This window comes from Indicator indicator, chromosome 13, assembly GCF_027791375.1.
Source record: "Indicator indicator isolate 239-I01 chromosome 13, UM_Iind_1.1, whole genome shotgun sequence".
NCBI classification, from domain to species: Eukaryota; Metazoa; Chordata; class Aves; order Piciformes; family Indicatoridae; genus Indicator; species Indicator indicator.
This window is the reverse complement of record NC_072022.1, coordinates 6,344,607-6,416,397: the sequence shown is the minus strand read 5'-3', so window position 1 is coordinate 6,416,397 and position 71,791 is coordinate 6,344,607. Positions and strand designations below refer to the sequence as shown.

Here is a 71,791-nt window from a genome sequence, read left to right as displayed (position 1 = left end):
CAGAGTACCACAAATATATATCATATACCAGCATATCCAGGCCAGCTGCCAGGATCCTGTACAAGCACTGGCAGGTGGGGTAGGACTACCCTTCTGTGACCATTCAAGGGGAAAGGAGGAGAAAATAACCTCAAGAAATGCAGAAGAGCCAATTGCTGCTTCCATTTGTTCTTCATGATTTGTTCCTCTTTACAGAAGAAGCAAAACCTCTGCCTGTCTCAGATATGTTCCTCTAACCAACTATGACCAACTTGTGGGGCATCTCCCTGACAAAGCTTCTCTATGGGAGAAATCTCTTTGGAGTACAGAATTTGGAAAGAATTTCTCTTTGGAGGATACATTGTGAGGAAAGGTGATAAAAACAAGGCTATGTTAGGCTTGATGTTTCTTATATCTCTTTCCTCCACTTAAAACAAAAGTTTTCTGTCCAGCTCCCTTGTTTCTCTCTTGAAGGAAGTTTTCATCCTCATTAAAATTCATTGTTCCCTATTGTCTCTCTAGAACTTCAGTCTTCACTGTCTCCGTATCTACTATAAATATCCCAGCTCTACTTGTCCTCCCCTCTGTCCTCCACTTTCTTGGTCACAGCTACTTCCTATTACTTGTGTTTTCTACAAAATAATTTACCAAACAGCTCTAAAGAGCATGTGAGCATTTGTATTTCACCAGGGAAGATCAATAGGTCTCTGGCCATATCCTACTTCCATTGACATCTGTTCAATTTCTCAAATGTCCATTCACACACTTTCTCTCATAAGTCTCTTGTAGCCTGACCCTGATGCTTCATCATCTAAACTTCCTTTTTCCATTTTACAGGTAAGAAAGTTCAGAGAGATTAAAAACACACAAATAGTTGTAGCCAGGTTTTCCAGATCCTTGGTTGATTGACCATGAACTAAGTCAATCTTCTTTCTTTTGTGATTTCCTACACCACCTGGATATTCTTCCCCATGTTTGTACTGCTGCTTTATTTTCCTCTCCTGGAAATGGTTTTGTTTATAAATCTCACCTGAAAACTTCCCAGTTCTCTTTCCCTTTTCTTTTTCCTTTCCATTCTTTTCCTTTCCCTTTTCCCTTCTTCTCTGGCCCCTAAACTCAGTCTAGGTTCTTAAAATAACTCTGCCATTCTTTCATCTTTGTTTCTGATTTTCTTGTTTCATGGTACTTCATCCTCAAAGATTGTTTTTCATTTTTGTCTCCTTAAGAGTCACTGTGGCAGTCTGTGTAAAACGTTCCTTCTTTATCTCTCTCTGCAAAGCATTTTTCACTACTTTTTGTAGAGGATGCTTTTGTATAAATAAATTAGATTCTGATTGTATGGGAAAATAAAAACCAGAGTAAGCAAGCTCTGAGGACATTGGAAGCATTATAAGTGACAATATTCATTGTTTAGCCATCTTTATTTTTAAAAAAATAATAAAAATAAAAATAAAAAATATCTCCAACAAAACATTAATAACACACTTCAAAATTTTGGTGCACAAAATGCAGTTTGTGAGGTGTGTGTCCTTCTAGCAGCATAAATTCAGTTTTGTAGTAGGTTTTTGGGAAACCACTCAAAGTCCTTGAGTAAGAAAGTCCCAGGGTCAGAGAGAGAGAGAGACTTATCTGTAATGAAATCCATATCTAGCCTTTGAGACAATGTAGGGGTTTTCCTCAGACTTATATTCATTGTAACTTCAGTGTTGCACCTCATTATATCCTGCCTTTAATATAGGTATGTTCTAGGTAATTTTAGGTAGGGGTACTCTTTTGCTTCATTGTCACCAACAAGAAAAGAAAATAGTACCTAAATTTGTAACAGCTGCATACACTTCATCTTAAATAAACTGCTCTGTAGTTGTGCAAAAGCCTTCACTATTAAATATTTTCAGCTGCTTATGTGATGTACACATGTGGCAAGTTAGCAAAGTGCTAGCTTGCAATGCTTCCAGCCAGTCGTATATCTTTTCTCTCCATGTGTTGTTGTCTTCTCTCTTATGCACATAAATATCATCTTTACTACCTATCTCCACTTTTTATAATGCACCTAATATAAATCTACCTGAATGCTTTCATAATAGGCAAAAAGACAGAGACTTTGACAATTAAACAGAGAAATCCATTTCACCAAATTTCCTCAGTCTCCAGTGTAAAAAGATACCTTTTATATGGCTCTCTTTGGGTTTAGAAGAAATTGAAGATTTTAATTTTGCATCATGAATTCTGGTATTTCAGAAATGAGACAGTCCTGTCAGCTCTTGCATTCAAAAAAAAAAATAAATAAAAGATGCTTACATTACTATCCTCTGGACCCTAAAAGATATTCACTCTGTCTCTAACACCTCAGAGGAGTGAGGGTAGTTGGCTGCTACAGAGACAGAGCTTCTCCACCATTTGGACAGACCTTGCTTCGTGTTCTTCTTTGTGGCACACAAGTCAAGTCTGCTACTGAGCAGTGTCATTTGGAGCTACCACGTCCATGAAATGGCTGTGCATCGATATAAACCCCAGAGAAAACAGAGTTTGTTCTGGACAGAGACTGGTGTTCTTGACTGTAGAAACACAAATGTCCACACAAGCTGTTTGTGCTGCTCTCTTTGACATCCACTAGTCAACAACCTGCACTTTCTGCTCTACTACACCCATCACAGCACCATGGGTTTGTATGATAGCTAAAGGATATCAACAAGGAAGAATAAGGACAGAATTTTTCTTTTTATTAGTCCAACATAGCAGTTGATTAAGATAGACAAGACCCTAGCACACAAGGCTTCAACAGCTCCTACAGAAAAACTGAAACCCCGTGGTTTTCCTGATGCTCTCATTCAGTCTAGTAAAGCAATACTACTTCTTTCTACAAACCTAGGCTCAATAATTTATGACACTTTAACATAGCAAGCTCTTCATTTGCCAGCACCCCCACATGCAAAGATCCCTCGGAAATGATCACAGGACTTTCACTCGGGGCCGGTCTGCTCACACGGAGCTGATGACATGGAGGCGCTGGCCTGCCCTATTGCTTCATACCTATTAGCACTCACAGACCCCATTGTGCTTCCTGTCACAGTTCAGCTGTTACCAAGTTCTGCTCTTCACATGTGGACCACAGTGAATTTGAACCAATTCCAGCAAAACACAAAGAGACATACTTTAGATTCCCAGATGTGACGGGATATGATTTGACCTGTGTGGCCCCCAGCTCCTGTGCCTTAATCATGAAAGTCCCTTGTAAAATCAATGTGTAAAGCTACAGATAGACTTATTAAGATTTTGTCTTTGTTATTATACTACTGGACTAACCAGACATTATCTTCAACTAATTGAAGATTAAGGTGTCCTGTAGATATCGACTTGTGTTATTTCATATATGACTACAGCCAGAGAAAATACATCTCCCTGTGAGATGACCCTGGGCTGGGTAGAGCTTTAAGGTGATTTTTAGTAGACCTATTGCTTATGGCTACCTCTCCAAATAAAACAGGTTTTAAAATGCGAAATCCAGCTTTTACTGGAATGTAAATTACAATATTTAACTTTTCAAACAGAGAACATGCAAATAAAACAAACATTGCCATAGATGCCTACAGCATCAAGACTATTACATTCAAATTTAGGCTTCTGAGTAAAACTGATCAATTATCCACTGGCAGTGCCCAACTAAAAGCTCTGACTTCAGCAGAGCACAGCCACGCATGATTAGGAAACTCAGTATCAGTTTAGGACTGTTTTAATCCTAGACATTTGAAAATTTTAGTCAGCAGATGTGAATGTTCTAGCTGTACACGTAAAGTTTTGCTCCAGTGTGTCCAGATAGATATCTTCAGCAATTCTGTAAAAATATAAATTCAATTAGGTCTCCCTAGTGGCTTACTATGTTTCTTTTGTTAATAACTAACAGTTTTAAGAGTAACCCATATGGTTTTTGTCAGTCTTCAGCTTTCTAGGATTACCTGTGTACCACATCTTGAATGACAGAAATATCATGATCTCATAATTTATACATTGTTGAGTCACTATGTATTATGCCCATGTGAAGCCCCTTTAAAATCATATTTATGTATTAAATCAAAGCAGGTCTGTCTTGTGCCTTTCTCCAGATGTAGAGACCTGATGGGACATGGCAGTATCAGTACAGCTGTATGATAAAACAGCAATGTTACTGTGCAGTCATAGTTGTACCACTTAGGCAGAGCTCACACCCAGATTACTCTGCTTGCCTCCAAGTACATCACTGCTGTCACCATTCAGAATGGACTTTCCCTGGCCTTTTTCTTAGGAACTGTTGGATCTTATAACAGCTCTTAAATTCACAGGTTCTGTAAAACTATAAACACAGCACAGATTGTGTTGAGATAACATTCACTGTTTTCCTGTTCATTCAGCCTACTTTTTCTTCTTTGATTTCAAAGTGAAAAAGATGTAGTCATACACATTAATTTAATATGCATTGCAGAATTCTTGTAAGCACACTGCTCCATATTTTAAAGTCACAAGGATGTTCTCTCTTTTACTTATTATGGCTCTTAACTAAATATCTCCATTCATTGCCAGCACGACCTCAGTTCTGTGATTTACACTGATAGGCAATGTTCAGTATCAAAGAATAATGCCAGAGGATGTAAATATTGCTGTTGTTTACACAACACAGGGAATAAGTTCGTACAGTGATATCTAAATTCCTATAAATGATCCAGATGTATGCTATATTCTGTCAACATTCATGGTAAACTCAGGCCAATGATTTTTAAAGTCACTAGTGCTTTTGAATGTTTTTGTATCAACTGAGAGGGCTCAAAAAATGCCTGTTCCCAAATTCTTTAAATGGATCTCATCTTGGTCACCTCAGAACTTCAAAATCCTGAAGCTAAGCCCTCTTTGCAGTCTTGGGAAAAGTTACATGATTGCAAGCCAGTTCTGACCTTTTGAAATATATTTACTCTTAGCTTCATAAGCCCCAGTGCTAGAGGCTTTGCACGTAGGATATGGACTGCATACAGAGAGTTTGGATTGGTTATATTCATTGTCAGCTTGCTGTGAGAAGAGACCTAGTTCATACAACATTGTCTCTGCCCCACAACTGATTGACTAAAATCTTTTTGAAGAGAGATAGGTTGAGCTATACAAAGTGAGAAATTATATCAGAATTTTCACCTGTGTTTTTAACCATCACCAACAGCATTTTTGAAACATTTGAATTTCATGTAAGTCTTTCAGATATTTGCAGAAGCTGTAAAGATTAAAGCAGAATGGTTAAAATAACCCCCAATTTATATTAGGCAAATCCAGCATTATTTGTGATTTAATTCTCCTTTGCTTAGCAAATCTTTACACCTGGCCTGATATGATTAGAAGTAATTATTACTCTCTAAGTTGCAGGCAGAATCAAGGTTTCATTGTGCTAAATGCTGAATATTTGGAAGAGACAGGATCCAAGGAGGCTGCTGGTTTAAGAGACAAAAAAAAAAAAAAAAAAAAACAGAATCCAGATGGGGAAATGTGATATAACATACAAGCACAGTGGTTAAGGTGATGATAGCTTCACATCTTAGCCAAGAGCCTGCAAACTGCATGGAACTGGTTGATATCCATACCCATACAGTGATACAGTGACCCATTGATTCCAGTGGGGCTCTGACATTCAGCTAGATCTTCCTTGAAAGTGATAATGCCAAAACAGGGGTATATTAATTCCTCCTCTAGGGCCTTTTCTTGTTCTATTTTATTAGTTCTGTTTGGGGGTTTCTCACTTTTTATTACCTTCATTTTTTACTTTCTACCTATACCTTTGATTGTCCCAGGCTGCTTCTGTTTTCATATGTAATCGAAACTGTGATGTAACGTTTTCTTTTATTTAATTAAAAAAAAAAAGTTGTTTTCTATTTTAATTTTCAACCCTTTTTTTCAATTAATCCCTTCTCATGTAGCTATATCTTTTGCAGTTTTCTGCTTTTACTGTTTAATTACATCCCTTCCTCCTCCTCAAATCTCTGACTTACTTTAAGCTTTTAGGTCTTGCTCACTCCCCCTCACAAATTCTCAGAGAATCATATTACTTCTCCTACAGTCAGCACACTGTCTTGATTATCATTACATTGTCTAATTTAATCTTTACAAACCCATTCAGCAATATGAATTCCAAAATAAAGTACTATATGAAAAATAGTGTGAAAATAAACTATCTAGTAATGATTAGGACTCCTGCTGATTGCTTGGCTTTATGTGAAATGATGACAATCACATGTTCAAAGCATGCCAACTGAAGTGTGGCTACCATACTTAGCTGTTCCATTTCTTATGTGACAGTGGGATGAAATCCAGCAAAGAACCATTCTATGGCTGTACATTCTTATATGGTGCTTAATGAGAAAGCTGTGTCAGAACTTACAGCAAAGATGAATCTTTAATATAACAACAGGTGAACTGAGAAGTGTGAGAGGACAAGGTTTTGTGGTGGGAAAAAAAAAAAAAAAAGGCAAGCTGCTTGTTTCTATGAAAAAGTTTGTTGTTGAACAAGGACTTGTTAAACGAGGCTGTTCCAGAGTTGTTGCATATCAGTTGTAGCCTAAAAGGCTCAAACACTTTTTCATTGATGAGTTAACAAAATATAAGGTGAAGAAATTAAATGACTATGCATTTAAAATGTGAACACATCTGTATTAGTTTGACCACAGATACCACAAAGAGAAACGTGGTGGGGGGTTATCATAGGTCCTCTGCATAAATCTTGCTGCAACTCTTCTTACACCATGCAAGGATCTTTGAGTAGTACAGACTGAAGGATGATTCACAGCAGCTGTCTGCAGTGCTCCATGTCCCTCCTCCTCCACAGGGAAAGAGTCTGAAGTGCAGGATTTGGGGTTGAGGGCTTTTGCTTTCCTCTGTTTTTAAAATGGCAAATATGCAGTGTTAAGTGTTTATGGCTATGTAAGAGGTGCATCTTGTTCTTGGAAGGAAAGTTTTGAGATGCTTCTCTCTTCCAGTAGAAGCTCACGGGAAAGTTGGCTTTTTAGTTGCTGTATCTCTGTCACACAGGAGCTGTAATTTTGTTGGTCTTACAAAAACAAACATTCCTACTGTCAGAAAGTGTCCTTTTGTCAGCAGAGTTTTCCACTTGGGGAGCTAGCAGAAGCTATGCTGTCAGGAGACATTTTTGCTGATGCAGAGTGAAGCTACCTGAGGAAGGTCTGCTGATGAAGCTACTCCAGCAGACATTATAGAGGTAGGCAAAGCTTTGAGCTGACTCTCAAGAAATTTCTGAGTTCTGCAGAGGTGAGTTTTTTCTGCTAGTAGATATTTCTGTTGCTCTTCAGGACTCAATGTGGATATAACTTTTATGCCAGAGATTAAAATGAGCATAACTTGAACTCTGCATTTCAACTGATCACCAAAAATCTAACAAGTCAATGCATTTCAAAGTTTCTGTAATACAGTCAGGAATCAAGAAGCAGAAAAAAGATTCATGTGACATAGGTGGTTGCAAGGTGTTTCTATATTGATGTTATCACACTGTATGACACTATGAATGTCATCTATCTGGACTTCTGCAAAATCTTTGATACGATCTACCACAGTACCCTTCTCTCAAAACTGGAGAGATATGGATTTGATGGGTGGACTGCTTGGTAGATAATAAACTGGATGGTGACATTCAGTGGATAGTGGTCAGGAGCTCAGTGTCCCAATGGAAATCTATCCCTGTGAACAGTACTGTTTAATATCTTCCTTAATAACATAGACAGCAGGGTGGAGTGCTAACCATTAGTAAGCTTGCAGATGAGACCAAGCTGAGCTGACAGGCTGTCATCCAGAGGGAGCTGCATGAACTCAAAAAGTGAGCCTTTATGAACCTTAGGAGATTCAAAACGTCCAAGCCCAAGAGCATGCACCTGGATCAGGCAATCCTCAGGATCAATACAGGGTGCAGGATGATGTGATTGAGAACAGCCCTTCAGAGAAGGAGTTGGTGATAGAGATGGGTGAAAAGCTGAACATGAGCTGATGATACACAATCACAGTCCAGAGGCAACTTGCATCCTGGCCAGCAAGTCAAGGGAGATGATTCTGACAGTCTGTTCTGCTCTGGTGAGACCTCACTTGGTGTACTGCATCCAACTCTGGAGCCCTCAGCACAAGAACATAAACCCATTGCAGAGGAGGGCCATAAAGGTGCCTTTAAAAGTCCCTTCCAACCTAAAGCATTCTATGATTCTGAAGTATCATATATCTAGGTTGAGTGCTGCCTCATATAGAGTCCATTCCCACTAAGCCTCAGAGACTGCCATTTCTGCACATGGAGAGGCCCACTGAAATTCTCCAGGAGCCACTTTTCTAACAGTTGACCTCGCTGAACAGCAAGATCACAGCCCAGAAATATCAGGAGGAATCCATATTTGTATAATGCATTTTATAGCTGCTACAGTGACAACCTCTTTGTAAACCAAGTGTAAATATCAAGGTACAGACAGGAAAATAAGGGGCAAGTGGCATAGGAAACATCTTATATACACTGTATTGAAAGATTATTCAAACTTTCTAACAATTAAGTTTGTTTTATTGGTATAATTATACAACCTTGACCATTGGCTTACATCATACTTTAAAACTAATTTTATACCTTCTGTGTAAGAGGACTACATCTTCTTTGTGGTTTGGGAAAGACACAACATTTACCTCATCACCCCTATACTTACAACTTTCTGAGCCAATGCTCTCATTGCTAACATAGTTCCTGGTTCCGCACTAAGATCCCCAAGAGCAGACCAGGCTTTAGCCATGCAGCTCTCATTAAAAGCAGCTGGGAGAGTAAATCCTTGTGTGACTAAAATGTAGGGCTATGAGTTTGCTAGTAGTATGCTTCTCAGTCTATGTGACTAATCAGTCTCATGTGTGACAGCATGGTACAGGTGACTGTGAGGGACACACTTTCGTTTTACTATGGTTCATTAAGCTGTAAATCAACCACTTTTTTTTTGGAAAGTGACACAATCACATTGGCAAAAAATTATGCTACCTCAGATGCCCCCAAGGAGACACCCTGCAGCCCTATTTCACACAATGCACATCTCCTTCGATTCATAGAAGGCTTTAACCACCCCAAGGCTCTTCCTACCTTCAGAGAATGAACAACAGGAAAAATTGATAAGGTGATTATCAGAAATTACTCTTCAAGCCAGAATTTCCTAACACTGTCAAAGTTATACAAGTACATACAAGTTTGCATGACTAAGTGGGGGCTTACAGCAAAATCGTATGAGTCCTTCAACAAAGAGCATAAGTTACTTAGTAAGGGAGTTAAAAAATTTAAGTATGTCTGAAAATCCTCCCTGAATTCTAGCACACCACCACATGTGGGTTCATTCCTTCATTTGAAATATGTGCACAGTCAGTATTTCTATCAGGGCAGGATTTGGGGTTGTCTGCAACAGGGATTACATGTTTGAATGTTCTGAAAGTGGCATCTAAGTCCTCATGTCATAAATTTTGCCGAGATTATTGTGCCATTTTGTTTTTTTCAAATGTAATAATCCTGTCTTTGGACATTGGAATATCCTTTTTTTCTGTGGATATTCCTTTGCTGGGCACTTTTCCCAGCATGTACATTTATAACCTGCAGTTATAAATAATCAATACAATTTAATTTTCAGTGCTACAGGAAAGGATACGCTTGCTGTATCTTTAATAAAGTAGGTTGTAACAAAATGAACATGTGAGTTTTGACTGAGCAGAAGGCTGAGATGACCTGTGACACTTTCCAAATGTCCAAAAAAAGAAGATCCTGGATGATTAGTTAGTGTTGTATAATGTAGCTATTGATTTCAATGGGATTATACTACAATAGAATCCCCTCCATAAAATTTTAAACCTGTTTGCACAGCAGCAAAAGAATGAATCATATTTTGTCCCTAAAAAAAAAATCTAGTTCAAAATTAATTTCTGTGCTTAGTTTACTGTACTCATCCAAATCCTTAATTTAAATATAATATACAAATATTTAATTAATATATGAATGTTTAAGCTCACAATTCGTAATTTCCAATGTAGTATTATGAAATGACACAAAGTCAAATATCCAAAATCATAACATTTTGAGTCGTTCCATCAAGATCAACAGTTATACTGATGAACACCAGATGAGGATCTGGCCCCAGAAAATAAAATAATAATAGCTAAATACATAATGGGCAAAATAAGCCACTCTGCTGTTAATTAGGGGGAAAAAAGCTAATTCTTAATCCAAATGTTGGGGTTTGCAGAGGGTGTTCCAAGGCACGTAGGCAGTTGTGGGCAATTTAGGAGAGGATCAATGTGTCAAGTTGTGGAGTTCCCACATTTCTCTGTTCTCGGCTGTAAACCCTTTGCATATTTTAGGAGTAAAGGAGGAGTCTACACTTTCTGCAGATGCTGGAAATGTGCCAGATCCTCCTATTACAAATACTTCTACACGCTGCCAAATGCTCCCATTGGGAATACTTGTGTATCCCCCATAACTACTGGTTTTGCTCAGTCCATTACTCAATAAAACTAACCAGTAGTCCAGCTGGAATAGTCTGGTCAGGGAAACAGGGCACCAGAAATTTAGACACATATAACTGAAGAAACTGGGCTGTTATTAAATTCAGCCTGCTGAGATTTATTACATAATCTTTGCATTAAAAGAAAATATGAAGCAGTATCTCACAGGTGCAAATATGTTTTACTAAGGATCATATAATGACATGACTTGAAATGATAACAGTATTTAAAAGTATAATGTGAGAGAAATGGTCTAGTGATAATAGCTATAAATTTCTTTTAGACCTGTATTTTCCACTCATTCGTCTATCACTGACTTCAGTGGGGCCAGGAGTTCAACCCTGATGTCCTAATGATTTGGGAAAAATTGAAAGTATCTCAGCTTTAAAAATGTTTATTTTCCACCTAGAAGCAGTACTTGAGATCAAGTATGTTTTCCCTGGTGAATCTGAAAAGAAGGGAATTCTTGTATTTGCTACCTTCTACATTCTACATGCAATTTTTCTATTTTCTTATCATTCTGTAACAATGAAAGATGCCACATTAGTGCATAAAGCCTTAATCTTAACCTGTCAGATGCATTCATTCCTTTCACTATAAAAGATTGCATTTCACATTTTCTTTCCTTAGACCCCAAATTTGCAAACACTTAAGCATGTGCTTAATATTAAGTCTCATTTAATACAGAATGGGAAAGCAATGAACTGTACTTGAGACATCAGTGCTCTACAAAAATATTTTATAGCTGTTTTTCTAGACTACATTTAATTATTTTAATACCAAATTGAACTGTTTCATCCCATCTCAAATATACCAGAGAAATCCTGAAGCTGCTTTTTAGGCTTCTTTTGATCTGGTGAATATTTTCTGGGCTTGAGAATTTCTTCGAACAACGCAATGACTTAATTGCAGCTCTTTTTCCTCTACCCTAGCAACTAAGCCAGAGTCATTCCCACATTAAAGGCAACAAAAATAGACCAGACTGATTTACAATAAAAATATTTATATTTAATATTAGTGTTTCTATAGTAGGTCACTATAGGAATAATAAAAATGGTAGGCTGTTGTTACTGCCTTAAAAAGGGGGATTTTTATATAAGCAAATCATGTCAGTGTCTGAAGCCTACTGGATTATCTTCTAACATATGGTAAGTATTGGTTATGTGGTGTGCTGGCTTGCATTTCATTGTTGGAAAAGCATAGAAAACTGATTTTAGTATGCCTTTGCTCTTAGCAGCAGGGTATAATCATTTTTAAAAGAAATTATGGAATCAAGCATTAGCATACTGTGTAAATTTAGGATTTATGGAAGGATGTCATATATCACACACATATATTGCTTTGGGATGCTTAGAAAATCTTCAGTACCACATGTCACTGTTTTGTAGCTGTTTAAAATGGTAACTAAGCACATGCAAAAAGACAGCAATGCTAGGATAGTCTTCTAAAAAATTACATTGTTAAGTATTTAATAAAGATACTGAAATGTTAATATATTATCCATTTTATAGCCACTGAACTTGAAAGAATTCCCTTCTGGGAATGTGTCAGTTATTATCCCCAAGGGTATTAGTTAAGCCTCAGGTATTTAGCACCTTGCAGCCTTGCCCTTTTTATAGGATTTCGTTCAGGTGCCTGGAGGTGGGAGGATGTGTAGAGGTGGGAGGATGTGTAGAAGTGGGAGGATGTGTAGAGGTGGGAGGATGTGTAGAGGTGGGAGTAAAGGAAGTGAAAATCGACCCCTCATGTCCCCTCCTGTCTCCTCACGATGGGCAAGTTCTTTCCTCCACGTGAGTGGAACAAGCACTGTGTCAGCAGGTGACACAGGCTAGCCAGCCGGCCCCACGCACCTCGGATGGTGCAGGATGAAAATATGGGGCTTCTACCCAGCAAAGCACCAGGAGACATGCCCTGTTTTGACACCAGCAGGTGTCTGCCAGATCTTCTGAAACAACAACCTGCACATTGTCATTCTAAAGGGGAAGCCAAAATTCTTATTGGAAGGTGAGAGAAAAGTACACATCGGTTACTTGCCAGGCTTGACTTTACCCTTCACTTTAGTTTTCAGCAGCTTAATTAATCTACTAACATCAAAAGAAAAATAATCTGTTCCAAACATTCATTCCAAAGGCTTGGTGCTTGAAACCTCATTTCAAAATCAATCTCACCTCTATCAAAATGAATGTAAAACAAGAAGAATCTTGTCCTGTGACCCTCTGCCACTATCACTTCTGTTCCACCAGACCTCTGTAATGTGTGACCTCACCTTTGATCACTGCCATTTGTTCTGTACTTGTGTCTAAATAGAGCTGTAAGTATGTTATCTGTCCACACAGTGGACCACACCAAACCCCCCAAATTAAGGGGATTTAAGGGTACTGGCTGTTACAGGCCTGTTCTGTTTGATTATGGTTGTATGGGAGTTTGTAGTGAAGCCACTGTGGTGGTGGGTCCTGACAACAGACTAGGAAGAGAAGGCAAAAAGTCAAGGTAGCTTCCTCTTTCCATTGCGTCATGGCCATGCTGTAGCAGTGACACTGGACTGCCTTAGACATTGAGCAGTGACCAGCCAAAGTCCTCTGAGCTATGGGGATAAAACACCTCTTGATTACCAAGTGGCAGGTAGAAGATGGCACTGTATGAATAATGAATGCTACTAGCACCTAGAGGGAGATCAGACACCAAGGAGATGGGAGGGAGAGAAGGGAATTTGGACTGCTATTCCATTTAGAGAAAAAAGAGATCATAATGGGGGAGCTGCTATTGATGCAAATGATAGTTAAGAGCCATTTAGAGGAAGCCATGTAGTGCTCATGTAACAACTGTTCAAAGGAAAATACTTAAGAATAAGACATCTTGACATTTTACTGAAGGCCAGCCCTGGTCTCCTGCCCTCAGCTAGATGCTTGCTTGATGTGAGACAGAAAAGTAAAGCGAGAATCAAGATGCTGATACACTGGATCTCTTAAACTTCACGCAGCTAACTGCTTATGAAAGGAACAGGAATAACCTGAAGCAGTATCAGTTTGTTTAATTATAACATGCACTGCCAGAGCCAGCAATCACACCAGCAACTTGTTCTAGCTGCTTGAAAGTAGCAGAAGTACACACTGAAGCACAAGGGTCTCATCCCATATGACTAGTTCACTGCATTGACAGTGACTACAACTCATAGCCTGTGACCTGTTGTTTAAGAATGTTCCTGCAAAAACTGTTAACCTGTAATAAACCAGAGAAATTTTAGCTTTTGCTGTTGCTCCATGGCCCAGCATCCCCCGCTGGTGACCCACTGTGTCCCCTGGGGCAGCCAAGCTCTCCAGATGGATTGTGCTTGGATGGACTGCGAAGTCTTTTGGCTCTGTGCAGGAAAGGAGACCATGGACGAGGCTATGGAAAAGCCACCTTTGGAGTCAGATGTGAGCCTCCAGGGTCTCCTGTGCCCAAGAAGAGATTTTCTTTCATCTCACTTCCCTGATTTGGCCCATGGTTCCTCACTGGCATTTTGCAAAGCCTGAGAGTGAGCTGCCTGCTTCTGCCCAGGTGTCCAAGAGGGTAGTGCCAGAAAATGGTTCTCTGATCCATTAAATCATTTTGAAAATGCAATTATATCTAATTAGTGTTTAGCGTTGGCTGTCTCCAATGTTTACATTGGTTTGTTTCCATGAAGTGAGATTTCTGGGTTATTTATTACTGCTAATATATTACTCCCTGCTTTGACAGTCACCTTATGTTCTGCCAGTTTGGGTTTTTTTGTCAATTACCCTGATTTCATGTATGACTCCTGATCTTTATTTACATATTCTTTTCACTTCAGCCTCTCAAGACAGGAGTTTGTCCTTGTTGCCAAATGGGTTGTAAGGGCTGGACTGTAGGGGAAAAAATGCACAAGAAATAAAGGGCTTGCTTGCAAAGAGCTTGACAGAATAAGTTTACCAAACCACATAACATATCCCAATTCAGACTTCTTGCACTGAAGGAGAGTGAAGAAAAGAAGTGTCTCATGGTTGGATTTATATTTGCATTTTCTGTCAAGGGGTTATTTGATCCTCTCTGCCTGGAGCTTTTACTTTAAAAGTGGATCTCAGCCACAAAGCAGAAAATCACTAGCCAAAAAATTCTGGGGTTATTCAGGACTCCCAAGTTCTGAACCTCATCCATGCTAAACTCAGTCCATGGAACAAGAGCTACTTTCCTTCACATTTCAGCTGTCTCTTCAATATATACTCTTCTCTTTCACTGTTAATCATGCCTCAGCCTCTTGCTCACATGTGACAATGTCAGCTCAAGCATATGCAAGAAACTCGTAATTCAAAATTACTTGGCTCTGCAACACAAGATAATCTTAAGGAACAACTGCAAATTAAACTCTGTAACATAATATTCACGTATACGTTACCCGATAATGGACACTGTGATTTAAATCCTACTACTGTCAAATGCTTTCCATCATTAAACACATGATACTCAATGGACAGTTTATTCATTCTAGAAACGTTCTGATATTTTGGACCAAAACTGGTTTTGTTATGCTTAGCTAACTTGCTTAGCAATTCTTCCCTGGCCTGCTGCATAAACTTTATCAGTTATGGTGAATCATCATTTCTAGCTCAGGGTTACGCAAGTGTATAAAAATTTGCATATTAAACAGTGGAAGTTCTCTTTAAAAGATCATTTACAGACCTCTGAGAGATAAAGGTTCTTGTTTCTTCATGTTATGGAGGGCTGCAGAACCCAAAAAATGTACACCAGTATTCCACCAAAAAAAAAATTGTACATTGTTTTACATGAGAATTAAGCTAAAACAACAACAACCAAAAAATTGAATTTGACTTCCTGAAGCCACCAAGGTTGCTGACATTTCAGTGTTTATAGTGGGTTTTGCAGCTGGGTTAGATCAATTAGTCCCAAAACAGACATCAAATAAGCTTTTACTAACATTAGTTCATGAAGTTGTGTTCTGTTTCAAAAGCAATATTTTAAGGGTGAACAGCAACACATTTTCAATTTCCTTGTAGACATTGAATACAGAGTCAGAATCTGGAGTGTAGCACAGTTAGTAGTATAATCAGTTCATATTGCTTATTTTCCTGAAGCTCTAGTGACAGTTTATTTTTACTTTTTTATGACCTTACCTAGTAATTCTTGTTGAGGTGCTGTTATACCACCTACAGCCAACACTTCAAAGAGACGAGAAAAGAGTAAGGGTGTGTAAAAAAAAAAAAAAAAGGGCAATTTTATCATAGGCATGTAGGTAACAATTGTGTTATCAAATGTTTTATTTTATCCTTTTTTATTAAAGCATGCTGGTGGTTCAAATATGCACTCAACCATATGTGAAGAGTTTACATCAATCCCCCAACGAAACCATTTTTGTTTAAAACATAGACTCTTGGGACCAGCTGTGGACTAAGTCCCAAACTCCAGTGCTGTCCACTTTCAAATGGGGCCAAGCCTTGCTTTCTTTGGAGACCAATGAGAGTTACCACAGATCTATTAATAGCAGACCTGACATCTCTGGGGACCACCAGGAAGAATCTGGGGCTCCTCCATGGGAGGAAATAACATCTGCCACCAACAAGGTGGGACAGGACATGGGGCTTCTGAGAGAGATTCCCACCTTACGCTCCCAAGGTCCAAACAGGCTTCTGCCTCAGCCAGCCTGCTTTTGTACAGGGAGATATTTTTCTACATGTAGATTGTGAGACTAAATATTTTAACATTAAATGTTGTTTTGTAGAAAAGAAGTTGGCACTGATGATGTTTTCCAGGATCTCTTTTTTCTGTATATATTAACATCATGCCTCACATTTCAGTGACTTTTATTCAAACTTACTACAGCTGAGTTGCAAAATGTTGTCTTTGTCCTTAAGAGCATGACAGAGAACTTTATCTGCATTCAGATGCCTACCGGTTTGTGGTATTTCAATAATAAAACAGCAGGATTGAAGGCTCATGATGAGAAATCTGACTAATTACCTGTTAGATGATAGATGGTTGTAACTCGGCAGTGCCAGTCACTGAAAACAAAACACTTCTATATATCAATCAGCTTCCTGACAAATTCAATTTCCATCACATTCAGTGGACAATAAATGTGAATTTTACCTCAGCAGCTATATAGCTTTGACTTTAAACTTTCCAATATGCATAATGATATTTTAATAAAGTAGAGGCTTTCTTAAGTAAATTAGTATTTAAGTACATGACATATTCATATTTCAGGCTTAAAGCTGGTGGAAATAATTAATGTTGTAAATCTGTCTTGTGTTCCACTGCAGACAGCAAAGGTATATTTAATAGCAGTTTTTATATTTTTATTTAAGACCAATTATTTACAATAGTTCTTGTATTTGCCCTCTTTTTCTAGCATCTTATTCACCCATTTGTTGATGGGTTGGGTGCAGATTCTACATATGACTCAAACCCCAAAATGTTCAATTATCATCATGGCATACTATGTGAGCAAAGTTAAAAATAAAAAGAAGGACTGGAGCATGGAAATTTAATATGGGCTTGAAGAAACACCTCTCTTTCTTTCCACGTATGGACCAATTGCATTGTCGACATCTGGAAGTCGTGGATAAGCTTGTCCAATTCAGAATGAATCTGAGTCTACACACTCTGTTATAAATCAGGAGAGGTCAATTACAGTGTGTTTAATACCCATGTCAACTGTGTGAGATGAGAATTAGGTCCTAGAGGTCATCAACCCTTTTGTTTCATTGGACACAATAAACTGAAAACTAGGAGGAAACATTGATATTGCCCCTTCATTGTTATACGTGTCCTCATATCACTGCAACTAATCACCCTGGTGAGCAATCCTGTGCCCAGAGCATCACATATGCATGGAGCAAACAGAGCAGTCTCTGCCCCAAACATCATAATTTTTCACATGTGGGACATAAATTCACACCAAATCATTTCTCTCTGCTTTATGACAGGTGTCATCAACACAACAAAAAGGAAGGGCAGCAAAATTGTGTCTATACTTGGTTTAGAGCACTGTGGTCCTCCCATTTCATCTAATAAAAAAATGGGAAAAAAAATAAATTCAACCCTTAATACAATTATTCTTCTTGGAGGTGAGGATACGAGGCGCAGCCCTTCAACGTGCTCCAACAGCTGCCAATGGCAAAGCGCAGCTCCGAGGAGCCACCATAGGTGTCCGCCTGGCCCTCGGTGCCGGAGCTGCGGGGAGCTTTGTCCTTGGGAAATGGGATAATTATTAAGCAGGTAACATCTGGGACCTGCTTCTCTCAGACAACATCAGGGAAAGATAACTGTGTTAGTGTAAATGATGGTTGAGTGTTTCCAGGGCTGGCCACTGGTCTGCATGTTCAGTTTGATTGATTGGCAGGTGCTGGGAGAAACCTTGTCTGCTCATTTCTTCCAACCAGAAGCAGCCTCTGTCTTTATCTGGAGCTACCCTCACAAGCCGCCTCTCAGCAGTAGGTCTCCAAGTGGCTGCTAGGACAGAAATGGTCAGAAGACACCTGGGCAACCCTGGGGATCAGCCTGCGCCAGGGCTGAAGCAGGCACCCAGCATGGTGAGTGCCAGCTGCATGAGCTGCAAGGAGCTCCATGCCAGAGGTGAGAAAGAAGTACAAGGGGATGAAAGGGCTGAGAATTTTTCACTCAAGTTGAGAGTTTAATCAAAAAACACACGATGGTGCGGCCATATCTCCTGAATATGAATTTCTTTCTTTTCCAGGTCCTGCCTCGACATCTCACTATAAGCACCTCCAGAAGAGCTTCCTGAGCACTAGCCACAGTTTGCACATTTCCCTGGGCACTGCAGGTCACACACATGGGTCAGATGTAGCTGCCTGTCATTATGTTGGGTTTAAATGGTTTTACACTGGAAACTGCATCAAATTTGCCCTCCAAAACTGATCTCTCTCTGCAGCCTGGCGTTTTGTAATTAACCATTATTTTCATGTTGAGAAAGATCCTTACCAGTACTGTCAGTTTGTCTCTCATTTTGTACAGTTGAACTACCACTGCAAATGGTGTCAATATATCTAGGAAATAAGAGGTTTAGTGCAGCAGTGAAAAATTCTGTTCTTAAACACAGGCTAGTGAAGATTATGTCACCAATCTGAATGTGTGTGTATGTGTGTGTGTGTGTGTGTGTAAATATATGTAGAGGTAATCTAATAAGAATAGTTTATATTATTACACCCTTTGGAAACAATGACAGTTGCATCAAAAAATTCTTCTCTTTCTGATACCAATAATAAATTACCAGGCTCGCATTTATGTACTGCTTCATTATATATGTATTGAAGACATTGTCATGATTTTTTTGCTTAATCAAGCCATTGTACAGAGGAGGTCTACTTAGGCTTTTCTTAAAGCAGCCTGACATCAAGAGATTTCAAAAGGACAAATGCTGGTTTTAAAAGCTAAAATACTATTTATGATTTTAAAAGACAAAGGTAGGATTTAGCCTGCTTTATAACAGATGTGATAAACAATGTTTCACATAAGACTATTATTCTCTCGTTGTTTTCCAGGTAGAGTTTCCACTGGCTTCATTAAAAGGCCTGAATGTAAAACAGCTGCAAAACCATGAGCCAGATCCTGGCAAGTGAAATCATTCCTTTTTTTTTTTTTTAAATCACTTGACATGGCAACATAGTACATACTTAATTACACTCATACAAGAACAATAAATAAAAGTCATATGACCCTGTGTTTCAATAAAATAAAATCCACTTATTCCTTTTAACTAAAATGTCATTTCCCATTTATTTTCCTGCAACGTGGTTGCCAGTGTCCAATTTTTAGGCTCAGTGCACAACAGTGATAAGGTCAAAACCTGAGACATGGTGATGTGATTAGCCCTGTCCTAGGCTACCTCATAAAAATGTCTGCCACACAGCACACGCTCTGTCACGCAAGAAAAATTGTTTACCAAAGGGTTCGACTGAACAGTGAGTTGTATGAACGTGCAAAGAGTGCTACCCTGACTTTTTACAGTCTCATCTCAACTCATTTGTACAAAGAAGATGTGGTGGGAGAAAAACAAACATTTTTCAAAATGGCTAAATAGAAAATAAAAGCAGACATTGTAGAAAATCAAAAATGGAGGTGGGTGGTCTGGCAGCTCAAATAACTGTTGCAGATGACCTTATGAAGCCGAGGTGTGATTCATCAATCCCATAATACTTGTGATGCACAATATTTTCCCTGCTTCGAAACAGGCACCAACTCAAACAAAACCTGACCTGATGAGGGTTGGTTCACAGAGGTCTCATCTCTCCATGAGAATAGGTGGAATTACAAGCATCAGTACCAAGCATTAATACGGCACCATAGACAGAGTCTTTATTTGTCATGCAGGGAGTGAAAACAAAGCTTTCCAATAGATTTATTAGTAAAAGGGAACAGAAGAATCTAGTACGGACAAACCGCATGTTCCCCATGTCTCAGCTGCCAGGACTTCCTGCCCTCAGGCTTAGATATATTTATCTAGTTATAATTCAGTAAAGTTGTGTGATTTTAAGCCATTCCAAACAAGCAATGCATCTAGGATATCACTCAAGGATGTTCTGACAATGCAATATTTCACATTTCAGTTTAAAATAAAAAACGGAGATGCTAATTAAATGCTCTCACAAAGATGAGTTGATCTCAGAAATTGGTTTTATTATTTTTTTTAACAGTTTAAGGATAGTAAAAAATAAAATGATGACAGTTTTATCTGGATGAAGTTACTATAACATGTACATCACTGTGAGAGACAAAAAAGCATATGGAATATATATTTTTTTTTCAGAGCTTGATTGTGCTGTTTCTTTGTAGTCAAAGGCCTCTTTGACTTCACTGGAAATTTTACATATGTGACAGTTGCAGAAATGAGTCCTCAAATTGTAAAGAAATCAAATTTCCATGTTAAAGAGATCCTGTTTCTAATTTCACTTGGAAAAAACACATTTTTCATAAGACCCCCTATCTCACTGTTTTTCCAGCCTTTCTAAACATCACTGCTTTTTGTAAGTGAGGGACACAAGGGGGGTGGGGGTGGGGGGGGGGGCGGGGAAAGACTTTGTGTTTATCAGGGGACAAATATGCTACCAGAACAAGTGTTTGGTGTCGAGTGTACTGTCAGGAGTAAAGAGAAACATGGGTAATACCATTTGCGCCCCAGTGCTCAAAATAAAATATTAATGGCAACATTTCCTGAGAAATTAAATTACTAGAGACAAAAAAAGGTCTTTAAAATATGCATTCCACTGCCTTGTTGAAATCCCTCACACAAATTATGGTCAAATTAATATCATTTTATCTTCAGCATGCATACTTTATGACCTTGAGAGACGCTTTCATGCAAATGTCTAACATTTTCTTCTTTTAAAATAGTCATATTTTGCACATATCCACTGGCCAAGACAAAAAAACCACAGCCATTAGCTAGGTTTGAATAGCTGTAAGCCAGCTGTTTGCTTGCAGGGGTCTTGAGGTGATATGGGCTGTATTTAGCTCCCACCTACACCTCCAAAATTATTTGACTTTAGCCATTCTTGACATAAGTGCGTTGATGCCGAATGGTTAAGCGTGACCAGACCAGTTTGTCCACAGCTGCACTGATGGACAGTCAGGTTCAAGACATTAAGACAGTGCTTTTTTTATTGCAAGACTTCAGATTCTCTTTATTGTTCATACTCAACCAGTACAGTGAGTCACTGATTGTCAGATAACCACATTTCTCACTGAGATGAAAATTAAAAAAAAAATCAAGATCCAGTCTAACACCAGTCCTCTATATGTGATACCTTCTGGCTAATATGCCTCTACGAATATAATTATCTTAAATATAACTCATTATCTCAAGTGTACAATGCACACTATATTATCAGAATGAGTAAAAAGAAATTAGTATCTAGATTATGACTATTTTAAAAAAATCACAATGTAAAGGAGGGAAACATCACAATTCATGCCTATCCATTTTCTATGGCCTATATTCAATTCTATCTGGAAAAAAAAATTGAAGAATCTGCCAATTGAGATTGTTAGCATGTTCTATACACACTAAAATCACATTTCAAGTAGGTTAATAATACCCCACCAACCTCACCAGCATCGAAGGACGCAGCCTTTATTTGCCCTGGCTGTGTGATGCAGGAACAGGCTCACATGATATGAGGGGGCTAAAACTTTGTTTTCTCTAATAGTGTCACCAAGAAACACAGATATTTGGGGCATAAACCTGCAATCAGTTGAATACTGTCACATGAGGGAAATCTGTGTACCTCACACGGTGCTTAGCATCTTGTCAGACACTGATGTGCTGCTTTAAGGTCAGACCAAGCATCTGTCTCCTACTCTGGTCTTTGCAAGACTTTCCTTAACACTGTTAGTATTAAAAGTATAAAGTATCTTCAACAGTTGCAAATATTTTTTCCATCAAGAGGTCTCCCTATTTGCACTATTGTCTCCTAGTTTCAGACGTAATCCACTCTGCTAAATTTTAAGGACAGTTTTTCAGAATTTATGCTTAAACCTAAGACCCCACAGCAGTATAATAAATATTCATCACTACTGCATTTGCCATTATGTACTTCTCAAGCTTCAAAATAGCTAAATGACACAAATTTGTTACAGTGGCAACAGCAACACAATTATGGTTAGTGGCCTGTCGCTGCTACCATCCAAACTTGAGCTTACAATAATACAAAACTCTTAGCAGACCATTCATCGATCAAACTTAAAATATAAGGAAGAAATAGAAATTGTTTTAAAAACTGAAAGTTTATGCAACAAACTAGCATATGGAAAAGTAAAGCTAAAGTGAGAAAAGAAAAAAAAAAAGACCATGTGCATTGCACAGAAGTTCATCCCACAGACAGGAAACAAATTATTTCTACCCAGCTGTGCAGCAGGCAGCAACTGGCATTGGAGCTGGATGTCTCAGAGGGGAACACAGGGATACATTAGGCAGCAAATGCTACCCTCCTTGCAGGTGACAGAAACCTAGTAGAGAAGCTTTCTCTCCCTGATTCAGTACTAGACAGTACACCAGAAACAAGATGGCAAATGACACAGTTTGGTGTTACTCATGGTCTAGGCATGCTCTGTGGACTAGAAATGGAGGAGGAAGGAGGGGAGTGAAGGAGAGAGATTTCCTCCAGTGAGAGACCAAGAGCACCCAGGTCAGGCTCCTGCTTCTGATGAGTTTCCTTCTCTTCATCAGCTCTTTGGAAGCCAACACAGACAAGCAGCCAGGCCAGCTGCAGTGACCTTCCCCAGGACACAGCCACTCTTGCCCTGTATCTCAATGAGGATGGATCAGGCAGCCCCAAGGACTATAGGAATTAACTCTCAAAGGAGATCCCCCACTAAAGAAAGAGAGCTTTGCCCATCTTCTCACAAAAGACTAAATATTAAAAGTGCTGCAGCAGGGGCTTTGGCTACTAAAATGTAAGGTTTTTAAAAAAACACAGTTCCACTGCATCATGTGCTAGCACCAATGGATTAACAAAAATAATTAAAACTGATGCATGGTTGTAAAAATAAATTAATAAAGTATATTTCATTATGCAGAATCTTTGATTTTTATGGTGTTTGTTTGATTACTTGCTAATTTGCAAAACGTAGTAATCTGTAGCATGCATCCCTATCATTAGTGAAATCATACTGTACTTTATTCAGCAGGCTGATGAACTGACACTTTGAACCAGCAGCAACCAATACTCCATATAGAAGGGCAAAAATTAATTAAAGGGCCTGATTTTTGTTTCTGTAAAGGCCATTGTACAACACTCAGGCAATGAGGAGTAACCACTGAGTTTCTGCAGAGAGGCTTATGGTGGTTTAAACCAACATTAAAGTAAATAATCTGACCAAAGGCACTTACAGATTTTGTTTTTTTTTTTTTTCACATATTTTATCTTTTTGTATCTCTGATTAAATTTGGTGAGAACATCTAGGTGACACCTAGAAGATAAATATAACTTGATATGGATCAACAGTGTAAGTTCCAACACTCGATTTTGAGAAACGTAAGTTCTCTTGGGTAGATACAGGGGTGTTAGCATTGGCACAGCTATAAACAAATATCAAATCCTCATCAGTCAATAAGGAGTACTCTAAGGTTTCACTTTCATCTGATAACAATAACACCTCTGGAAAAACATTAAGTCTCAACCAAAGCATATTTATTGTTTGACAAAAAAATATCTTACAAAATCTTTTGTTTAAATTCCCAGATGATTTACATAGTACATCATAACAGCTGTTATAACAATTCAAAGTTGGTGGTGGTGGGTTTTTTTCCTGAGAACTCTTTGCATCCTCTAACACTACAGTTGCTTTTCCAGGTCTTAATTTAAATTAGCATGCCTTGAGAAAATACCTACGTGTATTTTTCTAGAACCATGCTAGCTATTGATGACAGATCGACAAAAGTGAAGGAATTCATAGATCATTTCAAAGTCACCTGTTGAACTAAGGTTCAGAGAAATATTTCTCCTTCACCAGCCTAGAACCTCTGCAGACCAGAGGGCAGTAAAAAGGCCTTGCAGAGCATGGACAGTTGCAGTGCACAACTAGAGTAGATATATCCTGGCAGATATCTCTGTATATCAGCATTTTAATCTGAGCTCTGAAATAACTGTGTCTATCCCAAGTTCCTTCTCCGGCAAAACTCCTCCTGGAGCAGTGGTGGGCTTTTTGTTTAATTCTAGCCATGTGCAAATTTATTTTGGGATTAGAAAATAATTCATCTTTTTAAAAGTTCCATTTGACATTCTGAAAGTTGCTACGAAAAAAAAATGATTGACAGTGCAGAACTGAGATGCTGCTTTATAGAACTAGCTCATAAAATAGTATCATGTGTAATTGCATTCATGTTGTCACTGTCTTTTTGGGAATCTCCAGAGATTTACAGCACCACACGCTGGAGCAAGACTATCTAATATTTATAATGTTTCATTATTTTCATGTACTTGGAACAAAACCTGTAGACTTATAGAAAATGAAACATGATGTGTCAGAAATAGCAGTGTCCACTTGCAGGATTTATAGCAGTACACAGAACGCAGGGAGACACAATACCACAGTAATTGCAAGCTACCAAACAGCTGCATGGCATTTACTCAAAATACTTTATGCATTTAACACACTTATTGAGCGGAACTTGAAATAGGCTCACTGCTTATTCGGGCATGTCAGGGGGCAAATTTTGTTCCTTTACTAGACCTACAGAGCATAAACAGGTCTGGGTTGTAAAGCCCTTTCCTCATACTTCTACAGGTAAAATAATATTCTAACTACTGTCAGCTTTGGCTGGGAAAAAAAGTTGAACAGTTTCAGAGCTTCTCCAATAGTTTAAATCAAAGTCCTGCTTGGAAGAGGATGGGCAGGTCATTCTTGCTGTGCTTTCATATCAGAAATGAGTTGTTTACAGTTTTTTTGAAACATTGAAACGTCCTCACAGTTCCTCATTTAGGATCAGAAACACAACAAGCATGAAGCTTCCTGATTGCTGCTATCTACCAGCAGACATACACTGCAGCAAGAGTAAAACAATTTCTTTGTAATTGGTGGAGTCTTAAAATACATATCTGAGCTTTGTAAAGAACATAGTACTGATGTCAAAGGGAATTTTGCCAGATTAAGAAAGGAAGAATTCGGCCCTTTCTCTGCAACTACTGACAAGACTGCACAATTTTATGTTGTTAGGATTTCTTAATTAAATGTGCTATTCTTCAGTACGTAATAGAATTTAAAAGGAGAGAATTTCTAAATATGAAACTACAAGTGTAAAGGAGTCTCTGAGGGAAGAAAATGAAAATTTCAGTGATACTCAGATTTTCTAGATAAACAAGTCCTTATTTTTTAAAGGATGGGGTTTTTTTCAATAGCTGTGCTCTTTGCTACAGTCACTAAGTATCATGAGAAGGAGAAATATGATATTAAGCAGGATCTGATCCTAAACTTATGACTCCAGTGGGAACAGACTAAAACCCATTTATAGCATATAATATATAATATAGCATATCCCAACAGAAACACTCCATTTGCTATAGCAGTGTTTACTGCATCTGAATTCTTGTAGCAGAAAACAGAATTTTCACAGTCAAGTTCCAGTATTAGCAGGGAAATAATTCTTAAGCGATATTTGTAGAACAGTGCTAAAGGAAGGGGAAGGGGGGAGCGCTGGAGAAGGAGGGAGTAAGAAAGATGGAGTGCTTCCCTCGTTCCTCTTGCTGCTTGGCAAAGGTGAATATAGATTTGATAAGCTGGTCAATTTTCAACTTTTAGTCATGTGGCTGAAAATTAGGGTTTATTGGAAAGGACATGACCATATCTTTTAGACAGATGTCTCCTTCGTACAAAAATGCACCTTTATCTAAAAAGAGCAATGGTTTGAGATATAAGCTACAAGCAATCACTGGTTGGATAAGGTGAACCTTGCATATTATTTCCATCAGCTTTGCAATACAAGTGCAATGCCTTTCTATTGGCATTTACATCTAAACATAGATCTGTTTATGCCAGACATGAATCAATACATTTTAATCTAGCTCAAGAATGTTACCTGTAAATAATGTGCTGTAAACCAAAGCAAAACTGTAGAGATGGAACATGCTGTACCTGTACAGTCACTTATACTGTGCCTGAAGTCTGTTCCAACTCAACAGGAGTCTCCCATTGATTTCAATGTGCTTTGGTTCAGTCCCTTATTTCAGCCCTAGTGTTTGCTGTAGCTATGCTTCCTGGCACCCTTTGTCCATTGCTCCTTGTAGGAAAATTCAACTATTTGCTATATGATTAAAAACATTTGTGGAAGCATGTACCAAATCAAACATACAGACTAAACAACTGTTACAAATATCACATCAGAAAAGTAATTCAGCATTAAAAGAAAAAAATAGTTTAAAAAAAATATCCCAAGTATTTTAAACAAACTAACTAGCCAGACAATTCTGAGAGATATTCACCTCAGTGCAAGTCCTGATGCAATCAGTAATGGTAAATAACTAAATCTAAATGGATTTTTTTAAAAATATGACTGGCATTAAAACTGTCATAAGTAAATAACCTGCTTCACTCACCTGAGTTAAAGATAATGATTTTGATTTAAACATAGACACTTGGATTAGGTATGTAACTGCCTGTATTATATAACCCTACTTCCTAACCCAAACATACCAGTAATCAAAAGTCCAAGGGTTCAACAGCTTTCAATAAAGCATAAAAGGTAAGACAAGAAAAAACACAGACTTGAATAACTAGATATCTATTTATATAAACAGAAAATATAACCTTGAGTGCTGTGATGTTGGCATTGAATTTAGAAATTTTTGATTTATCGATCGTATGGTATTTATAATATTTCCTAATTCGTATTTCAGAGCTGGTGGAAATACTTTCTTATTCAGCACTCATGCTATATACCAAATGACTGTTTGGGGGCATTTCCTAGATTAGAGTTTTTTCAGATGTAAAGTAGAAACTACACTTGTTCTGTTAAGGTTTTTTTATTTTATTAATGTGCAATAACTTTATAACTAAAATTGCATGTAAATTTTCACCATTCAAAGAAAGTTAAATAAAGACGAAAGTTTAAGTGCAAAATAATACGTATTTGGTGGAGGTGGGGGCAAGAAAAGTTTTTCTTTCAGAAATATTACAGCTAGTCCAAGTTTATTGCTAACACATGAGCTGCTTGAGCTTATTTGGCCTGCAACCTGCAAAGGTATCCTGTCAAAGTGGCTGCCCATTTTTTTGCTATTAATTGTTAGTAAAATCTACTTGAAATAAAATGAAGATATATACAGTAACATCTGCACAGATATTTTTTTTCAACTTCTGAGGTGACCGTTTTACATTCTAACTAAAATGTGCACAGAAAATGGTCCAGAAAAAAGAATTCTGAAACTTACAGCACTTGGTTTGTAATTCTTTACTACAAGTGAAGTGTCTGGCACATTATTCATTTCCTCCTGGAAGGTGCAGATTTGAGGACATGTTCAACCCTGCTCTAAGTTTAGAAAGTTTCAGAATAAAGGGGAACTATTCCCAAAGTCCCTGACCTCTAGGTCTGCCTTTGACTTAATGAAGTTTCTGAAGGCATTGCTCAACACAGACTGACTGAGAAGGAAAGGGGGGGGGGGGGGGAAAGTAAAGGGGGCAAAAATGGAGGTGGGGTGGAGAAAATTGCAGAAAAGCATATGTTTGTGCATTTCTTCTGAGTTGGTTCAGAATTATATCCATCTGGGTGAAACAGCTAGATCTCCAGCAAACTAATGGTCTGGTGCTTCAGGGAAATGTAGACCCAGGTTCTTAGCTGTAAAATGTGTGTAAATGAGGAAACGAGTGCATGGATGTGAATCTAGTTTGGTAGGATAGATATTTTTCATATATTAAGCATTAATTTGGAAACAATAGCCTCATAATAAAATGCCAACGTCACAGCAGTTTTATTAAAACGCATCTTCAAATAAAGTATCAAATTCTCTTGGACTCAGCTGCAGACCGTTGAGGAACCTGAGCAGAGGCATCATTTATTAACAGAGGCGGCTCATTAGAGAGGGGGAAATTGCTGTCGGCTGGGAGCATGGGCCTGTTTCAGCTGGAAGTTTTGCCTAAGGAGCTCAGGATCGGCCCTTTGCCGTGCCCCTTCCGCCCCGCTGCGGGGAGGGAATGGCTCTCACCTCTTCCCGTGGGGAAAAAAAGGACCTTAGCCTGCGCCTGGAAAATGCTTCGTGGCCTCTAAAACAGCAATTCCCTGGCAAAGCCTGCCTGAGCAGATCAGCAGCGACTGCAGATGCTCAACAAATGATCACTTAAAATACGACACGGGGTTTCCTTCTCTCTCTCTCTCTCTTTTCCCTTTCTTTTTTTGGGTTTGTTGGTTTGGTTTTGGGTTTTTTTTTTTCTGACAACAGCTTCTGATTAAGCCCTCTCTAGAGTTTACCCTTGCCTTGCCATGTGAGTAACATCCTGCACAACTTAACGAGATAAACTCTGACAAGCTAATAAGGCAGGGTGGGGGGGCTCTGCTTGACGGTACCCTGGCATAGCGGCTGCCGCCCGGTTTCCCACCCTCGCTGTAGCCCGCAAAGCTGGCCCCGTCGCAGAACGATAACCGAGCCGGAGGGGAGGCCTCGGAGCGCCCCTAGCTCCGTCTCTCCCCGGCCGGGCCGGCCCCTCGAGCACGGAGCGACGCGGCGTTTAGCACAGAGCCGGAGCCGCCGGGCCCGGCACTGCCACTTGTGATCACTCGCAGCCTTTGCGCGGCTGCGGAGCGGAGAGCTGCGGGAGGGCGATCATTAGCATGCGGCTATCGGGCTCGGTGTTCAGCGGCGCGCAGGGGCGGATTTCGGCAAAGGGGACGTGCTCTGAACTTGGCAGTGCCCGGCGGCTTTCCGCGCCCCTCCGCCGGGACCATCCTCCTACCGCTGTACTGGGGGCTCCCGGGTAGCCCCTGCCCCGGCTCCTTTCGGTGGGAGCCGGGCGTCCACTATGGCTTTACTCGGAGAACTAGAGCGTCTAATTTATCCAGTCCTCATTTGCGAACTGTCTCCTTCTAAATTGTCAGCCAAAGGTCAGACGGACTCAGAGGTTCTCTTCATTTTCTTAATTTAAAAAAAAAAAACCACTAAACTAAAAAAGAAAGAAAAAAAAAGAATGGGGAGGGTGATGGAGGAGGGCGGGGGAGAGAAACCAGCAAGTTATTCAAATTCAACCTCATCTGAATAATCGTGAATTTGATCCAGTCAGAGCTGTAGACTGTACATTAAAAATAAATGTCCAGGAGGCATTTACTGTAGTTGATTAAAAAAAAAGAGAGAGAGAGAGAGAGGCTCTAAAAATGCAACGTTTCTCCAACCCCTCCCCCCCAAATCTGGAGTGAGTTTCCAGGTATTGCACGAACCTTGCAGAGTGGTATCAGTGTGTCTGCAACATTTAGGTTGAATGCTAGAACCCCCCAGTTATAATTGTATGTTCATAAAGTACATATGGCAGCTGCGTTCTTTGTGTAGTTTGTTATGGTCTGGTGTGTAATGTAAATAAAAAGATCAGACCCAAAACATGGACTCGCTATCCCCTTCATAACAAAAAACAAAACAAAAAAAAAAAAAGTTGCTTTGCAAACTTAAAAAGAATTACATTGGTGCCATGCTACTGTCTGAGCCAGCAATGGTTATTTGGTCTGTTTGCTCCTATTCAGAGCTAATACACGAAATAGTTTTACTCTGTGCTGCTTGACGTTAAACCACTGGGGTTGGGCAATTATGTTCCAAACAAATACAACTTCTACACCCATCCCTGGGACAGCGAGCAGTGAGCAGAGCGAGTTTTGCAATGGAGAAAAGCATCACTTACCACGGCGGGGATCTAGTTCTCAGCAAATGCTGCCAGTAGGTCTGAGAAGTGGAAAAAAAAATGGAAGGAAAGCGCAAAAGGCAGAAAGTTGGAAAGGGGGATTTGTGTGTGTGCGTGTGTGTGTGTAAAAGCCAGAGGGAAATGTGAGCACAGCGCTCCCTGCTCTCCCTGGTCGCCACCAAAACAAAGATCCAGGAGTTAAGGGAGCAAAGCTGTGCCAGATCTACACACACAGCTCCTCAGGGCCAAACCTCAGCTTCTCCCTCGCTCCAGCTAGCGACAAGGGTTAATTCTCCGGAGGTACAGGCTAGCCGGCCCCTGACACCATTGGCTAGGAAAGAAATCAGGTTTAAGGTAAATTCACAGGCGCTTTGCAAGTTACAAAGGGATAATTTTTAATTGAATATAATAATAACAACCACAATAATAAAAGGAATAATAATAGAGCTCATCCTGGTTCAGCTGGCTAAAAAGTGAGGGCACGTTCCCCTGCCCCCGCAACAAATGCCCCGCGGTGCCGTCCCGGCGCAGGAGCTCACGCCCCGTGCCTGCCCCAGTCCTGCCGGGGGGGGGGGGGGGGGGGCTGGGATTCTCTAGAAATACAACACAGGGACGAACCCGCGGGACAAAATAAAGGGCTAGGGGGGAGGAGGGCAGCAACGCAGCCTGAGCACTAAATGCAAAGGTTCAGCCTCACACTTGGAGGAGATCAACAGTTTTCTTGGAAGTTAAATGATGAGAGCGGGTTCCCATGCGCAGGCGGGGGCATGTGGCTCAGGTGTGTGCCCGGGTGACACTGACCCCTTGAACGCCCTCCGAGCACCGCACAACCACTGGGAAGGTTTCCCGTTCGGCTAAGGGGGGAAATGGAAAAAAGAAAAAAAAAATGTTTGGAGGGGTAAAATAATAATAATAATGTGCATTCACACACATCAATAGAAAGGTTAGTGTAAGTGGCGCCCACAATGCGTGCCCAAAACAAGCTTCCACTTGAGAAATTGAGGTCAGAATCTGCCCTTCCTGAAATGAACAGGCGACATGATGGACATCGGCTTTATTGTCGCATCTTGTAGTTGGCTGGGGAGTGCGGGGAGCCTCAACTGGTCAGGGAGAGGGGCACAGACACTCAAGGTGTTGTTCGGAGGGGCTTGCACAACCCAGCCCTTGAACGCACATACCTATGGGCGCGCGTTTATCGGTGGCACCGGGCAAGGGGGAGGGAGAAGGCGATGGAGAGGTGTGGACTGTGGCGGAGGAGAAGGAGAGAGAGGGTGCAGAAAGAGAATTTTCGCTGAGCGATTTCCAGCCAGTTTCGCGCCGCCCGGAAGAGCCTTTCTGTGAACTTCGGAGGTACCGGGCCAGCCTGCGCGGCCGTGGCCGTGCCCGCGCCGAGGCAACGCGCCCGAGTGCGCCCAGCAGCCAGGCGCGAGCTCCGAGGGCTCCTGCCTCTGCCCTGCCTACTCCCTACCGGGCTCTGGAGGGAAAGAAAAACCCACCTCATTAGCAAGATGGAGAAGCACTTTCTGATAACATGGGATGTGATTTTGCCACCGTACAAAAGGCTTTAAAATCAGTTTGTGCCGCTGAACAATGAGTGCTGGGAATTATTACTATTTTTTTTATCAACCCGGCAGCCTACAAACGGAATAAATGCCAAGATCCTGCGTTTCTTCCTCCGATCCATCATACGATGTCGATATAGCAGCAATAAAGTATGATGGGCCATAAAGTATTGAGATTTTACTAAGAGGAGCGAGGCAGAAAGGAATCCATTACAAGAATCCATTACAAGGGAGAACCCTTCCCTTGAAACTGTACTTTTCTGGCGACTGTGCCCATCACGTTTTACCACACGAGCCCCAGGAAGAGCAACTCGGCTGGCGGACACTGGGGCCGAGAATTGTTATGCGGAGGGAACCAGTAATTTGCTAAAGCACCCGCTAAATTAAGGAGGTCGCGTATGCCCAACATGCCAGGAAGGGAGGGAAGAGGGAAAGTGCCTTCCCGGGTGCACCGACGTACACAGAGGGACGGCACGGCGGAAGCAGCCCCGGACGGGTCAGGCCCGGCCGCGATGGAGGAGCAGCGGGCGCGGAAGCGGGTTGGCAACATCACTCTCCTGCGCGGGCGCAGAAGCGGACGCGGTTACCTTCCGCGCTTGCGGACAGGCGGTGAGAGTCATCAATATTCAACAGCACGTGGAGCCGGGCCGCAGGCGCGCATGCGCCGCCCGGGCCGCTGCGGGGGTGCACACACCGCCCCCGCGCACCGCCGCGACATCTAGGAACGGGCCCCAGCCCGGCAGCCCCGTGCCTTCCCGCTGCTCCCCGGCTTTCCCCCGAAAGAGGCGATAGCAAACACCAAAGACGTTGTCCCAGCGGGTGGAGGGCCCTTGGTGGAGGGAGTGGGGGGTGTCCTTCCATTATTTTTCCCTTTGGCCGTCTTCACGGGGTTTTCGGAAGTGAGAAGAATCTGAAGGGTTCCTAAATTCCTGACTCGTGCCATTACACAACTTTCAGATTTTGGCTAAGCAAAGCGTTGCCCACGTCTCGCGAAGTGGTATTTGTGGACGCGGGGGAGAGTGCGCACCGCTGATCATGTGCTTTGCCTCATTCCAGCCACCCCCAGACAGCTAATTCCCTATTCGCGTCCCGAGATGTAAACACATGCACTAGCACAGATGCACACACCGAGCAATTTTTTAATAGCACTTTCATAGAGAGGTAGTATGATCCTATATATCGAAAAGGTAATTAATTTGATTTATTATACTTGAAAAATCCTGTCTGCAGTACGGGCGTCATCTGGAAACTTCATGCTACTTTATACTATCGTTCTAAAGCCGAAATAAATGTTATGAATTGATGACAGCTTCCAGCTGCATGATAAAAATAGCCCCTTCGCTTCACAAGATCGTGTTTCTTGTTATCGAAGATGAACCAAATCTGACCCAGACTTTATCAACGTTTTTTTTTTTATATATACAAAAAAAAACTTGGACGTTTTTAATATAAATGCACTCTAAAATACAGCCTCTTTGCGGTAAAACGGAACCCACTTTTGTACGTGAGCTGAAGCAAGTTAAAGAAGACTGTCCTGCTGCTAGTTCAAAACAGGAATCTCAGTTATTTATGTCTCTGGGTGAATCTGGAAAATAAAGTAATTTAGTTACAAACGCGATCCATCCTACATAGACATTTGCATTAAATAATACGGGCTACATGAGCCTTCAAAAATATACCTCCATGTAAACACGTGAATGCGGGTCTTTCTAGAAACACAACTCCGTCTTTACGCGCAAATACAGAGAGAGAGTTATATATATATTTATACATACGTATGTAATCTGTAATAAAACCATTAACGCGAACTCTGACTCTGGTGACCGTGTGCGCATCTGCAGCAATGACCGTGTACCCTGTGAATTAAACCCATAGAACAGGCAGTGCCCATCCCCGCAACGGGATCCCCGCGCCTGCGGTGGCGGCCCGCGGCCAGGCACGGAGTTCCGGTGCGGCAAAGCTGCTCCGCGGGCCAGGATGCACGGCAGCGCCGGGTCCAGGCCGGGCCTCCCACAGGTCCTCACCCTTTCCCCACCACCAAACCCCTACTCAGGACAGAATCGCCAATGTGGCAAACATGCTGATTTCCAGAGGAGACGCCGCGTTGCGCGGCGGGGATCGATCTTTTATTTCGAGGTGCAGGGTGCACGCGTGTGTGCAGGACGGAGGGGGCTTCCCACCCGCGAGCAGGAGCCGGGGCACTCGTGTGCGGGCACACAGACGTGGTGCGAGTGCGGGCGGGGTGCGTATGTGTGTATATGTCCATGCACATTTTATAAGGGTGGTACACAACGTGTCCAGTAAACTGCACATCCTTCTCATGCGGACGTCGCTTACAAATTCTTCCCCCTCTGAGCTCTAGCGGTAAAATTCACACCGAGTCTTTCAGCATCAGGTCGCTCGGAATACCCTGCTCTGTGTCAGCAGCCTTTTCCAGAGGGGATCTTCTGTTGGAAGTGGGCTTTACAGCGGAGTTCCAGCTCCGCGCCGGTCGCACCGAGGATCCTGCCGATCTGGGCGCGCTTGGGGGCTCTCCGCTAGCCCGCCGCACGGCCCGCGGCCGGGCTCGCTACTTCCTCCTCTTAAAAGTTGCTCCGAAAGGGACAAGCGCTCTGGACGTTGGAAAACTTAAAACATTTTCTGACTACGTTTATCAGCGTGGCCAGAAAAGTAGTGAATAAAAGTCCCGATGCGTCAGTTCAGGGACTGCTGCTTCCTCTCGGCTAAAAAAAGGGCGATAAGCACTCGATGCTAGCGCTTAGCTTATGTTCCCATCCCAAACACTCTCCTCTGCAAAGAAGAGAACTTTGTCTCATGAACTCCGGAGTCGCCTTTTAAAAAATTCAGGCGATCATTCACAAGCCATTAAAGCGATCCGAAAGGCGAGTCTTTCAAGGGGGAAATGGAAGAGCCCGATTATTGTTTTGCATTTAACTTTCTGCGTGCAAACAGCACAAGCGTGGCGGCGGGCTGCTGTGTGCGCCCCGCGAGAACACCACCCGAGACGGGACGGTGCACACAGCCCCCGCACACACGCCCCAGACAGTCCCCCCCGATCCCTGCCGTGCTGCTGAGGGTCTCTCCAAAGCCGCCCCCTCGGCGGCGGGAGCCTGAGGACGGCGGACGTCGGGCCCTAGCTCTTTGGTTGCCATGAAGCAGGCAGCACGGAGTGGCGCAGAGCTGCCGGCACGGCCTGACGTGGGCTCGGCGCGATCCCTCGCAAGCATCCCCCGCCTACTTCGAAACCTAATAACCCACGCAGGAAAAATACCCTTGCAGCATCTCAAGAGCCAGACATTAGAAAGAAAAACATGGCCCCCGTCAGGCTGGAGAATCGGAGTTCCTGTTTCGCCCCACAAGCCTTTCTAAGTAAACCCGCACAGGGCGCTTTGCTAGAGGAAAGTTCGCTTTAGGAACTGAAACAGTGCAGAAACAGCCGAGGGATGCCTCGCAACCTCTCTGCCTGCAAATCACCTCTCTTTCTGACGAGAATTTCAAAGCACTGCTCTCCTCTCCAGAGCCAAGCGAACAACACAACCACGGCATGGACTTAAACCAGCATCTGCAACTGCAGCCCCAGCGATCCTCTCAAATTCAGAACGTTATAGGGAATGGCGACCAACCAGTATTGCACCGTTCCCCACCACCATCCCAGATTATGGGAAAAAAAAAAAAAGGGGGGGGGGGGCGGGAAACGACAGCAACAACACTAAAATAATTCTTTCTGCTGTAGGACGCTCAAACAAACCTCAGACTAAAAGTTTAAAAGAGTGATCATTAACCAAGTGCTCCAAGCCACACAACTAACAGCTCTGTGTTAAATGACCACTAGGGACTTTACACAAGTTCAAAGAAACTTACAATACGTATCTTTAAAATATCTTCAACCCCGCATGTTTTTCTGGGTTTATTTTACAGTGGGATGGATCAGGCTGTCTTTACTATATTTTAATTTTTTTTTATCTACGCTCAGGTTATTTTTTTAAACCGCTGCCTTGTCCTGTCGGCGGGACAGTTAACCTGAAAGCCTCTCAGAGAGTAACATTTTCGGCGCATGAAACACTTTTTTTTTCCCTGTCGCTTTTGACCGGTGGATTACATTTCTTCAAGTACCAACACTTTCTGCCTAGGTCCCAGAGGGCTCCAACTTTCTCTGTCTCGCCGGTCCCTGCAAGGTGGCGCTCTTCTCCCTGAAACTGGCATTATTCTTGGAATAACTGCAGTTTGGGGAAAGTAAAGTTAACGCGAAGCCTTCCCACGGGTGCTGCAGGGAGCAGCCGGCTATGCCGAGCTGGCAGGAGTGGGACTTCATCTTATCAGTGCAAACTTTTTGCTCGTTTTGGGTTTTTTGTTTGTTTGGGTTGGTTTTGTTGTTGGTGGTGGTTTGGTTTGGATTGTTTTTTTAAAGGGGGAGATCCCCAAATATAACGGACAAAGGAAAGTACTTGCGGGGTTTTGCTGTGAGGTAAGCTGACTGTGCTGTGGGTGGGTTACAGCCAGAGCTGCGGAGCGCCCGCATGGATCTTAGCAGAGACCGGCTTCCACGGCACCCCCTCCCCCACGAGCGATTAATATGGCTATTGACTCGCTGTACACATAATATTTCTTTAAAGAAGCTGTTAAAGTGTCATCTTAGTCTACTGGAAGGTCAGTTTATGCAATTCACTCTATGACATATCACAGGCCCTCGCAGCTTTAGCCAACCTCATGATTTGTGTTGTCTGTTGATATGTTGTCTGCTTAATGGGGCGATCATGCAAGCTACAGCCAGGAACAAAGCCCAACAGTTCCAACAACCGTAGCTAAGTTAGTGGAAGCAGTACAGCTTGCAAATCTATCAAACTAAACTGCAAGGAAGACAATCTGATTTAGAGAAAAAGCGTTCTGCTACAGTCATTAAGCACAAGTAATTTAGATTTTTTATATTGTCTTCTCATTTACAAATTTACTGTATCAACGCCAGCCAATGGAACGAATTTCTTAAGTAAATGAGAAATAAATAAAAGAGATAGAAAGATAATCAAATTACATAAAATAATTCTTATCCCTATATTTATTTTTTTATAAAGCTATTAACACTGGCAAAATTATAGTAATAATAATAATAACATAATATAAGAAGTAATTGATTTAAATTAACAACACGTTTTAAGGAATATCATGATGAGTAAAAAAAAAATGAGGGGAAAAAAAGATAGAAGAAGGGGGGAGGGGAGTATAAGAAAAAGGAAAAAAAAAAACCACACCCAGCAACAACAACCACAACAACGGCCTTCATGAAACAGTGCTGTACTTCCTGGAGTAAAAGGCCCATGGAAAGTCATGAATCCACTGCCTGAGAATTAGTTATGGTCATAAATGCCTTAAATTAAAATAGCTACCGAAATCTCCTCTGTTTTAAATCTCCTAATATATGTTATTCGAATTAATTTAGAGACCCAGTCTGTGCAGATACATGGGCAGTAGTGGAGTGCAGCACTTCTCATGTAATAACTCCCCACATTAATATTTATGTAGCATATGCAATCTATTTCTGTTATTTTTATGGTTGTTATTCTATGTCTGCAAAGGTCATTTAAATTATACTGCGGCCGAAAATTTGTTTCATAAATTTTGATATAAATACTAATTACACACTATAGTAATGCCAGCAGGGATCCTTTCATTTATCACATTTATATCACCTTCGCTGCTTTAGTGATGACATAATGGAAAGCAGTGAAAAACTGGGACAGTTTTATTCTAATATCCTAAAGCTAGTTGGAGTTGCAGCAGGTTGACTTAGCGAATAATAATTCCTACCACAATTCATGGGATTTAAGAATCTTTAATAAGGTACGAAATGTTACCAAACAGTTCTGTAAACTAAATTTTACATACCAATTCTTCTAGCCATAAATATTGAATATCTTGTAACATGTATAACCGGACCTTTACATGCGGATAAATATGGAAATTAGGATTTATATACATTATGTTCTTGTATTTGCCAAAAGCAATGGACAGATATAGTTTATATCTTTTTTTTTTTTTTTAATATCACTTTACATAAACAAATGTAACAGTTTGACACGCAGATCCAGGCTTTCACTATACGAATTTCTTGACAGGACGTGTAACAACATTTTACTGCACTACTTAGACTGGACTTTGGGACAAAATGTTGCACTTTATACAAAAAAGCACATTAATACCAATAATATTCTGTTAGATCGACGTTTAGACTGTAATAATACAAAGTAATTCACATTTTGGTACACATTTACTAGAACATTCTTGCCATTCAGTACAAATAGTTGAATTTCTACCTCTTCCCTCTGCCCCCCCACCACCTCCGCCCCCCCCCGCCGCCGCTCCCGCCCCCACCCCTCCCCCCACATATATGCAAAGACCACAAATCCACATATCCCCTTATTCAACTTGCGATATAACTATTTACAAAATCAAACAGTACATTTTTTTTGTTTTGTTTTTGAAGCTATTAATTCTGTATTTACAAGAGGGGATGGGGGGGAAGGCCGCTGCCCGAGCAGACATGCAGTTGGAGATCTCTAATCAGTGGTTTCCAGTAAAGCCCTATACGGTTGGCATTTGCCCTGGTAACCTTGTCTTCTTATGCATTCTACTAAACCCTTCTCCTACCAAGCCTTGGAACAGAGCAGAACAGTCAAAGAAGGGGGAAAAAAAAAAAAAAAAGAAAAAAAAGGAAAAAAAAAGGGAAAGAAAAAAGGAAGGGTGGAAAGAGAAATAAAAACAGAGGTAAAAAAGGAAGAATTTTTTTTAACGAAGTCTTCATATTACTCAGTCCTGGGTCTACTGGCAGCATTTTATTTTTGTTTGCTCATTTAAATTCTGATTTCAAAGTGTTCATTATTTTTGGAGTCTTTAAATAGGGTATTTGTTTGCTCGCTTGGGGTTTTTTTGTTTTGTTTGGGTTTGTGTTTTTTGTTGTTTTGTTTTAGCGGTTTACACGTACCATTCGTTAAAATTTGATGTAAGCGTGCTGTGGCTGGACGTGTGGTGGACTGCGGAGGAGGAAGGGGATAAGGAGCTGGCAGTCTGGTTTTCTGTGGATGGAGACACGATGGTTGGAGGGGTGGAGGACTCGTAGCCTGAGCTGGCGGCTGGAGAAGGCTGGGACCCCTGCGAGGATGATTCATGGACCTGCAAGAGAAAACCCGGGCAGAAATAGAGAGCGGCGGAGTACAGAGGCCTTGGCGGCGGCCGCCTTCGGCTGAGGATGCTCCAAACAACGGGACCCAGCACTCCGGCATCCCCGCGTGGCTCCCCCCAGGCCCCGACCCTTACCAGGCCAAGAAGGCTGCCCGCCGGCTGCCTCCTTCCACTGCCCACTCTCCCCTCCCCGGACAAAACGCACCAACAGAAGGCCCTGCCCAAGGGGCCACGGCTAATCGCTGCCGGGCAGGGGGCGGCGCAGCCCGGTGGACCCTGGGCGGACGCTTGGGCCGGGCCGCAGCAGCGCCTAGCCCCGCAGCCGGCCCCGGGCCGCGCTCCGCCCGCAGGAACCGCCGCCCCACGGCCAGGGAGCTCCTGCCCGCCGTCCCCGCAGCCCTTTACCCGACCAGGCCCGCGGCGGCGTTCGAACCCCGCACATCAAGCACCCTCCAATTACCTTCATGTGCTTTCTGAGGGAGCTGGGGTGCGTGTAGGACTTGTCACACATTTTGCAGAGATAGGGCTTGTCGGAAGTGTGCACATGCATGTGCTTTTTGCGGTCACTGCTGTTCGCAAAGCGCCTGTCACAGCCCTCGAACTCACACTTAAATGGTTTTTCACCTATTGCAGAGGGAAAGGGGGGGATGAAGGGAAAATGGATCTGATTAAGCAGGGTCAGCTGGATCGCTCATTGTCCCCGTCACACCGTCGGACGGAAGCCCAGCTCTCGATTTCGAACACTTGCAACTTTCTAACTTCAGCGAGACTCAAATCACAAACCCCTGCTTCTCTGTTCTCTGTTACTCTCACCCCTGCTCAGCACCCGTTTCGGAGGAGTGTGATTGGGGAGCCAAATAACTTTTTATTTTCTTTTTTTTTTTCTGCCCGTTGGGAAGGGCGAGTTTCATTCGCAACCCTATCCCCGGGCACCTCTCCCTCCTCGCAGCGCTCCGAGAGAGAGAACAGGAGTGGTGCTATTTACACGCGATCCTCAGTGTCTAGTTTCCATTTTTATAGCTCATTCCCGTTATATTTTACACTCCCACCAATCCCAGCCCTCTCCTCTGTATTTTCTTGCATTATTGAAAATTATCCCGGCAGGGAATAAAATGCATCCCCACCGTCACTCTGCAAAAGTGCTGGGGAAAGCGGCGCTGGCTTTCGGCTCTCGAGGGTGGGAGCGAGTGGGAGAGAGCTCTCCCAGCCAGAGGCTGCTGCATTTCCACCTTCCGCGATGGGGAAAAGTTCTTAGGGATCTCGGAGCCTTCCTTCCGCACAACAATAACACACTAAGGCGCCCGGCTCGGTTTATTTAAAATCACTCTTCGGAATTAAATATTTACCAAGCCCTGAATTGCTGAAGGGAGACGGATGAGCTGCCTGCGATATTCAGCACAATTTCTCATCATGCCACAGTCAAAACTGCCGAACAACAATTAATTAAATCCTATAAATTTAAACAGGACAGGTTGCTGCGGTTCTCCACACACATACACCCCACCCCCCCTGCTCTAACAATCCTAGCAGCAAACCCTGCCTTTCTTCCATTCTTCCTCGGCAAGGATAATTTTATTTTTTTGTTGTTGCTGCCGCTGCTACCGGCGTGGCTGTGATCGAGCCCATTTTGCAGCAGAGCTCCTATCCTGCCTCGACTGGAAAAATTGATGTCTCTGGACCATACCCCCGTTCCAGCCCGGCCTTCAGTCAAGGAGCGGCCCGGCTTCCCACCCCCCCACCCCGGCCCCGGCGCTCGGCGCATCTGCTTACAGAGAGAAAAGCTACAGAGAAGGTTACTGTACCTGTATGAGTTCTTTTGTGTATTTTGAGATTCTCTGATCTGGCAAAGACTTTGCCACAGCCTGGGAAAGGGCAAGGGAAAGGTTTTTCACCTGTGTGGACTCTGATGTGATTTACAAGTTTGTATTTGGCCTTGAAAGGTTTCCCTTCTCTTGGACATTCTTCCCAGAAACATATGTGATTGGACTGCTCAGGTCCTCCAACGTGCTCCACTGTGACATGAGTCACCAGCTCGTGCATCGTGCTGAAAGTTTTGTTGCAGGACTTTTTGGGGTTTGACAATTGCTCAGGCTCAATCCACTTACAAATGAGTTCCTGTTTGATGGGCTGCCTCATGTAACGAAAGAAGGCCCCTGCTCCGTGGTGAGCTGCCATGTTCATGTTCATGTGGCCGTAGCCGTGCAGCTGGGTCGAAGCGTAGTGCTCGGAGCGGGGGCTGGTGACCTGACCGTACTGATCCGGTCTGCCGTACATGTCTCCCGAAAAGCCCAGGCGCATCTGCCCGTTCACCACGTTAGGCGAAGCGTGGCTGGTGGCTTGCTCGTGCAGCCCTGGGAAAAGTATATGTCCAGCGGCATCCGTGTGTCCGTGGGGTCCGGCGAAGCTGCCGGCGGCGGAAGCGAAGAGGCTGTGCTGGGCGCTGGCGGCCGCCGCCTCCCCGAAGCCGCGGTTGCGGAATAGAAAGTCCCGGGTGGAGTTGAAGGCGGCGCTGGAGTAGGAGCTGACATGGGTCGGGTGATGGTGGTGCCCCAGGGCCGCCGCCGCGTAGCCAGGCGCCTGCGAGGTGAAGGCGGTCTGGCCGGCCGAGGCCAGTTCGTGGGTGCTGGGGTTGATTTTGAAAGCGCCCATGCCGTCGGCGAAGGGGTTGATCCCCAGCCCCACTTCTCTGTCCGTGACATCGGCCGTGGAGTGGTGGCGAGAGGATCCGAAGGTAGTGACTCCTATGGCGGGATACTGCGGTCCAGCATCCAGAAGCATCTTCCCAGCGTCGATGCAGCAACCAAAAAAAAAGCACGCGCGCACACACACAACGCGGAGAGAAGCAGCAGCAGCAGCAGCAGCGGCGGCGAAAACACCCTCTTTGGAAAGTCAGCGACGATCACCACCAAAGCAACCACATCAAAAACACCCCCTTCGGCATCAGCGCAGGGGGAAGAAGAAAAAAAAAGGGGGGGGAGAGATTGGGGGGAAAAAAAAAAAGAGGCTGGTACGGAAGAGGGGAAGAGATCTTCGCACTTGCAAATAATAATAATAAAAATGTGCCCCAAAAATATTCACTCTCTCTTTGCTTTGACTTTTCAGGGAGGCTCAAGTGGGAAGGGGGGGTTGGGTGGGCGCAAAAATAAACTGGCTGCAAATAACAATAACGCAGAGAGATCAACACGAGCAGAAGAAGAAAAAAAACAAATCACCAAAACAAAAAAAGAAACTTCCTTCAGTGATTATTTTGGCTATAGGAATGTTGCAAAGTGGCCGAGAGATTGTTTCTCTCTCCTCTTCGAGCTTCCCCACACTCTCCCCGATTTTTTTTTTGGGGGCCTTTTTTTTTTTTTTTTCGCTTTGCAAAAAAAAGGCGCAAATCATGCACAATATTGTCTTTTGCGGTTTATCTTCCTGGGGAGAAACTTTCACCTCCTCAGCCGGGCGGTGAACGCGAGACTGATAGCGGCAATCATTCCTGCAGATAAATGAATTGAAAAGACGACACCGTCCCCCCCCTTGATGAATGGGAGCTGGGGGCGGAGCGACGTGCAGACGGACGTGAGCGCTCATTGGTCAGCGGCGGCTCCCCCTTCCTCGCGTAACTCCCCCCGGCCCCGCCAACGAGGGGCGCGCACGGCCGCCTCCCGCCGCTGATTGGCTCCTCCGCCTCATCAATCGCAGGTATTGTGCGCGCCCTGACATCCCGGCTGACAAACAGGGCTGCAGGAGTAAGAACTTTTTTTTTATTTTAATTTTTATTTAAATATATAAAGCTTTTTGTTTGTTTGTTTGTTTTTTCCTCTCTTCACGAAAATATTTCCAGCGCATCTTTTTGTGTGTATGTGTGCTAAGGAAAAAAAAAAAATCTTTGATTATTATTAAGGTTCTTTTCACCTACTTTCTCCCTCTCTGTCCCTCTTTCTCCCGCACTCAGATAATGATGGTAATGATGATTTCTTGGTGATCCAGAATTTTTAAGATCACTGAGCAACTTTTTAGGCTTTGAAAAGAGAAACCCCGTAGGGAGTCGGTTCTTTTGAAGTTGTTTTCCGCTTGTTTAAAACTGAAGCTCTGCGAGAGTAGGTGTTGGGTGCGTTTGATTTTATTTTTAAGCACCAGGCGTGATTTCTCTGGGTAGCTGACTCTATCCCTCCATCAGATTTCTGAAATAAATCTTGTTTTCTGCACCCATCAAAACGCAGGTGGGTGAGAACTTTCTACTTTTGTTATTGTTGTTTCGCCTCTTTTTTGTTATTTTCTTTCTCCTTTCTCTCTCTCTTTCTCTTTATCTCGCTCTCTCTTATTACGGAGTCTCTTTCATTCAGGTAGAACTGTAAATTTCCCAAACCTACATTGTTTCCCCTTCTGCTGCATGAAACTCACGGATTTTTAAAATTTTATTTATTTATTTATTTAAAATCCTCGATGGGAGCAATGTAAATTTTCTGACATTCAAATCTTTTCTAGTTCACAAATCAGTCACCCTTGTCGCAGTTATTGAAATTCCTCAACTTGCCACACTAGGACGGTGGAAAAAGCAGGCGGTGTCTTTGTTGCTGACCAGGCTTTTGATCGCCAGAGAAAATTTACTTACCTTCAGATGAGTGAGCAGAAAAAGAAATAACACTCCCTTTGATTTAGTTAGAAAAATGCAGACATTTGGATTCAGTGCAAACATACAACACTTGGTTGTTTTCTAGATGCAACCCTCGATTAACCTGTCTTTCCCCAGCTCAAAGTCTATTGAAAAACTGCGGATAGTTCTTTTTTGTTCTCATTACAAAGAGCCATTGACTATATATTAAAATGATTGTTGAAAGGTATAAGTACGGTATTTAAAAGCAGAAAACCTTTGTGGCTTAATCGATTAAGCTAAGCAACATTTGCACAATATTTTAAACGATGCTTCGGCACTAAGAAAAAAAATCTTGTGAAACTTTAAAATGTAGACGACTCTGTGTGCCTGTGTATATCTACACTTACGAATGTGACTATGTGTACGTGTGTATGTACTAAACTGGCAAATTATTTATTTTCTCAGTCGCCTGCATATCATTAGCTCTAATGATTTTCTAGTAACGAAAATACCAAAAGATCTCCAAGAGTCGGGCTCTTTCCATTTCGCCTTTGTTCAGTCCTTCACTTGGTTCCTTCGCAGCTCAGTCCGAGCCCCTCCAATTCCTAATGCCAAACAAAGAAACTTTAAACTCATCCTCTCTAATTAAAGGCGCTGGTAAGCAATATGCAGCGCAGGTACTGAGGAATCAGAGCAGCAGTGTTGCTGCGCAAACCCCTCTCGGCTGAGAACTGTCTCATTGCGAAAGGTATAAAAATGGTCATTGCGCCCAGAAAACAAGCAAACAAACAACAACAAATAAACTTCGGTACGCCTTGAAAGGATGTTCCGGGGCAGTTTATCTGCAGATGCAGTTTGCCTGTGCTTCATGCGTGGAGATAGCTTTCAAAGCAGATGTATTATGTAATTTCCCTTGGATCAGGGAAGGCTTTCAATTTTTTTTTTCAGAGTAACGCTGGGCTGGATCTACACGTTTGCATTTATTCTGCCAGACCAATTCGCAGGATTGCCACAGCTTATAGCAACAGGTTTGTCTGCTCTAGGAGCGCTCCTGTGTGCAGAGGTGGTCTTTTTGTGGATGTTACATTACTTTCTGGATCTGGTGCTAAAAGTAAGCAAAGGACAGAGTTGTCAGCGTTATTGTGAAGTCTTCGCGGTGATGGCATTAGAAGTTAGGTAGTCCAGAGCTAGCCTACTCACAGTGAGAGGGGAACCCAGTGATCATTCCAGTTCGGTGCAAAACACACGAGAAGAGAGACGAGAGGGTATTTTTAGGAAGGGTATCTAAATATACAGCGTAAGAGTGAATGCAAAAAAAAAAATGTTGTGGGTTGTAGAAGTTATCAAGTGGGATTTGCGGCGCGCTCTCTGCAGGAAACGAAAGCTGCTCCAGTTCAAAGCCACATGCACCAACGTGACATATAAGCCATTAAAATATCATCCTGACGGCTCATTTCTGCTTCATCATACATTCTCTAACTGCTTCCAGAAAGCAAAAGAAGAAATGAAGGATGACCGCCTCGATGGAAGCGCCAAAGAGGTGGTGGGTTCTTGGAGGGGGGGGAGAGGGAATTTCTTTATTCTTTCTTTTTTTTTTTTTCCTTCCTTTCCCCCACCCTCCCCCTGCCTTCCCCTCTCTCCCTTTTATTTCTGACAGTTTAGAAATGAGGGGAAACCTTCAACAGGTTGCAGGGGTAAGTGTCTGGGAGCAGACAGCGCCTGGGCAGCCTTGGCAGCTGGCTAGCCCCCACTGCCTGCCCCGAGGGCTGGACCAAAGCTCCCTGCCCTAAGGGAGGCCCCGGCGAGAGGCGGCTTGGCCACCCCGAGGAAGAAGGGATGGACCCCCACCATGCGAGGGGGCAATGCTTCGGCTGCCCTTCACCCACACGGGGCCAGCCCCGGCGGCATACCTCGTCGGGCGGGGGAGGGCGGAGGGAGAAGCGCCCGGCGTCTTCAAGGGGGGGCTCTGGCACCCTCCACTGGACGCCGCGACGCCCCCCTGAGTCTGGGGTGGGGCTGGCCTCACACTACAGTCAAGGCGAGGTGGCAGGGGTCCACGGAGCCGAGCGGAGGCTCTCCGAGCCTCGATAGCGGCCAGGCTGGCAGGCGGCGGGTTCGGCTGGGTCCCGCGGCCGAGGGCAGAGAGTGAGAAATCCTGACAATGGCGAGCGCGTGGGGAGGCGTCCCGGGGGACGCGCTCCTCGCCCAGCGCCTCGCCCACCACTACGCCCGGTGCCACGGGGGCGCGCCGGGGGAGCCGGCGCTTCAGCGTCGCACGCCCTTCTTTATAGGCGGGTGCAGGAGGGACGGATCCCGGGAGCCCGGCCGGCCCCCTCCACCACGCCTCAAACCCCCTGCAGGCAGAGACAGGGGATCTGCCAAAGGAGCGGGTGGCCGCCGCCAATTTGACCCCGCGGAGGGGTTTGGAATTCGGTCCTGTCCCTGAGGGGCCGCCCCGCTCCCGGAGCTGCCTGGGCAAAGGAAGATGCTCCCAAATGCTCGCTGATGGTGATGGCCTCGAGGTCGACTTCCGACCCGAGCCCAGCTCCATGTGCCGGCCCCAGGCGCCGGCACCCCTGAGCCCCTCGCCCCCCTGCGCCTCTGTCACTCGGTCCCTCAAGTCTGGACAGCCCGGCCGTGCCCAGACTGCGTTCTACGGGCTGGCCTCAAGGCTCTCGCCAGCCGGTGCCAAGTAACTTTATTTCTTCACCGAGACTTTCTCGGCGAGTGCTCCCTTCACCCTGAGCGGCCGCGTTAAGCATATGTTGCGTGACAAACAGATGGCGGCGGGGCACATGCCGTCCACGCTGCCGCATGCCCGGGCGGGCCCACGCATCCTGGGGCAACGTCGTCAAACCAGCCCAGAGCGGCCGGGCTCCGGCGGGGACGACTCCTGCCCCCGGCCCCGCTCTGCCGCTGCACCTTTGACTGGGTGTGGGGTGAGCATTTGGGGAAGGGAGAAAGTCCCGCCAGCGCGGGCTGCAGCTTCTCCTACCCCTGGTCCCAGGGTAAGACCCTGGTGAGGTCTTATACCACTCCCTAGAGCCCGGAGGCTCGGCGCGACTGCGATCCGAGCAGCTCGGGACGATGGGGCATTCGCCAGTGACACTGTCTAGGTGACAGAGGAGTGCAAGGTCCAGCCAGAGTTTTAGTGAACATTTACTCTGAAACACACAACTGTTTTGCCTTCGTTTTTTGTCATCTGGCCAACATTTGAAATATTAAATGCAGAGGTTTTGAGGTTTCGGGGCTTAGGGGGTTGTTTGGTTTGGGATTTTTTTTTCCCCCTGTCCAGTTTGAACAAGTTTTGGCAAATGTTTGGGAACTGAGCACTCCTCCAGCCTCCTATCCTAACCAATAAAACACAACTCCTGCAAACCTCTTGCTAGCCGGGCAGTGTTTGCTGCTCTAATTTGATAAAATTGTGAGGATGAATGTAAGTTGACTAGAAAATGTAATTCCTAAGGGGTTCTTCTAGTTCTTTTTTTTTTTTTTTACCTGCAGTAATTCTCATTGCAGCGGTGAAAACCCTGAGAACACCAAATCATTTGTGATAGAGTATGACTGTGATACGATGATGAAGTTTCACAATTAACATCATCAATTATTTGTGTTACTATAGATTTTTATTTACCAGCCCTGGAGTGTCCATAATAATAGTAACAACAACAATGATAATAATCTCCTCTGAACTAACTGATTACAGATTATAGTGTGCTTTTCCGTATTAAAAAAAAAAATCAAAAAACCAGCATGAAACAAAACAAACAAAACCTTCTGAACATTTCAAAGATACCTGCAAAAATTCAGACTCAGCCAGTGCATCAAACCCCAACTCTATTCTCAGGGTTATTGCTGCCGCTCAGAGAAAGCTGTACAAAGTTCTGCCTGCAGCAGAGGCAGCTTTCTGCCTTGCAGAGTGCAAAGAGCAGGCTGAAAATTACAGTCAGGGAGAAGTGCCAGGGTGGTACTATACTAATCCTTGCTGAGACAACAACTTGCCTTGGTAACTCTAAGACAGACTGAAATTAAATTTCGGGAGGGAAGGATCTGTAAACAATATAGTCGAGTTGGTAAAAACCTCCGTACAATAGCCTGCCAGAAGGTGCATGTCAGATCAAAGGAGAACTGAAAAGATGTCCTTCCATTATTTATTTTTTTCCCTAAATCAGCCATGGAAACTTCATGACTCTATAAAACATGTGCTGCTTTACCGGGGAGACAGTCTCCAGTTCCCCTTGGAGAAAGCCTCTCTTCCCTCCACCTTCACTGCCTATCTCTTGTGTTTTGTTTTGCTTGTTCGTTTTTTACCTTTTCTTTTTGAATCCATCATGATCGAATCATATACATATATATATGTGCTTTATTCATTTCATATCACCCACAAATGGTTTTCTTTTAACTTTCCACTTCTTTCTCCAAACAGGAACAAAGTCAGGAAATGAGGCATAAGACTCCCTTTCTAATAAGGAAAAGAAAAAGACTTCACAGAAACATCCTGGAAAAGTCAAGTAAGTTAAAATACAGTATTGGGTGGTTTTTTTCCAGTTCAGGGAAAACAATGTTTTTTCAGCTTAGTGTTTAACGTACTAGCATAAACACAAATCAGCAACACAACTCCCCATCAGCAGCTGTCTAATCCTGCCCAATGCCTATTAATTTGGAGGTTCTAGAATTAATATTTGACGACTCTCTCATTGAAACAACAACCCCTGACCCCATGTGATTGCACTGTCACATTATTCTATGACATATTCATCTTGAATTCATTTACGGACGATTTGATTGGAATGAGGTTTGACATGTATTGGATCCTATTAAAGAAGAAGACTTTGATCTTGTTGATGGGGTTTACATGATATGTATCATCTTTACCAGGGATACCAGGCTTCCACAATGTGGTGTCTAAGTAGTTAGCGACTGACAGCTTATCTGACAGGAATACCTTAATCTTGAGGTACTGAATGAAATATTCTATTTAAAATAAGCATATGATTTACTTGTCTTAGGGTAGCTCTAGGTCACAAAAAGTGAGAGGCAAACCTCGGCACAATCCTTTGCTCATCTTCTAGCAGAGTTTCCGTTATCCAGGAACTCTGAAAAAAATAAATCCCCGTAAGTGGGAATGGGACAAGGGAGTAGAAACAAAGGCTGTGTGCTCCCCAGCTACTTGGTACCCTCCCCACTTCTCTCCGAAAAGACTCTGGATTTGCTGAAAACTTTCTGGAACCAACTTCTCCTAAGCAGAGGTGCCTTCCGTCGGGAAGCCAGGAACTCGGGCTCAGGTTCTGTGCCTGTCCCCGTGACACTCGCTGACTCCCTCATCCTTTCTGCCCAGTGCGAGTTTGGGGATAAGTAATCGCACAGGGTAACTTCTCTGTCCCCTGTGTCCTTTTCATTTTTCCATTTATCACAGTAAATATTAGTTTTTCAGATGATTCCACTCCCCTTCTCTCATCCGGGAGTTGAAGTCTGAGCTTAATCCCTAGAACCTGCTGTCTGGAGAGTTCAGGGCATCCTGCCTCATCCCAGCCCTCGAGCCCACTGGCTAGAAAGTTTTTAGTTGGCTCATCGGAAAGAGAAGTTTCAGCGTTCAGGAGTGGAGGAGAACAAGAAAAAGTGAAGGTCAGATTTCAGTCTTCCCGATGCTTTCTAAGGCAGAGCTGGTCCTTGCGCTGAGCATAACTCTAAGGGTGAACACGATTTGGCACCAAGTCAAAGACCACAGGCACTTGGCTTTCTGGAACTTTGCACCTCACTTTCACAGCAAGCTCTTTCTCCGTCAAAACCAGAAATACAGATAAACGCCTTGCTGTGCGGGTACATTCCTAACAAAAATCAAGGCAAAGTGTGTTGTGTCTGTATAGCCGTCCAGGAGCTGGAGCTGTCCCCATTGCCGGGCTCTACCACAAAGGCGTGTGCAGCTTAGTTTTCATACCGCAGGCCCTGGCAGCCGTCCTGCATTGAGCGGGGGTTCACGCAGGGGGTTGCGGCTGCCCGTCTCGGTCCCGCACCCCCGAGATGTGGGCAGGTTGAGCGCTTGGTCCAAGCACGGCGAGTCAGGAAGCTTTGCTCTCCTCCCAGGGCATAGCCCCGACGTGCGGCGCCAGCTCGCGTCTCCCCCGAGAGAGTTGGACCAGCTGCAGGGTCGGACGAGGGTAGCAAAGGGTAGAAGTGCTTATGGCTAGCGTTTACAACATGTCACCTTTCTAAAGCATTCCTCCAGCGCGGACAGGGTTTGGGACCGAGGGTTGGTAGCTGAAACAGCAGCCACGAGAAAATTTGTGCTCAGGAACAAGCTGCCCTTCTATTCCTGTTGACTTGACACTCAAGAGAGCATTGTGGTCCCTCTGTATAAGATCTATACTATAAGACCTATCCTGTAGATTTTATGTAAGTATTGTGCTGTCGAACTGCTCTGACGTCTGAGTTGCAGCTTCAGCTCAGGATGTTTCTGTTCTGCTGCTTGAGTAATCTTGGTTTCTCTCTGGAAAGGCTCCGAGTTTATCCAGATCACGAGTCTCGAGGGCAGTCTAGAAGGGGATGCCCTTACTGTAGCCAGATGGGTTGGAAAGCAAATAATAATATTACTTACTTACTTAATTAATTATTTTTTAAATGTCCCTGCATAAGCTAATACTGACACATTTGAGAGTTTGCCGAGAGCCTGGCTCATCTGGTCCGATACGTCTCAGGCTGCTGCCAAGAAACAGGAGATGTCGGTCATCCCTTGAGTGGCAGCCGTATGAGCTCAAGCTGCCAAAGGGCTGCACAATCAGACGGTCAAGTTTTCTAAACGTCCTGACAGATGCACGGGGCTCGGCCGGATCTGGTCCGGCTCCCCACCTCTTCCCCGTTTCTCCGCCTCCCCACTGTCATGTGGCGGCCTCCGCCCGCCCCCGGCCCCACTCCAACCCTCACACCCCCCATCCCCCCCGCGAAACCGGGGCTCACACCAACTTCACCTAACAGTGAGGGACACCGAAGGCCAGGTTCTCCTGCACTGCCTGGAAAAGGGAGTGAGAAAGAGCCCTGAGTGAGGGGAGAGATGAGAGCCTTGAGTGTCTGACAAGAAACTATCAAATATTTTAAATGAGCTTAGGACAAACCAGTTATGACATTTTTTAAAATTGATAAACTGTTCCAGATGTTTTCTCCCTTGACTGAGAAGTGGCAGAATTGATGGATAACAAGTGTGTAGAGATGCAGTGTTTTAAGGAAGTATGAGGAAAGCTGCTTTATTTGGAATTCACACTCTCAGTACATTTGTAAGTAACAGATTCATACTTCCTAACGTTTGTCTCTTCTGTGCACTCCTATTGAGATGGTCATCAATAGGATGGTCAAATACATTTCGTAGAGCAACTAGACTTGGAAGTTGAGATATTGCAAGGGTGGTGTGTGATTTAAAATGCCTGCGTAAACATGTTCTGTAAGGATGGAGAGGTAATTGCATCATTTGTCACTTTTCATCATCTCCACTCAGAAAGATGTACATGAAAATGTATCTATAGCTAGTTACCTGAATATCAGCCTTATGTTACAGGGGAAATATGTTAAAAGCCAAGCAGAGCCAAAATATGTAACTGCAGCTACTCCAAAGTATAGGAAGCTGTGATAAAAATGTCCCATATGTTGTTATATACATCCTACAGTTTAATCTTGTGGGTTTTGATCATTGGCTGGTAGATTCTGCTATGAGAGCAGTTGATCTGACGTTGTCAGTTTCTTGTTGTACTGCTTAACATAAGACCTTCTGATTGCTAATATTTTTGAATTTTTAAGGAGATGCAAAATTCTGATCTGGGAGCTCTACTGGTGTGCATGCAGTACAGTATCCAATGGCAAGTTAACAGCAAGTCAATGTATTAAAATGCTGAGAGTTTGGCAGAATGGATAGAGAATTAATTGTTGCTTTATTTTGTAAGACTAGTGGAGTCATTTTAAGTCAGGATCCAAGTTCTGCAGTAATACAGTTGGCAGATATTTATATCTGTGTTTTTCTTTCATAAAGCAGAAGCTTTTCACGTGTTTCATTTACTTTTTTAAGTTCCCAGTCCCCCTCTTAAAAAGTATAAGTAGATGCTTCCTTCCGTTCTGAAGCCCTAAGCTTTTCTAAAATTATAAGGCCTCAGGTGAAACTACAACCTATACCTCTGTCATTAGCCATATACACCCTGCAAGGTTGTTGTTTCCTTCAGATGAGAAGCATCAGAAATTAGTCCATTACGAATGTTTTGCAATGCTTTTCCTTCAAGCCAAAGATGGGGATTTTTACATGGAACTACCCTGTAAGTGTGCATGAGAAAGAAAGGCAGAGAGACTCCCTCTTCTGGGTTAAACACTCAGATTCATTCTGAACATCACGACTTCTCGCATTGATCCAGCAGCCAGCAACCAAATAATTGCTAAAACTTGCCAAAAGAGAAGGGGACGGGGAGTTTTCCAGGAATCTTTTGTCAGGGCTCGGTCAGCAGTACAGCTGCCCGAGGAGCAGCCAGGAGCGCACGCCCAGCCCACCACTTGGCGGTAGGGCTCCAGCCGCCGGTTCTGCCGGAGAAGGACCCGCTCCCCGCGCTGTCAACAAGTGGCGGGGAGCCGCAGGTTGGCCTGGGGCCTGCATCCGCGGTAGGCGTTGAGCCGCCTCACATCCCGTGAATCCGGCTGGGCGGCAGGGACTGGCGGGGTTCTCCCGGGCGGATAACACTGCGGGCTGCCTCCCGCCTCGGGGCAGGGCAGCGGGAACGCACAAAAGCCGGGGCGTACGGCCGCGGTACTTTCGCACATGTTCCCTCCGCCCGCCTTGGCTTTGTTCCCCCATGGCCGCAGCCCGTTGGCGGAAGGTCGGCAGCGTCTCGACGGCAGGGCCAGCGCAGCCCCGGGATAAGACCTTGGGGAGGGCCTCCTGCCACCGTGTTGGGATGCGGTCGCAGGCTCGGCCGTGCCCCGGGGCCAGGCGGAGTGGCCCCGTGGGGCGGTAACCGCGAGAAGGGGGCCGCCGGGCGGCTGCACATGCGCAGCCAGTTTCGCACACCCCGCACACACCCCCCACGGCACGAAGAGAACCTTTCAGTCAGTGGCAGGACCTGTCACCGGTGACGCCACCGCAGCGACAGCCAATAGGGAGGCACAGTGATTGTTTGGCCGGCGGGGCCGGCGCAGCGGCCCGAAGGCGGTATGGGGCCACCCGCGCCCCGTCCCGCCCCGTCCCATCCCGTCCCGCGGCCGCGCCGCGCCGCGTGGGGCTGCCTGCTGGCCCCGCGGGGGACGGGCCGCACTGGGGGACCTCCCCGGCCCGCCGCCGCCAAAAGCGAGCCCCCTCCGGCCCCGCAGAGCCCACCCGCTGGCAGTTTCGCCCTGGTGCCCCGCCGCAGGGACAGCGGAACCGGGAAACTTTTTTTTTTGGGGGGGGGGGGAATTAAAAAAATATATATAGTTTTTCCCCCACTCTGTGTCTCTCTTCTCCCGCCGTTAGGTGACTTTTTAGTCTTAGAAGCTAATGAGCTTGGATGCTCTGGGGATCCCAGTGATGGACCCTGCTGCTCTCTCCAGGCGGAACACGGCGCTGAGATTAGTAGACTTGGCGGGGGCTCCTCGCCACCACCACCCCCCTCAAAGCATGACAAGCTTCCCGAGCTTCGCCAGGCACCCCCACTCTACGGCGCCCACGCAGCCGGGGGAGCACGTCGCCGAGTCCCGCCTCGGGCCGCTCCAGCCAGAGTACATGGGGCACCGCCACCATCCTCCTCCTCAGCATCACCCCGCGGCCCTTAAGCTCAGCCCTGCCCCTCATGCCCATCACCAGCTCCACCACCACCACCACCATCATCATCATCACCATCATCATCATATGGCAGGCCAAGTCGAGGTGGTCTCTAGTCAAAGGGGAGCGTTTGGCCCGGCGCAATCACCAGCAACCCCTTACCCCGTCTCTCACCCAGCCCAGGCTCTGGCAGCAGGTAGGGACTTCTTCATACGCAGAGACCTGCCGGCCTCACTCATGCCAGGGCTGACTGAGCAGCACCCCGCTGTAAGTTCTCACCACGGACTGTTTGTCTCAACAACAGGTAGCTACCCAGGACACCATGGTCACCACCACCACCACTCAGAAGCCGGGAATCCCTCTCTGTTCACTGGACTCCATGAGCAGCCTCCCCATGCAGCTCCAGGTGGCCATCTAAACGGACAGATAAGACTGGGGTTACCTGGAGATATGTACGCCAGGTCTGAACATTTCACTCAAGTACCAGCCTCCAGGACAGATCCTTTTCCTGCTTCTTCTCTTCATAGCTACAGTGGCATGAATCTGAACGTGAATCTGGCTCCACACCACGGCCCGGGTGCCTTTTTTCGTTACATGAGGCAGCCCATCAAACAGGAACTCATTTGTAAGTGGATTGAGTTGGACCAGACTCCCAAAAAATTATGCTCGAAAACTTTCAGCACGATGCACGAGCTGGTGACTCATGTCACAGTGGAGCACGTTGGAGGACCTGAGCAGTCCAATCACATATGTTTCTGGGAAGAATGTCCAAGAGAAGGGAAACCTTTCAAGGCCAAATACAAACTTGTAAATCACATCAGAGTCCACACAGGTGAAAAACCTTTCCCTTGCCCTTTCCCAGGCTGTGGCAAAGTCTTTGCCAGATCAGAGAATCTCAAAATACACAAAAGAACTCATACAGGTCAGTATGTACAGCTCTCTTTACTCTCTCTCTGTTATTCATCATACTGTTTTGCTTTATTTTGTTTTCAATGTATCCTTTGCGTTGTTATTGAATGCACGCCAAGTACTTCTGGAAAAATAAATTCTCAGATTTGTTTGCTTCTTTACCGTTTGGAGGAGGGGGAGAAATGGGGAAGCGGGGCGTGAGGGGCGGGGGGGGCGGGAAGGGAGAGAGAGAACAAATCTCAGAATTCTCGTCCATATTTTTTCCTAGTTTTGCCGAGAGGTTTCTGTAACGTTTATGCGGGTAGGTCTGTGTAAATATAGAGAGATATAGCTACTATTCTATTTCTGCTTACTCACACAGGCGAGGATTTAATTTTTTTTTTTCAATTTAAAGTAGTTGGGGAAAAATGAAATCATTGTGCAAGCTCACAAATTAAAAGTGAACAATAGAAGTTACAACTTGTCTAGTCGGTTTTGACTGATGTCGCTGAGATGCTGCTGCCCAAACATTGTGAGAATAACACAGCTGCGACCTTTTCGTTCAACAGTTTTGTTTTGGGCAGAAGGAGTTTCAAATGTTTGATCTGAATAACACTGACATTTTTAATGAGCATTGCCTTCCAACGACTCTCTGCATTCGCAAATATGAGGAGCTGCAAGTTCTTATTCTCGAGAGGGAAAAAAAAAAGGAAAAGAAAACCCGGTATTGTTTCAGCCTTTACATTTTGAAATGTCATTTGCAGCTCTGCTAAGCGAAATTGAGACATGTGTCAGAAACATCTGTTAGTTCAGAAAATAAAGTAACTCAATGGACGATCTTGCAAAACTACGTTTGAATTCTTCCGGCCAGGAAAGCATTTATAATTAATGAACTTGCACGTAGAAAGTTTTCACACTTTCAGAACCAACTTATGAAGTTATATTAATTAGTTTAGCAGCCGGTGGTTTTAGTCTGTAGCTCAGGCTCTCTTTTTCTTTTTTATTTTATTTTTTCTACCTTCTCTCTGTTTTTGTTTTTCTTTTTTTTTTGTGTGTGTTTCTTTTTTTTCCCTCTGTAGAAGAAGATAAGAAATAAGCCCTTTTTGAAAATTAAATCTCTTCCAGTGTACGGTTTTCCACCTCCTACACCCTTCTCTACAGCCTTATGCACTGCAAGGGAAACTACATAATCCTATTGTAAGATCTGCTAACAGCCAAACGATTTTTTTCACCTTGCAGTTCATAAAACTCCCCTTCCCCCATGCTCGGTGCAGGGCTTGACCTTTCAGGAATTGCATTTTATGATTTAACTCGACGTGATATAATATGCGGAATGTATACTAATTTAATATTGCTATCGTCTATACATAGCACAGAGATTTTACAGCGACCGTCACTCGTCACCTAATTATTTTTCCATCGCTCTATGAATAGCTCGTCTGTGTGTAGGAGAGGGGAGTTGGGGGGGGGGGGAAGCAATAGCAAAGTTGTGTTCCTCTGCTGCTTTTTCGGACTTCTTTTCCGAAGAGAAAGGAGTATTCCCCGGGTCACCTAACTTGTATCGGAGCCAGCTCCTTGTCGGATCGGCACAGGTACGGCCATTAACCGGGGGAGCTCATCTCTTAATGACAGTGTTTTTCTTAAGTAAACAAACTTTTACTGCTCTTTAACGGCCTCACTGTTTGAAGTCTCTGAAGCAGAAAATGGTTAAATTCTTGGGAAAACTGACCTACATCGGAGAGGCAGGTTCAGGGCAAACCCGAGATCGGAGGTTTGCGTTTATTAAACATCATTCCGCGCGTCTGTACTTTTCGCTTTAACTTTCCCGGTGATTAATTGCTGTATTGTGAAAACTCCTGCAGGGCCTTTATGGTTCCACCGTTTCTATTAAACACCCAGAAGTTGTCAAAAACGCAATGTTTCTCAAACCCTAATAGAACACGCTACGAATTATTCATGAAGACAGTTCTAGATTCAACAGGAAAATTATTGCCTCCTCAAATATTAATGACTTCTGATTTCTCCGAGGCCGGGGAGCAGGCAGAGGGATTTCTGGCGACGTGCGAATTTTCCAGGCTGGAGGATAAGGCCGTTAAGGCGGCGGCAGCAGGACGAGCAGGACGGGAAGGGATCACTTCGCCGCCTTCCCAGCAGGCCAGGAACAATAGTGCGAGGCGTGGGACGGAGCCCCGCTCCCTCACAGGCGGCCCCCGCCGCCCCCGCGCCCCGCTCGCAGCCCGGGGGCCGCCACCTCCGGCTCCCCACCCCCCGCCCCCCCCGCACACACAACCCATCACCCCCCCGGAGAAGTTGGTAAATACCTTAATCCACTCCCGAAGAAGGGGGATTATGCCACAATTTCCAAGCTGAATTTCACTGAACACTTTTGCCCAGCTACAAGTATGGGGGTAAAATGGCGGTTGAGATCCTGCGCTTCTCCATCGCCCGCGGTGCTTTCTGCGTGGCTGCACCTCCGTACCCGGCTGCGGCAGCCAGGACCTCTAAAATGTCCTTTCCCTGTCGGGTAGGGATTTCCACGTAGGAAAACCTGCTCGTGAAAGGAATACTTGCAAATGGTTCGGATGGTTCCTCTTTATGGAGGCGTTCAAAGAATGCAAGCCAGGCAGCTGAGAAAATGCTGCCCTCTTCCCACTTGAAACCTGACTGTACGGAGGGACTTTTCAGTGTCTCTTTCAGGGAGTTAAGCAAAGTTGGACATTTTTCAACTCTCGGGAAAGCGGAACGCGCCGCAGCCCGCTTTTACTTGAATGTAGCTCACTATGCACAAGCAGAGTGCTTATGAGGATGGCTTTCCCTGGGGTCTCCTAACTTACTGCTTGCTTGTACTACACTAATATCCTTGATTTGTTGTCTCAACTTAGATGCTGAAGGTCCTTAGGTGAAAGTGTAATTAGATTATGTGCGTACGTGGTATATAACATGCATATCCACCGCTGTATGTCAACAGCATTTGGTCTCGCATCTTTTTTCTAAGAGACCTTATTTTTAACCTCTTCCCCCTTTCCCTGTCACGCCAGGTATTTACCTATCTCTCTGCTAATGTTAGTCTGTGCAAATGTTAGCGGTGCAGGATGTGAGAGCTCCACGTTGATTATTACAGTTCAGAAGGGACATACTTCAGACGCGGAGCCATGAGCTTTTTCCCACCCACCTTGCATAAAGTTCATTCATGTGAAATATTTGGAATGCCTTCCTTTATGTGCCTCTGTTCACAGCCGAGCGCGAGGTGGGCTACATCCCTCCGAAATTTAATCATGACAAACTGAGGGGGGAAACAAAACAACTAATGAATTCGAAAATAACATGGCCTGGAAGCTTTTACAAATATTGGAAGTCTTTTCGACAACATACGCCATGATGGTGCACACACTGGCTTTGTTTGCACTTCACATTTAAGGCTCGGCAGCGTATTTTTGTGGTGCCTTCTGCGCTTTGGCACTTTTTGGTTTATGGCGAATGAGGAGGTTATTTTCATTCTTGATGGGTTCAAGACCTGAGTACTCCTTGGCGAGAGGGGTTTTGCAGTTTGTTATTATCAGTGACAATAATGTAGTCATCATTTCACCTCAAAGCTGTCTGTGGCATGTTTCCTTGAAAGCTTCCTATATATCATCTACCATGCCCGGTCCATACGATCCGAGGTTAAACTTTCACAGGACTTCAACAACATGATTATGTTTCTATTAAGATTAACGTCAGTTACCATATTACCAGCCACATTAATCCTGATCACAAGTCCTTCCATGACTGAGTAGGTTCAAATGAAAAGGGAATCAATTCTCTCCTCACCACAGTGTTGAGCACAGGCCTAGTCATCTTCCTGCTGAACCTCTATCGTTTTGTCCCACAAATCAATGTTCTTTTGAAAGATTTTGTGCCTTAACAGACAGTATCAGCAAGCTGGGGAGCGGGGAAAGGAGGGAGAATGCGAACCTTTCACAGGATTCTAATCAGTGCAAATATGGAGTCGATGGGATGTGATCTAGCCAGGTTGTGAGTGTGCGCCTGAGGGATGGAAAACCCATTTAAAGTAAAAAACCTTTCCAGGGATAAATCACTGATCACACTTTCTGCAGGATATGGGAGTCTGCGGGGGCAACACACGGTGCTTGCTTAGAGCTTGGAGCTCTGTCTTTTGCACAAACACCCACGTTGGCACACTAGGCAGGGGAAAGGGGAGGAGAAGCTGTCCGGAGAGGGCACTCATGGTGTGGAGCCGACTGTGCAGCCGAGTGGGCACGAAGCGGCGGCGGCGCGGGCGCTCGGTGGAGCGGGCGGGGAAGAGCAGGGCCGGTGACGCGGGGAGGGCAGGCGGAGGCCAGAGGCGAGCTGCCCGGGGGAAAGCATCCGTGCCAAGGCAGAGGAGAGGGGCCCAGGGAGGCTGCAGGTTTGGGGAGGGTACCGGGCAGCGCCACTCCCTGCCCCACGGCCGCCGCCTTAATGACTGTCCTCGCCCATTGCCTCCTGCAGGGGAAAAGCCTTTCAAATGTGAATTCGAGGGCTGTGACAGACGCTTCGCCAACAGCAGCGACCGGAAGAAACACTCGCACGTCCACACCAGCGACAAGCCCTACAACTGCAAAGTGAGAGGCTGCGACAAGTCCTACACCCACCCCAGCTCCCTGAGAAAACACATGAAAGTGCACTGCAAATCCCCTCCTCCCAGCTCCGGCTACGAGTCCTCCACGCCCTCACTGGTGTCCCCTTCCTCGGACTCCGGCCGGGAGCCCCCCGCCTCCTGTTCCCACGCAGAGCCCTCCGCGCCCGCGCAGCCTGCCGCCAACCTGAGTGAATGGTACGTGTGTCAGGGAGCGGGGCTCCGCGGGCCCCCGCCGCCCCCCGCCGCCCCTGCCCCGCCTCGCCCCCGTGGCGAGCCCCGGCCCCGCTGCTAGCGGGGAGCGGCGACGGACAGCCCTCGCCTGGCCGGGGTCGGAGACCGCTGCTCTGGGGCACAGGGAGGCCGAGCGGGAGAGACGGAGAGAGCGCTTGGCAGAGCGAGAGACGACGCGCTGCCGAGTACGCGGGTGGCCTGGCGGCGAGGCCCAGCTCCCGACACCTCGCACTCGGAAGGGCTGCTCTCGCTTCGGCCGGGGTGCTGCCACCTCCTCCCTCCGTGCCACACACCCCTCTCCCCTGACTGTCTTGCTCCAGTCTGTTTACAAGGTCACTAATTTGTATTTCCTTTCCTTTCCTTTCTTTCCCTTTCCTTATCCTTATCCTTTCCTTTCCTTTCCTTTCCTTTCCTTATCCTTTCCTTTCCTTTCCTTTCCTTTCCTTTCCTTTCCTTTCCTTTCCTTTCCTTTCCTTTCCTTTCCTTTCCTTTCCTTTCCTTTCCTTTCCTTTCCTTTCCTTTCCTTTCCTTTCCTTTCCTTTCCTTTCCTTTCCTTTCCTTTCCTTTCCTTTCCTTTCCTTTCCTTTCCTTTCCTTTCCTTTCCTTTCCTTTCCTTTCCTTTTTTTCCTTTCCTTTCCTTTCTATTATTTTTTCCTTTCTATTATTTTTTCCTTTCCTCTTCTTCCTTATCCCTTCCCAGCAGGATCAAAGTCGATTCATACAGATTTTGGCTGTACAGGTTTTCTCTTGTCACCAGTGCTGTGAGCTGCAGTGTTCTGTTCATACACGATTTTCTGATAGTGTGTTTTTTAAAGAAAAAAAAATATATACACTATTTGTTACCGAATTGTACCAAATGGATCCATTAAATTCTTTGATTAATTAAGCCGTTCAATGGACGTTTCTGGAAAGAATCTCTTTACTTTCCCCTCTTGCTGTATATAAATACATATAGACATATTCTACCCCCTCCCCCACACCAATACTCGTTAATAAGGAAAAGCCCAGGGGGGGTGCGATGATTGACTATCCATTTTAGCTCCCACTGGTAATGACTTCTAATACCCAAACACGCCGGTCCCCACCCCAAGTGTGGCTCCCGTTGAACCGTGGATGCTGGGGCTCCCGGGGAGGGGCGGAGGAAGAACAGACCCCGCTCCGTGACGTCATGGCAAGGGCAGAGGCAGGGCAGCCCCCTGGCAGCGTGGGGACCCAGAACCTCTGCTCCACGGCGGGTGCTCTGCGAATATCTCTGGTGATAGACGCTGGTGCTGGTCCAGCAACACGGCTTTTGTACCTTTATCCGGCCATAGAGGTTCAAACTAGACCTGCGAGGTTCACTGTCCTGATTCAGAGAAAGAAGCAAGAAGGGAGAACCCCAAAATAAATAAACAAACCTCTTCACCGGGGTAGCTTGAAACTGCCGGATGGTTCCGTTTAAATTGCTTTAATGATGTTTAAGAATACCAGATAGTATAGGCAAATAAATAGCATGGGCCATTGTAAAAGGTTTCGGTGGCTTGCTGAGTGCAGGCAGAAAGATGCTGTAACTGCATCTTCTCGTGTTTGATGCATCACCTCTGCGCCCAGGTGACTAGAGTTGATGTGTTACAACTGTACACACATGCACACACACACATTATATATATGTGCATGTATATATATATATATATATACAGGAAGACAATAAACTAGACAGTGGCTAAAAACATGCCCGCTCCCAGCACCTCCCTTGCTGATGTAGCTTAGTTTTCCTCCCCGGGGGGGGTGTGTGTGTGTCTCTCACTCACTGACCAGATTTGATAATTTTCTTATTTAAACACCTCGAATATGGACAAAAGCGTGTCCCTATCAGTAATACACGCAGAGAATTACCTAGATGGGACAATTACGTGAAAGAGGAGCCTAAACTAGGGGAGAATTGTGACCCTCTGCAGCTTCTGAAACTTGTGTCATGGAAATCAAGAGGTACAGAAGCCAGCTGCGGGCAGGAGGGATGTTTCCATCGTGTCCTGAGATCTGTTTATTTACTTATTTATCTATTTACAGAAGTATTTGGATGTGCAGGCTAATCACCTTTAATTTTTCATTTGCTTGTTACAGATGCCTACCCCGTTGCTCTCAAGGTAATCTAGACAGACGCAGCTGAAAGCCTGAATCTTATGCCTTAGACATCAAAGCAAGCTCGTACAAAGAAGTATTTCTTCACAACGGTGAATCTTCATGGTAAGTTAGGATTTCTATGGCAATAGGCAAGTCATACTTAAATAGTGAAAGGCGAAGTCTGGAGCACGTCCAGGCTTTTCATTAAGGACATAATATTTACATCTAACAGGCCCTTTTTCTTGTGTATACAAGTATATATTTTTGTTTGACGTGAACTAAATCATTTTCATTTAATTTCCGGTAAACAAAACCCACGCGAACAGGGCACTTGTTCCAGACCATAATAAAAATGGATAAGACTGTCAGGAAGAAAAGGCCTGCTTGAACTGTCGCCTCAGCTCACTTTTGTTTCTGCTTTCTACCGGGATCAGAGAATGCGTTTGGGATTTGAGGGAGGGTTTCTAAAGGCAAGGAAATGGTTTTTAAGGGGGAAAAGAAAAGGAGAAAGGTCTAATCAAGCTCGGGTTGTTCAAAGGGCCTGATTTTGGGGTTGAAAGTGTGAGTTTTATGGTGCATCAGCATGCCACGTTAGGATCGCTATGGTAATGAGGAGAGCAATAGCAAGCGGCCTTCAAAGGAGGCACACTCCATTTGAGACAGTCTATTAAGATACATTTGCACTGACCTTTGGTTTCATGCTAGCTTAATACACTCAATCTGCTCCCCACTAGAGATAGACTTCCTCCACCAAATACACTTTGGCGGAGTTGGGGTTTGCTGGGCTTCTCCCTGCCCCCAAGACAGGCGTTGTAGCCAGGCTCTCCTTCTGCCCAAAGTAAAGGGCTGCCAGTGAGGCTAGGTGAAAGCTGCCATCCCCTCTGACCAGCACTTCTGACCAGCTTCTCACAGCAAAACCCAGCCACAAAGCTCGAGAAGTGTTTCCCTCTCTCCACCCACCCCCAACCCTCACAGGGGAACTGAAAGACCGAGCCTTGGTCTCCCTCGGCCCCGAGGAGTAAGTGTGCTGATGGAAGTCCCCCCAGAACCCGGGAAAGAGGGTTGAGGGCCTCCCGTGCCCTCCTTCCAGTCCTGCCCTGCCCATCCGGCACTGTGCGGCAGCAAGCAGAGGATCCTCGGTGAGGGAGGAACTTGACATCCGCACGGCCGGGGCCATGGGCACTGGGCCGTGGACCCGGGAAAGTTAGAAGTCCATGTTTCAGTAATTGTCTTGTTGTTTATTTTATCCAAGTACCCTAGTGAATAGGGGAAAAATAAACACGATGAAAAAAATTTCAAACAGTTGAGTCGTCTTTAGTGCCAGCCCTTGTGGTTGAATAAAAAGGATGGGCCAATTTCTATTGAGCTGAGAAATCTTTGAAGTGGGAGTTATTATCTGAGAAATTCCTACTCGTCGTCCTAACAACGCTGATGAAACGTAAAAGGTTCTTTGTCAGCGATTTGTTCTCCTCTCTGTCAAACTCTCTCTGCCCGTTAGCTTTAAACCGTTTCTAAAGAGATAAAATTAAACTTTTAAAGATAACTTTAGGGGCCCAGAGGGTGCAGAAAACACCAAACTATCGAATCTGTATAGACATACATCTGGATATACGTGGCTGTGTGAAACTCTATGTGTAGATCTCCATAGACGTGTGACCTTACTGTTCGAAAGTTGAAGTGATGTCCAATTTTTTGCATTTTATCCTCTGAACTTTTCCGTCTAATAGATTATACCTGCACATATGCTGCACAGAATGTGAATCTTGAGAGAAGGCAGAAATGTTGGGTTTCATTAACACCCGTATGTGACCAACAAACATTTTCTTTCCAGTAGAGTGAAACCAAAAGCGTAGATGTAAGAGTAAAGACTTTGATCGTTTTAGCAGTCCAAATAGCTATTAAGCATGTATATAGTGCAATGTATCGAAGTTGTTAACTCATTCAAAGAGATGGCTTCCATATGCTCTCATGTTTTATTGTCTGTAAGTGTAAAGATAGTCAAACTGCACCCCTTTTGTATCTTCATTTGTAAACATCACAGTGAATACTGAATTGATTACCCTATCAAGGTTTATTTAGTAGTTTCTTACTGGAGATCATGCCATGCTCTGTTCGTAACATGAATTCCTTGAAATTGTAACTCATCAGTGTACTTCTGTTCTAGTTGTTACAGAATGATCTGAACCTGATACTGCCATTATAAGGAACCCTGTTAATTAAATGGGGCTTTTCCTGTGCAAAGACCGAGTCAAACTGCAGTGGAGTGGGTATTTTATTATTATTGTTGTTATTATTATTATTATTATTATTATTAATTCTGGATCTTGTCATTTTATGGGAAAATCTACCAAATTCCTTGTGAACTATACAGAGAAGAAGCCTCTGAAAACATAGTTCGCAAACAAACAAAAACACAAAAACATTTGCAAAGTTGACATGTTGTATCTCATTCCAGACTTCTATATTCCATTTTTACCTTCATCACATGTTTGGTAATGAAGGACTGTTCTATTGTGTGTTTGAACATACTATTTATTTTTAATATTTGGATTTTTTTACAATAAATATTTATAAATGTTTCAATTCTATGGCTATTTCTACGAATGTGCACTTTTAAAATATGTGTTTGCCCGGATGATACTGAGTCATTCCTAAAAGAGTGTAATCAGCCTTGATTTTCTGTTGTTTTTCTCTAGTAGCTGAAAAAAAATTCCCCAAACTGGTGTACTATTAATGTGGCATACAATCAACTACTAATGCGTGGGGTTTTGTTGGTCTTTAACCTCTTTTAATGTTAATCGTTTTAGGTTGGCATTTGTATTAAAACAACACCACAAACCACTTCTTTGGCTGCATTTCTGAGATAACGTTTTTCCGACAGGAGACTTCAAATGAGCTGTACTTTGAATATTGACCTAGGGGCAGTATGTGAAAACTGCAATGCCCAGTGTCACCCAAGTGTAGTCCTGTCTCTTTGTTGTTCTCCTAGTTACCTCTTCAGTGGCACCCGGAGTCATGCACGCACAGTTTGGTTCTGGGGTCACTAATATTTTGAATATTGGTGAGCTTTTCCACCTGGAGCCTCTCCCGAAAGGCTGCTGCACCCTTCTGCCCCCGAGGGGTTATTTTTTTTTTTGGCAGGGCAGGTGAGGGATGAAACTGCTTGTTTGAAGAATTACACTTTTTGTAACATTCCTTGGAGTATTGAGAGGGGGTTTGGTGTGTGTGTGACGGGTGAGTGTTGGTTTTTTGTTTGCTTTTGTCTTGGTTTGTTTTTCTGTTTAAGAGAAGTAATTCGTTCATCAACTAAGGTAATGTGAAGGTGAGCTTTCTTCGCCTTCCATACTCTAATAACCCATTTTAATATGTTGCTGGGTTTCGCAGCTCCTGAACATACTCAGAGCTTTCTTTGCATGACTTTTTATGCAACATCTTTGCAGTTTAGAGGGATGCAGCAGCCTTGGGCACATAGCAGCCCTGCTCCCCGGCGGGAGCCGTGCGCATGCGTGTTGCCTTCACTCCTTTTAAGAAAGGAAAACTTGAAAGAAGTTTCCTGACACAAAAAGTTGGCTTTGGCTGGTAGGAATATTGTCAATAAAAAATACATTTAGTACAGAAAGAGAGAAAGAGGACTAAGGAAATTAATTAAAGAATTAAAAGAATTCAAGGAAAAGAAAGAAAATATTTTTGCTTGTCTGTAAAAGAAAAAAGTCTATAAAGGAAAGGAGGGCTAACAGTACATGCTAATTAAAGAATACAATTCTATGGTCTATAATGATTGAGCGAAGACATGTACTTATTACACTTGACTGTCAACAAGGGAAGGAATGTCCCCTCAGACAGCATGGTGAGAGACGTGTGGGCATTATTAGTGGTCCTTTTATAGACATTGCCTTTTCTTTCTCAATGCTGACAAACCATTTTGGAGGGAACCATCCCCTGTTGCTTCCTATCATCGATCCCTATGCAAGCCCCTGCATTGTGCAAGTGCATTAATTAAAGACCATTCATTTCACAAAAGAACATTGTATGTTCAGGAAAGGAAGATTAGAAATATGAATCAGTAACCCAGACCCGTTTTCACCGCATTATGGAGAGAAGTGGAGGGGAAAGGGGTGCAGCGTGCTACTGAACACACTGCACCTTCCCAGCCTTAAAGGGGGCTCAACCAGCATTTAGGTTCTCTGAGACAGAAACCCCAATGGATTGCAATAATAAATAATAAAATAGAATAATAAAAAATTAAAATTAAAAAAAAAAGAAAAAAAGAAAAGGGCTGTTGTCAAATGTCTGTTTGTGTCGGGTCCCTCGAGCCTTCCCTTGCACTCCAACAGCCCAGCGCTCACTTCTCTGCACCTACGCCTCTGGGAGTCTGTCCCCACTACCTGGGAATGACCGCGGGCAGGGCTGGGGAGTGTGTGTACACACATCCCCATACACATTTGTTACGTCAACGGGATTCTCCCATCTGCACGTAAAGGTGGAGATAAGGAGGCGAGTGCCCGTTCCTCCCCATCACTTCACTGCCCAGATTTTTCCGTTCCGAAATTAAAAAACAGCTGGTGCCCCAAAGTCTGTCGCGACACGAGCGTGACTTATCGTGAGAAGGTAGAAGAAGAATGCAGGGAGGCGGAGGCTATGCGGGAGTGGGGGAAGGAGAGAAGTCGGATTCCCAGTATCACCCACATGACTTGCTAAGCGGCTCCAGCTTCTCTAAAACCTCTGGGCCATATGTTAGTTTATTTACACCCTTTGTCTTTTCATATGTCGCCTGGTGAAAGAATATTCCTGGGATATAAATGAAAGTGAGCTAGAGTAAACAAACAAGGGGAGCCCCTGATTAAGGAATATGTAACATTTCTGAGATCCCAACAGAGCACGTCGTTCCCATGGTTATAATGGGGTCAGAGTAGCAATTAAACCTTTTAGTTAAAACCTCCAGATTTTTAATGTTGAATGACACATTGACTCCATTTTCTTGTAGATGATTTAGAGTTTTACCAGGGTTACAGTAGGGAGGAGAAGGAGCGAGGATGACAAAAGTCATCGCAAACCCAATCTTCATCAATAACCCCCAAAACAGTAAAAAATATGGTACAACAGATTAAGGTGTTCCTAGCGATGGCAACTGCTCAGAGAAACCTCTTCAGCTTTCCCGTGAGGCTGAATTTATTCTCAATTTCTTCTTTTGGAGCTGTCCTGCTCTGAGACGAGGACAGCGTAACCGCACCTGGATTAGACGACGATATCCCGCGGCTATGGGCACCAGCTTGGAGATCCACGCATCCGCTTCCTTGTCCACGGGAATCAACCCTTTTTCTTAAAATCATGCCCTAATGAATCGTCTGGGTTTTGTTTTTCTCTTTTCACTCAAGTAGGTGTTACGCAGAAGATCGTCTCCTTGCTGCTGCAAAACTTGTTTCCGGGTCATTGTGCTGGGGTATGCGGTCCAGGGGAGCCCCCCGAGAGGCCGGGCTAAGCACCCGGGGAACTGGAGTCAGGGTGAGCCCTGCGAGGCTGTACCACCCGCTTTGCCTAGCAGACCTCCCCGAGACCGTGGTGCTTGCGGTCAGCTGCTCCGTTTTGCCCTCACCCTTCCTTGCTGCTGTCCCTGAGGATACATATCTGCCTCAGTTCGCCCTGAAAGACAGACAAAAGCGCGGATTCCCCCACTTCCTTCTCCCCCCTCCCCTCCTCCTCCAGCTGTTTTGGGAAGACACACACACACACAGAATTATTCTCCACCTTTGGACTGATCACGGCTGTTTTGAGTTATCCTCTGCCCTGGGAGGGAGAGATGGGGCAATAGAGAAGCAATGGGATCTCCTTGCTCCACCGACTGGTCCTGTAAGCGGCTGGAAAACGGGGCGCATCTGAATTTGGGCAAAATGGGGCTGCTCTCATGTTGCACACTTTCCTTGTTCCTCCGGGGCCAGGGGTGGCCAGGCTGGGAGTCCCGGAGTGGGGAGTCAAAAGGGGGTTTCAGGGAGGGAGATTTTGTTCTCACTACCTGAGGACAGATTAATCCTCGTATATACTTGATAAAGATGAAGATCTTGCTGGGAGAAAGGGGGAGGAAAAATGGGTAAAAAAAGAAAGAAGGAGTCACAGGATTGTTATTGTCTAGAGAATAGGCCATCTTTAAAAACCTGTTGTAGAATACAGAGACTCCTTTAAGTGTGAAATATCATTTCATTGTAAATAGTAAAAAAAGAATCGGTAATCCAACTTCCGGAAACTGTTCTGAATTATTTCAGCAGACTCTTTTAAAAGGGGATTAGCAGGGCTTTAGGGGCAAAATCCTTCTGTTTTATTCAATCTCTGATTTTATGTTATAATTACTAGATGTAAAGACTCTCGAATTAGTATGCAGGCGCCGTCCAGACATTATGCAGGTGCTATTCTAATCATTCAGCTTTTTAATTAAGGAACGAGGTAAGAAAACAGAATCATAAAAACACTTTTGTGAGAGCTGAGAAAATCGTGAGCGACTGCATGAATAAAGCCTTTATACCTTATCCTGACAGGTCAGACACCAATTGCCTGACTTACGACCTTTTCTTGCTGAAACAATGGTTAACAGCTTTCTCACCTTGTTCCCATTATAGCCTTTATTCTCGCTGAATTTATGGAAATGGCCTTAAAATGCTTACACTAAAGAGGGACGCAGAAAGATATTACAATTTTAATTGGTGCATGTCCATACTATCAAAAAATCAACCCCCCCTCCACCAAAAAAACTTTCATTTAGGTCGTTAGGGAATAGAATGGGTCGCAGCCCGGCACGAGGATTGGGATACATCGACACAATCTAAAGTACAAAATTCCCCTTCAGGAGAGGGGAGGACACAAGAAAACAAAAAAAACCACCCAAAGTTGCCGAAATGCCCGGGTAACCGCCGCGGCTGGGGCTGCGCCGGTTCCCCCTTTGTTCAGTGCATTAGGCGGCATGGTGCTTCTTGATCCCGCGATGCGAACTTAAAGCCTTTGTGGGGCTTTTGTTATTATTATTTAATTTCTTCCCCTTGCCTTCCTCCTCTTCCCTCCTCTCCCCCCTCCCTATGCCTGGCACTACTGCATCACGTGTATTAACATATGAATGAAACAACCAGAGCCAATGCACTTAAGGTAATACCTATGCTCCGTTCTCGCCTGATTATCTTTTTATAGAAAGTTACATTAACTAATGACATTTACATAAATATGAATAATTAGTAAGGTAAGTGATTCTGCTCCGAAGGGGGAAGGCGGAGTGGAGAAGTGCCTGAGTCCTGAGCCCAATTTTCGTCTCCGCAGACCTGGGCGCTGCTTCGCCCTGGCACCGGGCAGAAGGCGCTGAGTCGCCTGCGACGAGGAGAGGAGCCGTCACATTTATATTGTTTTCTCTCTCTCCTCTTTTTTTTTTTCCTGATGTGAAACTTTTCTGTTGTGCCCCTCTTTTATCTCCCCTCCAGACCTCCAGTTCTGAGCAGAGTTCAGTGGCTGTAAATGATAGGTTCCCAAAAGCATCAATCCGCGCTCCTCTAGTACTTGGCCGAGAACAATGCAAGTATTAGGATATCAGCAGCACTCGAAATGATCACGCGTTAAATTATTTTGCTTTCACGGATGAGGGGGCTTTTTTCCAATGTAAATCAAGCGCTTTAGTTATTAAGTCTGAACACTAATCTCCAACAACCTTTACATAATGTGGCAGAATGTGCCACACCACTTCGCACCTGCACTCTGAATAGAGCCGCCTTTTCAATGTAAGACACGCTTGTTGCCCCTGGGCTCCAAAGGAGTTGTGTGAATAAGTCAAGCTTTTTGAATACCCCTACTCGCTTTCTCTTCCTCCTTTGATCACAGAAAATGTCTTCTAATTTGTCCTTTTTCATTGTAACAACGTTTTCAAGTCTCTTTTTATTTTCCAAACCACATATTTATAAAGAACATAAATCGCCTCAGAAAACAAAAGTTCGCTCTTCGCCAACTGGCCGAGTAGCCTATGATCACTTTGTTATTCACAAGGAGGAGAAAACAAGGTTCTCGCAAAGACTGTTGCCTCCTCTCGAGTTTGTCCTAAACAAACGTTTAACTTTGGGACTGGACGCAGGGGGAGAAACATGTTTGTTCCCTTCAAAAGTAAGGGCAGATCCATTTGACTTGGGGATCCGCTCCCTGCCCTCTCCGAGCTGGTGACCAGCTGCGCTTCAACCTTTTGGGTACTGACGATAAATGGCGTGGAGATCAGGAGGGACCAATATCTTTCCTTGCTCATTGGAGTGACTATAGTCTTCGCCTGTTTTCTGAGACCATCAGACAGCTCAGGGCGAGGCCAGCTGTAGTAAGGGAGTTTGCAACGCATTAATTCTTAGCTGAGCTGCCTACTTTAACGACGTTCGAGGATAATTAACCCAAATTTATAAATTCACGCAAGATGTCAAAGAGGGAGAATAACCGCGGGAAAAAAAAAAAAAACAACAAACAAAAAACAAAGCACCACCCCCCCAAAAAAAAAACACCAAATACGAACAAACAAACCCAAACAAAAAGACCCCAACAACAACAACAACAAAAAACCCACCCAAAACAAAAATACCAATCCCGCCGGACCCCTGTCCACTCTACCCCGCCCCAGCCCCTCGATCCTATTTTTCCGCCGAGAAGCCGGACGGCAGCTGCCCCGCTGCCGAGAGCTTGGTACCCGGCCCGGCTGCTCATCAGCCCCGTATCGCTGCAGAGGCCGAGGCTAAAGCCCAGCAGGGATTCCACCTCCTGCCTCCGCCCCGGCTCCGTCTCAAGCATTTCCGAGGTGTTTTATCCCAGTGTCTGCTAAGGAGCAGTAGGTTAATGGCATTTTAGTTAAGTTGGTCTCTCTGCAGGCTAAGCCCAACCTAGGAGTTTCTCACTCCTCCTTCTCACAGACGAGTTTCCGGACGGCTCTTTAACATCCCTATTCATTAGCACGTTAATCAAAGCTGTAATCCCAGCGAAGAGGTGCCAGTGCCTTCCTACTGCAGCTACAACCGCCTCCCAAGCCTGCACCTATGCGCAGCGCTGCGCAACGCCCGCTCCCCCCGCCACCGGGCTGCTCCTCCGAGAGCCTGTTTTCTTACATTACCGTAGGCTCCGGGTAAGAAAACTAACAAATCCTTCTAATAGAGTTTAAAACACTTTGATGTCTTGCCAAGAAACACACTTCCTTCAAGAGACAAGTCAACATTTGTTTTTCACATTAAATGGCGTTTAGTTGCTACTGAAAAAAATAATGCTGAAGGACCACTTTTTAATTCAATGTATAACAACCGCGGGGGTCTAAGAGAAAATAACGGCGAAAGCTATAGACACAAATAACTAAATTACCAAAACGTTAGTATATCTCCTAGGTTCATTAATATGTAACAGACTCCCCAGTTAATCTCCAAAAGCCAGTGTTCCCCCTCTAAAATAGCACTTTGGGACGAATTGTACAGGAGATCAATCACTGCTAATGCAGTAAGGTTTACTGCAAGGGGGGGGGGGGGGGGGAAGCTATTTACACCTTCAAATAGAAGCTTTTGAGATTTAAGAGTAAGGGTCATACATCACCAAGAATAAATGATTATGAATTGGTAAACGTGCCCTCCAGCCATTAGCTATGCGACGCGATTTATCATTTCTGGATGTTTTTCTTTTTAAAATCATCTGGCTGTTTGAAAAGAAAAGCATGACAGAGAAAAAAAACACCGCGGGAAAGTTTGTTTTTGCATATACTCTAAGTCATCAAAACATGGCTATTCAGAAATAAACGGGGTCACTTATGAACTGCTTAACGAGAGACAATAAAGCCCTTCTATTGTACACTTTTATGACTTAGGGATGGGTGGGCTTCTCCCAGCGCAGCCTTTGGCCACTTCTGCTTTTTTCCCTCCTTTAATTGCAAGTTACCGGCGACTGTTTTAAGAATTCATTTGTGCCCTAAAAATGAGTTGCCAGTGCTTTCCATCGCCTGACATATATTGAACTTAAATTACAATTTGTCGTTTTTCAGCAATCGTTGGCCAGTTGTTTGCCAAGATTATCACAAACAGTCGTGTTAAGGACTGGACGGGGAGGATCTGCCCTGGCAGTAGATGTGGAATGGTAGGACAGGACACCTCCTGTTCCTTGTCTCCGTCAGGGAAAGAAAAAAAAAAAAAAGAGAGAGAGAGAGAGAGAGAAAGGCTTGTTTGGGTGGAAAACCTTGCAACCCAAATCAGTGGCTCAGCCCCTCTGGCGATGTTTGAAGAGCTTTTTTTTGCTTGCATGAGCCTGTATATTTTAATTATTATTATTGAAATTGCTTTGTAATGCCAAGTAAACCTTTTTCCACTTAGATTGTGCTTAAGGCAGTAGAAATGTTGCTCATCAAATTAAATAATCTATAATAAAACACATACTTCAGAGCTGGGAAAGAATGACAGTGAGGGGAAGACGGCTTGTGGCATCCATCCCCGGCTGCTGGGGGGCCGGGGTGGCCATTCCCAGTTCCGGGCAGCGCTGCTGCCCAACCCGCTGCCTACCCGGGTTTGGCACCTGGACCTGCCGTCGGGAGAGACAGCCAGGACCACCGGCGGGGGACGGGGAAAATAAAAGCTCAGTTCTAGCGGGAAATCACCTGCCACGCCATTGAAATCTCTCTCGCCCCATAAACAACTGAGCGCCAAGCCAGAGTCAAGGTGAGGGGCACCTCTCTAAAGCCCGTCTTTGGACGTGGCCCTCCGAGACTTTGAAGCCAGGCCAGACCCTTCAGGATTCTCGGGGCAGGCGTGTTAGGGACCTCCGCTCGGATGGGTGTCGGCGAAAAAAACCGAAGTTCCCTAAATTGGTACATCTCGCTGTCCCGGTATGTCGGGCTTTAGTTGTGACAAGTGTCTGTTTTCTTAGGGTAAGAGATTTCTTACGTCTGGTGAAAAGGTCTATGACAGTGAGGCTCACAGCAGGTAACCATCTCTGCTGGGGCACTTTTTATTCCCACTTCTAACACTTCTAACATATTTGCAAGATTTGGGAATAAAGTAACTTGCTTGTAG

General features: G+C 44.3%; 2 protein-coding genes across 2 annotated transcripts; one reads left to right on the top strand and one right to left on the bottom strand.

Moving 5' to 3' along the window:
* Positions 1-38,366: 38,366 nt before the first annotated feature.
* LOC128970612 (zinc finger protein ZIC 1) lies at positions 38,367-41,351 on the bottom strand. The gene is made up of 3 exons (XM_054385913.1): positions 40,376-41,351; positions 39,034-39,197; positions 38,367-38,564 (listed from the first exon to the last, which is right to left on the bottom strand). Exons 1-3 carry the CDS (start codon positions 41,349-41,351, stop codon positions 38,367-38,369), a joined length of 1,338 nt encoding a protein of 445 aa, XP_054241888.1.
* An 11,300-nt stretch (positions 41,352-52,651) lies between these two features.
* On the top strand, positions 52,652-58,716 carry ZIC4 (Zic family member 4). Its single transcript, XM_054385917.1, has 2 exons — positions 52,652-53,837; positions 58,295-58,716. Exons 1-2 carry the CDS (start codon positions 52,652-52,654, stop codon positions 58,714-58,716), a joined length of 1,608 nt encoding a protein of 535 aa, XP_054241892.1.
* The last annotated feature ends 13,075 nt before the right edge of the window (positions 58,717-71,791 follow it).

What these genes read in the sequence shown, in the direction of transcription:
- LOC128970612 (XM_054385913.1), bottom strand. Translation starts at nt 41,351, where the DNA reads ATGCTTCTGGATGCTGGACCGCAGTATCCCGCCATAGGAGTCACTACC. An exon ending in ACACAAAAGAACTCATACAG is followed by an intron (nt 39,198 to 40,375) that starts GTACAGTAACCT and finishes CCTCTGCAATAG; the next exon opens with GTGAAAAACCATTTAAGTGT. An exon ending in CCCTCAGAAAGCACATGAAG is followed by an intron (nt 38,565 to 39,033) that starts GTAATTGGAGGG and finishes TTTCTCTTGCAG; the next exon opens with GTCCATGAATCATCCTCGCA.
- ZIC4 (XM_054385917.1), top strand. Translation starts at nt 52,652, where the DNA reads ATGAGCTTGGATGCTCTGGGGATCCCAGTGATGGACCCTGCTGCTCTC. An exon ending in ACACAAAAGAACTCATACAG is followed by an intron (nt 53,838 to 58,294) that starts GTCAGTATGTAC and finishes TGCCTCCTGCAG; the next exon opens with GGGAAAAGCCTTTCAAATGT.